The following is a 72089-nucleotide window of genomic DNA, read 5'->3' on the forward strand; positions in this document are numbered from 1 at the left end:
GTCCCATCTGTTGTTGTCGATGGAGGCGGCAATGTTGCTGGTGGCGGTGGTGATGCTGGTAGGGCTGTCAAAGTCGCCGATACCAAGGAAATCATTGCCTTTCATTCCTCTACCAAGTGGAAGGAATATTTTGAAGCCTCCAAGCAGTCTAACAAGCTGGTACAATATTCGTGTTGCTTTTTTTTGGGATAAAAATTAAAGTGGACTATGAAATAACATTAAACTGGTATTATGTTCCATATTTATTTATTATTACTCTGTACAATCAATTGAATTTATTTTACGCCATATTTTTGTGTAAATATTCCCACTTGAACTGCATGAATATTGTTCTTTAGTTAATTAAAAAGGATATACGTATTCTCTCCGTCCATTAATGATAGTTCATTTTGGTGAAATTTCACGGGAATTAAGAAACTTAAATAAAAGTAGTTAAGTACATTGAAAATGTAAATTTACATGGAGTATGAAAAAAGTAGAGAGAAAAAATAATAAAAGTATATGAAAATGCAAAATTTATATGAAAAAGCTAAATTTACACAAATATTATTGCAGATTGAAAGGAATTTTGGTAAAATATTAATATTAATGATCGTTAGAAAAAACAAATGAAGTGAATATTTTGGAACTAAAATTTAGCCCAAAAAAACTATCATTAAGAAACAGAGGAATTAGTATATATGAGAGATAACTAACCAATTTACTTTTTTAGTATCATCACTTTGTCTGTCAATTATTGTATATTGTTGTTTTCAGTACGTACTTTAGTAAAATAAACAAAGAAAGTACTAATTCATTTCTCGGGAAAAATTATTTCAGGTTGTGATATATTTCACGGCGACATGGTGTGGACCATGCCGTTACATGGAGCCAACCATCAAAGAGATAGCTGCTAAATACAATGATGTTGAGGTGGTCAAGATTGACGTGGATGAGTTATTTGTACGACCCTTTTTCCTAAACTAATTTTATTATTACAAATGTTTTTTTGAATAATACTACTTCCTTCATTCTTTTTTTATCGCATCACTTACTATTTTAGGAAGTTTATTTATTATTGCATCATTTCCTTTTTAGGATAAAAAATATTTATGTTCACACTGCAAATACCCAACATACTCTTACTTTTTCACACTTACTTTTTATTTTATCTTACGTTACATGGACAATTTTGTATTTTTACGTTTCTCTCTCTTACTTTTTCCCACTACCAAATTTTGTCTCTAAAACCCCTATGATGCAATAAAAAATAACGGAGGAAGTATTACAATTTTATTGCACCATATTATGATTCATGCTACTACAGTTTTGTATCCATAGTTTTGAGGCATACATGGCCGTTCACAATATTGTTCCTAACTCATTGATTATGTTTATGGTACGGATGAAAACAGAATGTATCGCGTGAGTATGGAGTACAAGCAATGCCAACATTCTTGCTCGTGAAGAAGGGAAAGCAAATTGACAAGGTTGTCGGAGCCAGGAAGGAAGATCTTCAGAATAAGGTTGAGAAGCACGGGGCTTAATTTGCAGTGCTTGGTTCTTAGAGTATAGTAGTAGTATCAAGCTAAACTAGTTTTAGTTAGTGAAGCATCAATAAAAGTTTGATCAATGAGCGTTTTCTTTACCTTATACTATGTACGTATGTAGTAGTAATATTTGCTGATATAGCATCATGATTATAAACTTGAGGTTAAGGATATGTAAAAACCTACTTTGTATTATGTAATAGTATATTTTTATACTTCTTCCGTTTTTTTTATTGCATCATAGGGTTTTGGAGGCAAAATTGGTAGTGGAAAAAAGTAAGAGAGAGAAACGTAAAAATATAAAATTGTCCATGTAATGTAAGATAAAATAAAAAGTAAGTGTGAAAAAGTAAGGGTATTTTGGGTATTTGTAGTGTGAACATAAATATTTTTTATCCTAAAAAGGAAATGATGCAATAATAAGTAAACTTCCTAAAGTAGTAAGTGATGCGATAAAAAAAGAACGGAGGAAGTATATATGTATTGAAAGTTTACATTAAGACAATATATTATGCGATGTAAATGTTTATTTAATTTATATAAGCATCGCTCGCTTATAAATACTTTGTAAGCCTAGACTTGCATGCATGTGATGTATGGAATATGATGAAAAATTGACTCCCTTGGGCCTAAGACTTTAGTAGTATGTAGCTAGGGCAAGTAAGGTGGTATTTCAACAAAGCGGCTGATCCAACCTCCTTTCACTCTTTAAGTGTATAATAGAGTCATGCACTCATGCTTTAGTGAAGGGATTATAATTTTAAGAAGGGCAATTAGTATTAGGTAATCCAATCCTATGTTCATGTTACTCCAACATATTATAACAAATTAAAGCAAAATAACATACGTTTAAAACAAAATAACATGTACATGTGAGACTATATAATATGATGTAGGGAGATTAGTTGCACGGTTTGACGAAGAAGTCCAGCGTTGGAAGGCTTGAGTTGTTTCTACTAGTCATCATTTATACTTAGCACTTCAAAAACCGAACCGAACTGGTGAAACCGAACCGTTTCAACCGATCCGAATGAGAACCGAACCGATTAAAAACCGATTTTATGAAACCGAAAATCGACCCAAACCGCATGTTAGTAAAACCGAAACCGAACCGATTCGAGTAAACGTTAAACCATTTAAGAACCGAACCAAATCTAAACCGAACTGAAAGGAAAACCGAACCGAAAATGAACCGAACCGTTTCTAACCTGAAACCGTTTAAACTGGCATAAAAACCGTTTACACCGAACCGTTAACAAACTGCAACCCGTTTGCACGAACCGTTTATAAACCGAACTGATTATAAACTGAACCGCTTATAAACCGAACCGTTTATAAACCGAATCGCTTATAATTCGAACCGTTTACAAACCACTTCCTATAAGGGGTTATTTGAACGACTCGATAAAAAACCGATTTTTTGAAATAAAAAACAGACCCGAACCGTAATTTAGTAAACTTGAAATAAAACCGATCCAAATAATGTTAAATTGTAGAAGAACCGTACTCGTTAACGAACCTAACCAGTTATAAACCGAACTAAAATAAAACTGAACCAAAAAAGAACCAAAGTGTTGTAACCGGACAAAAACCGTTAACTAACCGCAACCTGTACCGTTTACTACCCGAACCGTTTACAACCCGAACCGTTTACAACCCGGACCGAATTTAAACCGGGATAAAAACCGTTTACACCGAACCGTTAACAAACCGCAACCCGTTTGCACCGGACCGTTTACTACCCGAACTGTTTACAACCAGAACCGAATTTAAACCGTTCAAGAATAAACCGAAACCGAATCGAACTGATAATTATTTAAACCGAACTGAAACCGACCCGTAAGACATTTGAACCGATTTCAAACCGACCCGATTTCAAACCGAAACTGATTTCAAACCGAACCGAAACCGAACTGTCAAACCGTTTTGACAGTACTGAATTATACTAGTCGGGCTCCAGATGTTAGATTGCTTAATAAAATATATTTTCAGAAAAGAAAACGGGCCAATGAGCTCGTTTAGGGTCCGAAAACAGCGTTTAAACATTTTCGTAACTTATTTTTGCTTAATTTTTGTATTAGGGATTTGTTTAGACTATTTAAATATTTTATTAGTCTTTCGAATTCACCTTTTCAAATATAATAATAATTTTGAGGGTTTAACTTTTTTCTGGTGAATTCCGGAGTTTTACAGATTTATCACTTGTCAATCTGTTTGTTCGTACTAGGAATTGCGCTTGGTTTTCCTTCATTAATTTTGATTGCGTCAGGTGGTATTAATTCCTATTTCTTTCATATCTTGAACAACCATGGGTAAATCGGTAACCAAAGCAGATCTCAAAGGAGTTACCGCGACTTTTACCACGGCCCTTATTGCTTTGACCAATCAGATGACAGCGTTGACTACACAGATGAACAATGTATGCAAAATAATATAAACCAGCAAGAAGACAGGAGAGGGGAGTCGAATAAGAGTCTACAAGATAAAGGCAAAGGACCTGTTACTACATATAGTTTGGAATCTGAGGAAGAAGAGCCCTTCGAGGAAGAAAGGAGTGACGAAGGTAATCATTACCATAAGCATAATTATTGAGTTTTCGAAGTGATGGAAGTTCCTGAAAACAAACAATTAAGATGGTGGCGATTAGGTTGAAAAGCACTACTGCTGTTTGATGGGATACAGAGGCAAAGAAAAAGGAAGGGGCCAGTCAAGACTTGGCGGAAGATGAAGCAGTTAATGTTTGGAGCGGTTTTTGACAGAAGATTATTATGAGCAGATTCCGTACAAGATGTATATTGAGTGTGCTTAAGGGAAGAGAACTGCGACAGAGTACACATTGGAGTTATTGCGCTATTCGCAGTGCAATGATCTGACTGTCAGAAAGCCAAAAAGTACCTCCATACATTAGTAGCTTAAAGAGTTCCTTGCAAGAGAAGATGAGTTTACAAACTTTGTGGACTGTTGCAGAGGCATCTAGAGTGACTTTGAAGCCGAATAATGGAGAAGTCCCTTAGAAACTTCTCGACTTTTAGAAGGTACTCACCCCAGAATAACTTTGATCCCGTAGGTGATTAAGAAAAGAGTGCGGTTGCTAAAGACCCCAATCTTGCAAATAAGGGGAGTTCTAGTAGTGCGCAGCAGGGCAAGGCAACTGTCCAGAAGCAGAGCAATCCATGTCAAACCTAGTGGTGATACATGTTATTGCTATAATGGCAAAGATCACAGATCCAAGGTTTGCCTAACCCGGAAAGTAGTTGCTGCACGATTCTACGAAGAAGTCCAGCGTCGGAAGATTTGAGTTGTTTTTTACTAGTCATGATTTCTACTAGTCATACTACCGGAGTCAGATTGCTTAATAAAATATATTTTCAAAACCAGATTCAGGCCAACGAGTCCAACGAATGGTTATGCCGATTGATAAGTTTTATAAGTCATCCGAGTTCGTTTAAGGCCCGAAAACAGCGTTTAAACATTTTCCTATTTTTGTCTAATTTTTGTATTAGGGTTTTGTTTAGACTATTTAAATGTTTTAGCCATCTTTAGAATTCATTTTTTCAATTACATAATACTTTTGAGAGTTTCACTCTTTTCTGGTGGATTCCGAAGTTTTATAGATTTATCGCTTGTAAATTTGTTTGTTAGTATTACAAATTGCGCTTGCTTTCCCTCCATTAATACCGACTGTATGTGTCATAATGGAATTAAGCCCAGAAAAATCAGAATTTCAAATGCACTCTCTCTCCACTTTCTCTTCAAACCTCTATGAAATTCTGAAAGGGAATTGTTGAGCAATTAGGTTTTGATGATTATAAACTAATGATGATTATCTATCTAACGTGTATGTTAAGTTGTGCATAGAAAAAGCAAATTATGCTTGGAACAGGATACAAGGAACCTGAGTAATGACAGGTATATATGTAAGGAACTTGAGCAATATAGGATAAGCAATAGAGGAACAAGAACAACGATAAGTGTTATGGTTGATAAGCATGATGATGGCTAAGGGACCATGAAGGTAACTATGTAAACATGTGTTTACATATGTTAGCTTCATAAGGTAAGTATCCTATACATATATAGGTTATGTATGTGTAGGAGTCTTTTAATTTAGTTTAGTTTTCTTTATTGTTTTTATAAATAAAAAACTAACCTTCTGTTTTACTTTGTTATTCTCAGAAGTTTGCTCAGTTCGTCATCATCAAAAAGGGACAACTTGTTGATCCTTATGAGGTTTTGATGATGATGTTAAGAATTGAGCAAACTTCCATTTAATAAGGATTTTCTAGTGTTGTGATGTTTGCAGGTTCAGTAAGCGTTGAGGGCTGAAGTAGGAATTGAAACAGAGGAACTTTAGAGGATCCATGAGGATACAAGTAAATTTAGAAGAAGAGTTCCAGAAATGGAACTTCCAGAAGTTTCTTAACAGGAACTTCAAAACGGGTTGTAACGACCTGGTTTCGGTGTAATGCTGGGGAAAACCCTAAGATCCAGAATATATCAAGACTACAGGATTCCAGAACAAGAGTTTCAGAGAAGCAACATGAAGACAGAGAAATAGAAGTATATTGCTCTAGGATTCATGTAAGTATGTTGGACATAAAAGTCGGTCTGGAACAAGTCTATATAGAACCAAGGTGAATTCCAAACAGTCAATGAAATTAGAGTAACTGACTTGTCAGGAACTCAGAGACTGTCAGAGTTCAGGAACCTAATAGGAACTTAAGTATGAACGTCGTTAAAAGTCGGTTTTAATGATATATATATTTACCTTATACGTGCATATCTTTTAGGGATTTGGTTTTACTGAATAAAGATATTTATCTTCTAATAAATCCCTTTTGGAAAAAGATAAGATTGTTTAAAAAGTATTTTAAACAAAAAGATAAGTTTTGAATAAAATCTGATTTTATGCTAAGTTTATCTTATTATTATTGACAGTTTTTATTCTTAACAAAAAGATATATTTTCGGAAAACTGATTTTTAGAAAATATCTTTTAAACTTATCTTTTCAGAAAATCTATCTTTTTCAAGATGAAATGAATAATTCGAGTGTACTATAAATATGCTCATATGCATTCATTCAAAGTTGAGGCTGACGAAGTGTAGTGGTCGTTCTTAATGGTTTTATCCTTCACCACGAAGCTAAGTCAGTCCTCCTGGTCAAAGTTCCTATCAGGTTTTTGGTTACAATACGTCTAGTGAGTTCCAGACAGATCTTGAGTGTTCAACATATTAGTTTTATCTCTCTATTCATAGATATGTATTTAGGGATATTCGATGAGATCTTGTAATGGGAAAAAGGGTTTTGAGTGTTTTGTATTTTGGGGTGAGATTGTGAATTATCTTAAATTCACGCTTGTGTATGAGTTTGAAATCTCGTAAAATTCGAGTGGTAGTTAGTCACCCTGAGTGGGTGTGTCTTGGATTGCACAGTGAGTGAAAGGAACCTGAGAGGTGTCTTGGGTCACCTAGGAAGTGTCCTGGGTAAAGGGAGAAAAAGGGTCCTGAGAGGTGTCTTAGGTCTGGTAGGAGGTGTCCTATCATATAGTCAAGTGTCCGTGGTGGAACTTTCAAAGCAAAGGTCAGTGTAATAGGTTGTACTAGGAGAGTTGCCTATTATAGTGGAATTTGTTTATAAGTCCCAATAGGGCCGAGGTTTTACTTCCAGTTAGGCACTGGATGGTTTCCTCGTAAAACTTGTTGTGTGCTTTAAGTTCCTTTACGTTTTGTTTTTAATTTCCGCATAAGTTCCGCGAAAAGTAGGCACTAGGAACATACTACAATTCACCCCCCTCTTGTAGTATATCATCCGAAATAACAATTGGTATCAGAGCAGGTGCTCTTGATAAACCGGGCAACCCCGAGGAGCAAGTTCCAGGCTAGGATGGATACCTACAAGGAATGCAGCGAATGGAACTCAACCCTAGAACGTTCCCAATACCACGTGAAGACCAAAGTCTGCTTGTGAAGCAGATTTGATTCAAAGATGAACATCTTTGAGGTAAGTGTCTCGTCTTTGAAGTCTTGATTATATATGTGTACAAGTTCCTTGTAGTATTTCTAGTTAAATTTTGGATTTTGTTTTGAAAGTTTGCAAATCAATTTTGTGTAACCTCAAATCTGATTTATAGAGTGAAAAGTATTTGTCAAACTTACAAATTGATTTATTTTTAAAGAATCGGTTTACTGGAAATAGTTCAAGGAACGTATTATGTAGAATTATGCATATTTGGTCTCTTGGAACCTAGATTACCCCTGTATGGAAACTTAATTCTTTGGGCAAGGTAATGAACGTATATTTTGAATATTTGCCAAAGAATGACCTTATCATGTGTATGTGTTTTTCTGAATATTTATTATGTAGACACATGGTGTTTATTGTTAGTAAAGATAGTTGGTTTAACCGTAGTTGTTTTAATTATGGATTATTGATGTCTATTACTAACATGAAGGTACCTAATATAAATTGGGTAACCAAAGCCAAAAGATGACCGATTTTGCAGGCTAAGTGAGTGGAGACAACTTATTAATAATGATGATCTTTGGTTGTTTGTATATAAGCAATTATGTGCAAATTCCTCTCACTAGAAAGCCTTTATAAGAGGTTTGTAGTAGGTGAAGCGACAGTGGATAAGTGTGTAAGTCGCCTATACATCTCTCTGTAAATATTGGTCATGTGCTTTTAGTATGTATTAATCCTTCACAAAGTCCTATTGAAATTCAATTCCCTAATATTATGAAGGTTATTTGTGAATGGATGAAAAGAGAAGTTGTTTGGATGTTTATAATGTATATCATGACAAACTAACTTCTCTTCTAGCTTTGTGCAAGTTATTAATGATTGTTTTGTAGGTTTGTCCATTGAGACAAATTGGTGCGCAAAAGTTTGTTCCATTAGGAGCTCAGTGCTTAAATTGGTTGGAACTTGGTAAACTTGGAATGATAAAACGAATTAGGGATACAGGAATAACAAAGCTTCTATATCAAGGTGCTATAGGAGTTAGCGTATACGTTCCTGTAAAGATTCTTGTTCAAGTTCCAGTTAAGTTCTTATTATTCAAAGTTCCTTGGAACAAAGCATTAATTCCTGTAGCAGACTCTTATGAAGGATGATGAGCTAAGATGATTATATTTGACTTCGTGTTAGAAATTCATCATTTCGTTGATGGAACGACATCTAAAAGGGAGTATTCTTACAGGAACTTTATGTTTTAACACTTTTATGCTTTAGGTTTTATCTACCTCTTTTGACTAACCTACTGACATTTTAAAGGCACAAAGGAATCTCTTGGGTTGTGAACTTTCATGTTATATCTTTTGAATGATAATATGAGGGACTTTGACAAGGTGTTGAAGAATTTGAGATTTAATCAACACGTTCCTCTACCCAAGATACAATGGTCTAAAGGACCAGAAGGACATGTTCCAACTTTATGTCAAAAGGAACATGGAAGAGTCGAAGGTTTATAATAGGAGGGAACTCGCATTATCTCGACAGCGAGGTTCCAAAAGAGATGATGATAGCCAAATCAAGGTATCTCTTTCTATAAACCTACAATGGAAGAACTTTGACTTATAATACTAACACGAAAGGTAAAATTTCTACAGAACAGGAAGTTAGTAAGTCAAGTTCCTATCCCATTGTGAATATCTTTCTTGTCGAGTTTTTAATGCACATTCTGGTTTTCAATTGCTTGTAACTCTAGTTGTTTCATGGCTTCAATAAGACATCATCAATAAAGAGTGGAAATGTCACATATGAAGGGAATCAAAAAGGGAACACATCATTTGTGGATCTCAAGGTGATTCCTAACAACAACCTGACATTTCTAGGTTTTATTGAAGATGAGATACTTCTATGCTTCAAACTGTGAACATGTAAACCTTTTCATGCTTGATAAACCTAGTAGGAACTCGATAATAGGTATATGTATATGTAAGTTCCAAACAGGTTAAGATCGAGAAGCATGAGAATCAAACACATGTTACATTCTCTTTCAACATCAGGTATATGGTAAGCAACACTAATCCATTGGATCTTAGTGATATGAATATGTTTACCATGTGATATGTAGAGACTAATTGAAAGATATGTCTTGTTTATAAGTAATGAAAGCAAATGAATACTTGGTTAATTTTCTTAACAGAAGAGATGATGAACTGTTTGTTGAAAGTCTTTTCTATCACAGGGTATGTGGCTAAGCGTTCATCATTTATGAAGGTATAGATCTAAAAATGGAACCTAGTTCCAGTAATTGTTGATGTTTGTTGCAGGAACACAGGATTGACAACAAGTTTCCAACTTTGAATCATGAAAGACACGGAGAAAACAAAGTTATATGCTAATGGTCTTTGCAGGTTCTTTGGAATAGTTTTCAATGTCTCTTGCTACATCATCAACACTGAAGCAATAGATCTTTGATGAACAAGACACCCTATGTTCCACTTAGGGATGTTTGATGATATAAGTTCCAAGGCGATTTATCCATAAACGCCTAGACTAGTAAAACATAAAGAGTCTACACTATCATGGTTAATGTGCAATAAATGAACATATTTTGAGACTGACAGGTTTGTTCCCATCAAACAGGTTATAAAAGATGAACTCATGTGTTCTTGAAGAACTAACGGAGTTCCTAATAAAGAAATATGTCACTAAGGATAACAGCAAGGGCTAGCTACATATGTTGAGGAACTTTGAGATGTTAAGTTCAAACTCATGCAACAAAGGTCAATGAACTCAATACAAGAAAGCAAGTTCCAACAAAGTTCCAGAGCTAAGATAATATTTGTTCCGACCAGCAATATCTCAACAAACTATGGAACTAAAGTGTTTTTCATGCATATATATAACCAAAGGGAAAACCTCAACAACCAAGGATCTGAGAAGAGCCCGAGATATCAATCGAAAAGGATGGACTTTATAACTCATAGTTGTATAAAAGATAAGTCTGTTTTTAAGGTTGATGTAAACATGTAATTGGTTGTTATCAGGTTAGATGTGCAGCAGGAACTTAATAAGCTTAAAAAGAAGAAGATGCATGTCACATCCTGAACCTATTCTAGAACACCTAAAAAGGGTCGGAGATTAAAAAAGGTGTTCTGGCAAAAGCTTGTTGAGTAAGGCACGTGAATGGAACAAGGCCAGGTTGGTTCTTAAAAGAAACAACCAATACAAAGGTATGTATTGTCTTTAAGGAACTTGTTGCGTGTGTAGCTAGACTTGAAGCAAATTGAATAATATTTGTTCTTGCTGTTTATATGGGATTAGAGTTGTACCACATGGATGTCATGTATGTCTTGATATGAATTTTTGTAGACGTCTATGTGGAACATACTCTAGGATAGAATCCTATCCAAGTTCCTTCTTGAAAATTGAGTTTTAAAAGTATCAATTTTTGTTTTCAAGATTAACTGAGTTATTATTAGTACTTGTTTACATTGATATATCTCTGGTACTACTAACGAGCCATTGTGAATTGGTTTTTGCTAATTTATGATAAGAAAATATATTTGTAAGATTAACCACTGACAATGGAACTTGAGTTAGAAGTGGAAGTTCATATTAGATTCGAGATCATCAAGGAACATAACAACCACTTCAAGAACTCCAAGGTAAGCCATCATACTCAACCAATGCTTTAAAGTTATATTTTTACTGGTAAGAGACTACATAAGATATAAGTTCCTTTTCACATGTCGGCATTAGATGAATTGAATTGATATTTTTTTGGTATGAATGCAATATGTGAATTTGTGAATTGATTCTCTTATGGTCTTGTCTTGATTTGTCATATTCTTGTTTATTGCTTAATGGAACAAGACTTGATGAAACATAACACGAGTATAAAGTATTTTTTCCCATAAGTTATGTCAAGCTGGGGTTCCTATGTTATACTTAAAGTAAAGAATATGCGCTTATTTTTTATGTGTCACACTTAGTTCTTGTGTTGTAAAAGACATACTCACTTGCCTAATAGTATTAGAGGTCTCTTAATAGAACTATGGGTGCTGTCAAACACGAAGTTCCTAAGTTGCCAAAGGAACAATGGAAGAAACTTTGGTGGAACAAGACAGGTAAGTTCCCAGACCGTTTGTAACTCACTTGTTTAAATTTCAGAGGGAACTAACCTATCTTTTAGTCAACTTTCAAGCATCCACACCATATATCTTCGATCGCAACATTATTCTACAACTCTAAGTTGTGTGTCCGTGTTGCATATACTTTAATTGTCCCATATTTAGAAAATCGAAGATTCTTATTAACCCAATTCAATTTCCTCTTTCCGTTCACACACTTTTACTTTTTATTCTTAATTCCCATGTGCTCTAAGTTTGTTCACCATCTTTTTATGGTTCAATGAAACGTGAAAAAGGGTGATTACATGTTGAGGGGGAAGTTGAAGAAAAAGAAAGAAGTAAGTACTTGAAAAGGAAGAAGAATGGTAAGGGACTCAGGGGGAATAAGGTAGGAACCAAGAATTCAAAATGGTTCAGATCTGGTTGTGGAACTCAAGTGTATGAGTAAATATTCTCTTCATTAATTTAAAATGTGTTATACTAGGAAATCATGCAAAATTTGTGTAATGACACCCTTTGAAAAAAAAAAGAGAAAGAAAAGGAAAAAGGGTGGTCAAATATTTAATTTCCTGGGTATCTATATATGAAGAATGTTGACTATGTTGATGTCGTGTACTCGTATACTTGGTGAGCTAGTGAAGGAACAATAATAAACGACGAAGGAACTTGATTATGATGAAACTGAAATCTATTTAAGTTCCAGTATGGAGAATGTTCCTCAAAGAAGTTGGTGGTTAAGGTAAGGGAACTTGGTTATCAATTGGCAAGATGAATATGTGTTGTGTTCAATAGGAGATTCAAGAGTTTGAGATAAAGTACAATGTGGCGGTTCTCATCTCAAAAGGTTTAAACGAAGAGCACAAATTCCACTTCACGTTCCCTCTACTTATTTTGTTCCATATGCTTCTTTATATATCCTTTAAGCTTGCGCTTTAATTGGTCTATTCATGCAATCCATTTCTAACTTTTTAGCTCTGATCTTTACTTGAATTTTAACTTCTTATTTGTCAAGTTCAATTAAGGGTTTTGAAGTTGGGCCTTTGGATTGTGAGTTGGAAGTTAGTGTGGAAATGGTATCCGTGTTTGAAAAGTGAGTACCTTGAGGCTTTTAGGAACAACAAGTGTTTAACTAGTATATACTTACTTATTATATGGTGGTAGGTGTGACATATGACTTTAAGTGCATATAATTTACGAAAAACAAACGTGTGGAACAATAACCTTTTTGATAATGACAAAAGGGGGAAGAATATGTATGATGCTTATGGTATGCAGTAATTAAGTCTAAAGTTATTACATCATGATTGTTGAAAGTATTTATATATTGATAAATGATGTGTATTGCTAAGTTCCTAACTATTAAGTTCTTGTGTATGTTCTTAACTTGTTTAAATGTTATTTCCTTGAAAAACTAAGGGGGAATAAATGTACAACGATTATCCTTTAATATGTGATGAGCATCAATAGTTTGTCATCATCAAAAAGGGGGAAATTGTTGAGCAATTAGGTTTTGATGATTATAAACTAATGATGATTATCTATCTAACGTGTATGTTAAGTTGTGCATAGAAAAAGCAAATTATGCTTGGAACAGGATACAAGGAACCTGAGTAATGACAGGTATATATGTAAGGAACTTGAGCAATATAGGATAAGCAATAGAGGAACAAGAACAACGATAAGTGTTATGGTTGATAAGCATGATGATGGCTAAGGGACCATGAAGGTAACTATGTAAACATGTGTTTACATATGTTAGCTTCATAAGGTAAGTATCCTATACATATATAGGTTATGTATGTGTAGGAGTCTTTTAATTTAGTTTAGTTTTCTTTATTGTTTTTATAAATAAAAAACTAACCTTCTGTTTTACTTTGTTATTCTCAGAAGTTTGCTCAGTTCGTCATCATCAAAAAGGGACAACTTGTTGATCCTTATGAGGTTTTGATGATGATGTTAAGAATTGAGCAAACTTCCATTTAATAAGGATTTTCTAGTGTTGTGATGTTTGCAGGTTCAGTAAGCGTTGAGGGCTGAAGTAGGAATTGAAACAGAGGAACTTTAGAGGATCCATGAGGATACAAGTAAATTTAGAAGAAGAGTTCCAGAAATGGAACTTCCAGAAGTTTCTTAACAGGAACTTCAAAACGGGTTGTAACGACCTGGTTTCGGTGTAATGCTGGGGAAAACCCTAAGATCCAGAATATATCAAGACTACAGGATTCCAGAACAAGAGTTTCAGAGAAGCAACATGAAGACAGAGAAATAGAAGTATATTGCTCTAGGATTCATGTAAGTATGTTGGACATAAAAGTCGGTCTGGAACAAGTCTATATAGAACCAAGGTGAATTCCAAACAGTCAATGAAATTAGAGTAACTGACTTGTCAGGAACTCAGAGACTGTCAGAGTTCAGGAACCTAATAGGAACTTAAGTATGAACGTCGTTAAAAGTCGGTTTTAATGATATATATATTTACCTTATACGTGCATATCTTTTAGGGATTTGGTTTTACTGAATAAAGATATTTATCTTCTAATAAATCCCTTTTGGAAAAAGATAAGATTGTTTAAAAAGTATTTTAAACAAAAAGATAAGTTTTGAATAAAATCTGATTTTATGCTAAGTTTATCTTATTATTATTGACAGTTTTTTATTCTTAACAAAAAGATATATTTTCGGAAAACTGATTTTTAGAAAATATCTTTTAAACTTATCTTTTCAGAAAATCTATCTTTTTCAAGATGAAATGAATAATTCGAGTGTACTATAAATATGCTCATATGCATTCATTCAAAGTTGAGGCTGACGAAGTGTAGTGGTCGTTCTTAATGGTTTTATCCTTCACCACGAAGCTAAGTCAGTCCTCCTGGTCAAAGTTCCTATCAGGTTTTTGGTTACAATACGTCTAGTGAGTTCCAGACAGATCTTGAGTGTTCAACATATTAGTTTTATCTCTCTATTCATAGATATGTATTTAGGGATATTCGATGAGATCTTGTAATGGGAAAAAGGGTTTTGAGTGTTTTGTATTTTGGGGTGAGATTGTGAATTATCTTAAATTCACGCTTGTGTATGAGTTTGAAATCTCGTAAAATTCGAGTGGTAGTTAGTCACCCTGAGTGGGTGTGTCTTGGATTGCACAGTGAGTGAAAGGAACCTGAGAGGTGTCTTGGGTCACCTAGGAAGTGTCCTGGGTAAAGGGAGAAAAAGGGTCCTGAGAGGTGTCTTAGGTCTGGTAGGAGGTGTCCTATCATATAGTCAAGTGTCCGTGGTGGAACTTTCAAAGCAAAGGTCAGTGTAATAGGTTGTACTAGGAGAGTTGCCTATTATAGTGGAATTTGTTTATAAGTCCCAATAGGGCCGAGGTTTTACTTCCAGTTAGGCACTGGATGGTTTCCTCGTAAAACTTGTTGTGTGCTTTAAGTTCCTTTACGTTTTGTTTTTAATTTCCGCATAAGTTCCGCGAAAAGTAGGCACTAGGAACATACTACAATTCACCCCCCCTCTTGTAGTATATCATCCGAAATAACAGGAATACTATACTATGTAATTATATTACATGACATATGGACATATGCATAATTCTTATAATATTTCAATACCCTAACTATGTGCCATTTAAAGTGTAACACTTAAAAAAGAAACGGATGTTTATTATCAATTCTATCACTCAAGTTTTTGAGCTTTTGACAACTATATTGGTGTTATGGCATCTCATCACTCATCTTCTAATAGCTTCTTGGATTGGTTCTTTCCACACTGACCTTCTAGGTTTCTCCTCCTTTTAGTCTGTTCCATTTTGTTTCATGCATGATACTCATTCTAATATATACGTTCATGATGGTACTCATCAAAAGTCAATAAGATGTTTCACATCCTTTTATTGGCACTTTGAGATATATGTATGAAGAATTATTATCACGAGAAGTCAAGAAAGTATTGTGTGATGACTGATGAGTACTAATTCACAGTGAGGCAATATAAGTTCTTAGACCGTACATATTATTATTGATTTTTGGATAGGTGAAGTCACGTTGAAATGGACTCATCTATTACTTCAAGGAGTATCACGTACATTTTGTTATGTGTAATCCTTTTATGTATTTCAACTTAATTCCACCCTCAAAATGTGTTTAATGCTATTTAAATTATGACTCTTAGTAAATAATGTGAGATCACTTGAAGGGTAAAAAAACAAAGAAGTACGTAAGTTTTATATCCAAACATGTACTTTTCGAATAATAGGTTGTTATCGTTAACCTGAAAATTTAGAAAGAATTAAGTCCTAAAATGGCTCATGTACTGTGTAGGGAAAGGGAAAAAAAGGTTGCTCTTGCTACTTTGAATTGCTAGCTAGCTAGATGCTACGCGTGCATATTTAATGGTGTGTATATAAAGTTTGAGCTAGATCCTCTCGTTCGTTGCAAGCTGCGATCTGTTATGGCCCTTGGTTAACGTTCATTTATGTAATGTTTGTGCATTTAAATTTAAGTAAAAGGACGACAAAAGAAGTACTTCGTATTACACGTATGCAGACTGCAATAGAGACTTTTAGAAAAATTAAATAAAAATAAATACTAAGATAGGTAATGCTTAAATTAGAATAACTTTAAATGCTTTATTTTTGTAACGTGGTAGGACTAGATGAGTACATTTTTTTTGTTATCCTTTAATGAGCATGATATACCTCCTTCATTTTGAAACTAAAATTCATTCAAAACATGGAAAACTTTTAATTTACTTTAAATTGGAAAAATTACAAATAGATATGAAATCACATGCCAATAGAAAACAATATTCTAACGGTTTTTTTTTTTTGGTTAGATTTCAGTAGATTAAAGAAACACAATTCTAAATTTGAAAATGCAAAAATAATAATTCCTCCGCCCACAATAATCTGCACCAAACTTTCTTTTTGCGGACTCCAAGGCAAAATTTCTTAAACAAGATTATTGAAAATTAAGAGGAGAGAGAAGAGATAATTAATCCAAATAAAAAAAAACACAATGAAACGTTGGAGAACAACCACCACTCACGGACGCAGAACCACCACGCCACCCCACGAACCACCAACACCCAATCCCACTTACACAACCCCCACGAAACCACCACCAAAACCCACCACCCCACAAACCAAACCACCGCAAACACCACCCCACGAATAATGTTCTATCTTTCACAAATCAAACCACCGAAACCACCACCCCACAAACCCAAACCACAGAAACCCACCATTGAAACCCACGACTCCAAGAACGCACGAAACTAGGAACTCAGACCACCGTAACCCACGAACTCACTACTAGAAATAAGCCTTTTTCCGACGGACACAAATTTTCGTTGGAAATCCCATATATTCCGACAGATTTTTATTCCGTAGGAAATCCAAAGGAAATAAAATCCGTCGGAAATTTCCAACGGAAATAAAACCCGTCAGAAAGCCCATATATTACGACGGATTTATATTCTGTCAGAATATTTGTACATTCCGACGGAATATTCTATCCGAAAAGGTCATTTCCGACGGAAAAATATTCCGTCGGAATATAACTTCAAAAAAAAAGAAAAAAAATTGAAATTTCTTTAACAAACCCCAACCCTAACCCTTTTCTCTCTCCTGCGCCCCTTTCCTTTTTTTCCTCCTTTCTCTCTCCAGCCCTTATTTCCTCTTATGCACCCCTTTTCTCTTCTCTTTCTCTCTCCTGCGCCCCTCCTCTCTTCTCTTTCCTCTTCTCCTTCCCCTTCTCTTTCTGGTTTCTCTCTCCTCTTCTCCTTCCCCTTCTCTTTCTGGTTTCTTGTTCTCTCTCCTCATCTCCTTCCCCTTCTCTGTCTCAGTTTCTCGCCTCCTTCTCTCCTCTTCTTTCCCATCCTTCTCACACCAACACCACCGTATGTCACACCAACACCGCCAGAAATCCGTCGTGATGACGCAACCAACACCACCACCTTTGATTTTGTTTTGATTATTTTCAAGGTTTTTTAGGCCAAATTCGACCATTGAAAGCCTAGATCTAGACTTTTCATGGTCAAATTTGGCCTTGTTAAACCGTTTTCGTGGTGAAATTCGAGCTCATTTCAATTTAAGGTATGTTTTATGTTTAAATTTTTCGATTTTCTGATTTTTTTTTTGTTTTTTTTTTTTATATTTTTGGGTTTTAAGTTGTTGTGTGTGCGTGTGTGATGCGTGAGCTGGTGGTGGGTGGCGATTTGTGAAGGTGGTGGGTGGTTTCATGGATTCTGGCGTGGGTTAGAGTTGGTTATGGTTTTGGTGGTTTCGTGGGTTTGGTGGCGTGGGTTTGGGTGGACGTTTGTTCTAGATCTGGGTGGTTTCGGGTTTCTTTGGGTAGTTTCGGGTGGTTTCGGGTATTTTTGGGTGGTTTCGGGTTTGGGTGGTGGTTGTGGGTGGCCGTTACTTAGGGTTTTGTTGGTTTCGTGGGTTTAGTGGTGTGGGCTGGTGCTTGTGGCGTGGGCTGGTGGTACGGGTTAGGGGGACTGGTGGGTTAAGGTGGGTGGTGTGGGCTGGTGGTCCAGTTTAGGGGCATTGCTGGTGTGGGTGGGTAGGGGGCAGTCATGGGTTATTATGGGGGCAGGGGGGTATGGGTGGGTAGGGGGGTAGGGGGTGGGCTGGTGGTGGGGGTGGTGGGTGGGGCTGTTTTTCTTTTTATTAACTTTTTCGACGGAAATTTCCGTTGGAAGGAAGTAGATTCCGACGGAAAATTTCGTCGGAAGAGGTATATTCCGTCAGAAAATTGCGACGGACTCTCGATTAAAGTAAAAAACAGCGCCGACAGAAATGAATTCGTCGGAAATTCCGTCGGAAACTAGCCTTCCGATGGATATTTCGTCGGAAAAGGTTGAATTTCCTACAAAGGGTTTTGCGACAAACTGATTCCGACGGAAGACCATTTTCCGAAGGAATTTCCGATGATTCTGACAGATTTTTTTTCCGTCGGAATCAAGCTGTTTTCTTGTAGTGACTCAGACCATCGAAACCCACCACCAAACCCAGATCTGGAATCGAAACCCACCACGAAACCCATGAACTCAAACCATTGAAATCCACGAACTCAGATTATTGGTTGTGGTGGATTAGTGGTAACGGAAAGGGGTAGGGGATGGTCGGAGAATTACGCGACGATCTGGGGTCTTGTCGCGGTGGTCTTGGTTCTTTGGCCACGAAACCCACATCTGGAATCGAAACCCACCACGAAACCCGCGAACTCAAACCACCGAAATCCAAGAACTCAGATTATTGGATGTGGTGGATTAGTGGCGACGAAAAGGGCTAGGGGATGGTCAGAGAATTGCACGACGATCTGGGGTCTTGTCGCGGTGGTGCTGGTGCCCTGGCTCGTCTGGGCTGGTGGTAGGGGCGGCGAAGTGGCTGGGGTAAGGTGGTAATTAGTTGGTAAGTAAGTGTAATTAAAAGATGTTAAACAAAGTTAAAAGATAAAAGTAAGGGTAAGGTGGTCTTTTTACTCTTTAAAATTTACTAAAAGAGGAAAGAAAAAAATTTGTTGCACATAATAGAGAGCACTCATTTATGGCACATGTTGCAGATAATTGTGGGCAGAGGGAGTAATAGTAATAAAAAGACCTAATCATGTCTCGTTTCTTAAAGATGCCATCCTTTTATAAAAACTTCATTAAGTCAAAACTTGCTTCTAAACAAGACAAATTATTCTTTAAAAAAATCACTGAATTTTTACTAATATTTTCACTAATTATTAGTTATATATACTCTCTATTAAATTATTAAAATATATATTGACAATGGCGAACTTTTAGGGTTTGTTCTTTTCACCTTATTTTCACTTATTTCAGGTTTAATAAGTTCAGATAAGTTAATATAAGTTCAGATAAGTAAAATTCAGGAAAAATAAATTCTGATAAGGGTTACCCAAGTTCAAATTACAACTAAAATAAATTTTAATAAGTTTAGGTAAGTTCAGATAAGTTAAGTTAAGTTAAGTTCAGGTAAGTTTAGATAAGTGAAAATCAGGTGAATATAACACACCTTTAGTAAGTAAACTAGATTAGTTCCTAAGAAAAACAGTTAAAAAAAGCTAAAGTGGTTTATAAGAGGGAAAAAAAAAAAGAAAAATAATCTAATGTTTGCCATTATGCTATTAGAGTGGTTGGTCTTTTCAATCGTGTAGGGTGGATATTTATAAGAATCTTAACCCCACCCCTAAACCAACCCCACCCCCCCCCCCCAAAAAAAACACGAAGTACACAAACACAATTACAACACTTTTTTTTTAGGTTTTTCTATATATTAACCCTATTAATTTCACTTTTCTACGTTATACCCCAACATATATCACTTTCCACACTGTAACCCCAATATACATTTTGTTTCCATACGATTAGGGGTGTACATAAATAGGACCGGACCTGAAAACCGACCGAACCGGACTTGATCCGGACCTATAGATTCAGGTCCGGTTCTGGTCCTTGAAATTCAGGGATTTCGAATCCGATCTTAAACTGGGGGTTTCAGGTCCGGACGGGAAATCCAGAATTTATGATTTTTTTACAGCCTTGTAAACCCTAAAAAAATCATTTCAGTGTCCAGCCGTCAATTTACTCCACTCCTTCTCCACTTCTCCTTCTCCAAGCAACATCCGTTTCTCTCTCCTCAATCACACAGTTTAAAAATCGAAATCAAAATTCAGTAGCAAAACAATCAATAATTAGAAATCAGAAATTCCAATAAACAACAAATGAATCAAATAAAGAAACAAAACGAATCTGAATCGAAGACGAAGACGAACATCTTTGAATTGGAGAAGGCCGAGGTCACCGAGATAAGATACGGTGAGATGAGAAGACTCAAGCGGAATGATGAGCTACACCAATTGCATCTCTTTGGACCGCATCAGATCCATGGGAGGACAACATCCTACCATTGTTGTTCATTGTTCGGCTTCTCTTTCTCTCTCCTCCTGGCTAAGATTGCTTTCTCTCTATTCTGGTGTTTGTTGTTGATCTGTTGATTAATTATTGTTGTTCTACGTTTTCGTGATAAATTTTATCTGGGTTAGATCTGTATTGTATGTGATGCTTCGATTTTTAATTTTTTTTTTTCCGGATTAGATCTATATTGTATGTTTTTTTTTTTTTTTTTTTGGAGGGAAAGATCTATATTGTATCATTCGTATGTGAGGCTTCAATTTTTTTTTCTAGGTTAGGGTTAGATCTGTATTGTATCCATTCCAGTCTAACAGGGTTAAAATCGTACTATTCATCTAATTTATTTTATATAATTTCAGATTTAAATTCATATGATATAGCAAAAAAATACAAAACAGGTCTGTTTAGGTCCAAATCCGGACCGGACCTAATTGTTCAGGTCTGACCTGGAACCAAACCTATTGAATCAGGTCCGGTCTCCGGTCCTCAAAATTCACTAATTCACGTCCTGGTCCCAACAGGTCCGGTCCGGTTTTGGACCGATGTACAGCCCTACATACGGTAACCTTGCTGTTGTCCCGCCGTTAAAAAATTACGTTAGTGGGGCCCAATCTCCATTTATTAATATTTTTTTTTATCAATTTTCGCGTTAGACAACCTTCCGTTAACGATTTTGGGGGCTATTTTAGCCCTTCAGAATCCAAATTGAGCTCAGATTTGGCAAAAAAACAACTTAAATGCCTCGTTTTGCTTATTAAGAAATGTCTCGATTTACGTGTTCACGTTTTAATACGCAAAACAAGGCATTTAAGTTACTTTTTTGTGAAATCTGAGTTCAATTTGGACCCAGAAAGTCCAAAATAGCCCCCAAAAACTTTAACGGAATATTTTCCAACACGCAAATCGATAAAAATATTAATTAATGGAGAGTGGGCCCATTAACGGAATTTTTTAACGGCGAGATAATGCCAAGGTTACCATATGGAAACAAAATGTATATTGGGGTTACAGTGTGGAAAGTGATATATGTTGTGACACAACGTAGAATAACGAAATTAACAAGGTTACTATATAGAAACCCCCCCCCCCCTTTTTTTTTAATCTACTTTTTTTTTTTTAAAGAGGAATTACAACACTTTCTTTATCATAGAACAACAATAGTCAATTCCCACTTTTAATAGTTACATCAATAAAATATTGGGTGTCAAATGGTAAAGGTCTAGTTTCATATTCTCAATCTTAAGTCTTAACTTCAAAGTTGTGGGACTAAAAATTATTACTCGTATGTGCTTTTTCTGGAGATGAGAATTCTCTTATCTAATACTCCTAACCCTCAACAATTCTCTAATATTGGGAAATAATTAAAATTGGAAAAATTGTCAAGAATAAAATTACCTTTTAGTGGTCTTTCAAAAATAAAAACGGCATTTTGATTATTTCAAAATAAAGCGACCTTTGACGTACATCTGCTCAAAATAGAACAAAAAACCGATAACTTGTTATAAAGGTTGAAATCGGAGACATGTCCTCTTTGTGATTTGTGATTTATTGGAATTTTTAATTTTAATTTTATATTTTTCTATTTATTTTTTTTTAAAAAATTGATTTTTAATTAAAAAACAAATTAAAAAAAAACACCCATTCTCTCCTCCTCCTCTCCCCTTCCCCGTCCTCCTCCTTGTGAGCCACTTGAACGACCTCCCCACCACCACCTCACCACAACAGTTTACCTCCCCTCCCTTCCGAAATCCACCTACAACCCCTCAACCACCTCACTCCTCTTGAAACAACCATGAAACCACCGCAAACACAACCGCGACCTCGAAAACCACCCCTTAACCAACCCACTCCCCTTGAAATAACCCTGAAACCACCCTCGAACTCACTCGCAGCCCCTGATACCACCCCCAAACCCACCAGCAACCCCCGATACCCACCCCCATACCCACCAGCAGCCCCCTGTACCACCCCTTAACCACTTCACTCCTCTTAAAACAACCACGAAACCACCCCAAAACCCTCCTTACCCACCAAAACCACACTACAAATCAACCCACAAACCAACCTGCAAAACCCCCACCTCTAATACACTGGCAACCAAGTCAAAAACCCACCTTAACCGACCCACAAAATCCTCAGTTGTTGAACTTCGCCCAAAAAGGGGGTGGGTTCAGGGTGAAATTCGCCGCAAAGGATAAGGGAAGGGCAAGCAGGGGTTCGCAAGTGGGTTGGTGGCTGGGTCGACATTTACGAGTAGGGTTGTGGGTGAATGGGGGTGGCGGTGATGTTGGTGTTGGTATTGGTGGCTTGGAAGATGGTGGTCGGTGAAGGGGTGATGGTTGAGTGAAAGTGGTTTTTGTTTTTTACAAAAAAACAATTAAAATCATTTTTGTAAAAGATGAAAATGTAAAGTGTTCTGCTAAACGTCGCTCCCATTTTACAAGACATCCCATTTTGACATGGAAGGACAATATTGTCTTTTGTGTAAGTTGGACTATATAATGGTCCATTATGAGACATATGTGCATTTTAATATTATTTCGACCCCTCCACTTAGTACCACGTGGTTAAAAAATTTTCCAAGCCCACCACATCCGACCCCACGATATCCAACCCCACCACATTCGATCCATCACCAAAAATCCGATTTTTTTTTTAAAAAAATTTATTAAGCTTTAGCGACGGGTTTAGGATGATGGACGACGACAACGATTGTACATCAGGCGCACCTAAAATATCCTCTTACTTTTTTTATTTTTTTATTTTTTGAAATGAAAACATCCATCTAAAATATCCAGAACCACCTAATGTACACGTTTTATACATAGAATTATCCCAATTTTACATCACATTCTTGCATGGTTTTAGGTTCTTTAGAGCCGTTTCTCGCTAACAATCTCTTCTATAGTGTGTTCAATGTGTTTTTATAAGTTTTACAGGAATTTGGAGTTTCTTGGATGATTCGAACACGTTTTGAACATTTATAGAAATGTTAGTGAACAAGGATGAAGAACTGAGCTAAACACGAGCTAAGCATGAGATGCAATGCAAGAAATCCCTTTGTTTCTACTGTGGCAGGTTGGGCCATGCTTGCCCGGTTGTACCAGGCACAGAAGGACTGCTATGAGTTGCATCCTACGAAGAACTAAGACAAGGCTAAGTCATTTATCCCACAAGCCCGATCGGGCAGCCATCACCCGGTTGGACCGGGCGCGTGGTGGTTGAAGGATATACGAAGCAGAGCAAGGGAACAAGGCAGCAGCAAAGATTGAGCCTCGCGCACGATCAGGCAGCCATTTCCCGATCGGATCGGGCGCCGAGGAGAGCTACAAAGAAGATGCTGCGCAATGTGAGCTACTACCTGTCCGATCGGGCGGTGCTCGCCCGGTCAGAACGGGCAGTGTGTTGCGGAATCCGGTTTTATTATTTTTGAATTTTTATCCTATTAAGGGTATAAATACCCCTTGTAATCATCATTAGAAAGGGGGATAGTTAATTCCTTAAGTTTTATTCCTCTCTCTAGAACCCTAGTTTTTTTCTTTTAAGCAATTTAATTACTTCATTAGATTCGATTATTGTTGATCAACAATTTGAGTTATTTCAATTGAAGCATCATTGGTATTCATCTCTATTCCTTTCTCTTTCAATTATTATTGTTTTCAATTATGTTTTCTCCATTGATTATTGTTTTAGGGTTTGCTAATATGAGTGAGTAGTTATTATATTCCAAGATCTAGAGTAGCCCAATTATGATTGACGCATGAATTAATTCTCTAAATTCTCTAGTGACAATTGCGATTATTTATGATAATTTGATTGTGATTATGCCAATGCTAGATTAGAGATAATTAGTATTGTTATTATTCCATAGTTTTAATCACAACGAGAGTTGGGTTTTAAAGGATTTGAATAAATCAATTTAGGGTTTGAGATTCATCATGAGAGTAGTTGAATTGATAATTAAGAAGCGAAGTAAAGTGTTTTATGTCTCTAATTTGCATCATTCCATGAGAATAGACTTGATTGTAGTTAGAGAAGCCATTGATATTCGAGAGAGGTCCTTGGTATTGATTAGGGTATGCTTTTCCCCATGTTAATTTGATTTGTATGCTAGGGGTAGATAGATAATTGCATCGATCGTAATTGTGGTGATACTTGATCTTGGATGTTTTAGTTCATTGTTTTATCACATTCTTTAGATTTACAGAGTTCTTTATATATTAGTTCTTAGAATATTTCACCATTGATTGTTACTTGCTTAGTTATAATTTGAGTCTATTTAATTCGGTGAACCTTAGTCTCTTAGGATTCGATCCTTACTTGGCCGTCTACATAGTAGTGGTCTCATTAGGTTTATTTTTGTTAGGTACGCGACACGCCTATCAAATTTTGGCGCCGTTGCTAGGAACTAACGATTTCATTTGATTATTTGTGATTCGTTTTTGCTAAGCTTTATTAGTTGCTTCGGCTATTGTTTCTTGTGTTTTTGATACTCCGCTTTTAATTCCTTGTTGCATGCAAACACGAGGTTCAGGGTCAGACGATTTAGCACCCTTTGATTCTGAAATCGAAGCAACTATAAGGAGACGACGAGGTATAAGAAGAAGGAGAAATCAGAACAACAGGAATATGGAAGACGGCATGAAATCTCTTTTGGAGTAAGGTATTCCCGATACGACAACCGAACTCCTCTCAAGCATTTTCAGACAACCTGTCACTGCTCAGAACTTCGAATTGAAACCACAATTTATTCAATTCATCTCCAATGATTCCTTTGCAGGCACAACTCATGACTGCCTAGTGAGTCACATTGATTGTTTCTTGGAGAAATGTGACACAATGGAATTAAATGGTGTTACAGACGATGCTCTTAGAATTCTCCTTTTTCCTTTTTCATTACGAGATATGGCAAAGGAATGGCTGAGAGATGAAGGTTCTGGCTCATTTGACACATGGGATAAATTGGTGAAGGCTTTCCTAGTCAAGTTCTTGGGACAGGAAAAGACTGCAAGGTTGAGAAACGAGTTATCTACTTTCAGGCAGTCAGATGATTAGTCCCTATATGACGCATGGAGGAGATTCAAGCGTTTACAGAGACAATGCCCTCACCATGGTATTCCTTAATGGATGTTGATCCAAACTTTCTACAATGGTCTAACTCATGAGTTCCAAATCTACATTGATGCTGCATCTAGGGGTTCTCTCTTGACAAAGAATCCAACCGATGCAAAGGAGTTAGTTGAGAAGATGGCGGTCAATGATAACTATCACCCAGGAGGCCGAAATAGTGTGAAAAAGGGTGGTAAATTAGATGTTGATGCTCTAACTCTTTTGGCTAGCTATGTGTAGGCATTGACAAGCAAGTTTGATAGACTCCAAGCTAGAACATCCGCTAGCTTACCTAAGACTTGTCAAATGTGTAATGTGCAAGGTCACATTGCACCCAATTGCCCACTAAATTCAAATGACATGTTGATTGAGGAAGCCAATGCATTTTACACTTCCAACCCCAAAAGGCCATATGACCCCCACTCTAACACATATAATGAAGGTTGGAAGAATCACCCAAAATTTTCCTACAAGAATACCCAAGCCCAACAAAATCCACCTCCACCACCACCTCGAACCAACAGCTACAATGCACCACCTGGTTTCCAACCAAGGCCACCTCCAGTCCAACAACCTATTCAACCACCTCCTCAAAAATCCAACCTTGAACTAATGTTGGAAAATTTTATCACCACAACCAACAATTCCATCCAACAACAAAATAGTTCCATACAACAGCTACAAGCCTAGAGTAAGCTCATGGAAAATCAGATAAGTCAACTTTCTCATCAAGTTGGCCAATCTATAAAGACATCGGGCACTTTTCTGGTTCAAACAGAGCAACCACAAAAAGGGCATATGAATGTTGTTACTTTGAGGAGTGGGAAGCAATTGGAAGATCCTCCTACCAAGGAGCCATCAAGGGAGGTCGTTGAAGAAGTAGGTGAAGGTGAGACGGTGATTGATAGTGCTAAGGTTGAGGAAGAATCAAAAGAAACAACTCCACAATCTCTTGCTCCATAAGTGCCTAAGGTTCCTTTTCCACAAAGGTTAGCCCAAGCTAAGCTTGTGAAAATGTACGGTAAATTTCTAGATATCTTGAAAACGCTTCATATTAATATTCCATTCTTAGATGCTATATCCGAGATGCCTTCTTATGCTAAATTTTTAAAGGATATGCTTTCTAACAAGAAAAAGCTAGAAGAGAATGCTACAGTTGCTTTGACTGCAGAGTGTAGTGCTATTTTGCAGAATACTCTCCCTAAGAAATTAGGTGGTCCAGGTAGCTATTCAATTCCAGTGAAGCTTGGAGATATTGAAATTAACAGGGCACTATGCGATCTTGGTGCAAGTGTGAGTCTCATGCCGCTGTCCATCTGTAAGAAGCTGAAAATGGGTGAACTCAAACCCACACGCATATCCTTGCAACTTGCAGACAAGGTCAGTCAAATTTCCTTTGGGTGTACTTGAGGATGTACCTCTTTGTGTAGGTAAGTTTTTCATTCCTTGCGATTTTGTTGTGATGGAAATGGAGGAAGATGCAAATGTTCCAATTATTCTTGGTAGACCTTTCTTACTGCAGGTGCAATTATAGACATGAAAAATGGTAAGATCACCTTTGAGGTTGGTGATGAAAAATTGGAATACTCACTTTTGAATGCTACAGGTACTCCCTCTATGGGAGAAACTGTCTGTCAGGTAGATGTGCTTGATGAGTTGTAGAGTGAGCAACTTCCTTTGAGCAAACTAGATGATGCACTTGAAACGGTGCTAGTGGGGAAGGATGATGATGGAGATTGGGAATCAAGGGAGTATGTCAGGCTACTTGAAGAAGCAAAGGCCAACCCAATCTCTAATCCAATCAGAGAAATACTTAGTGCAGTGAGTATTGGGGAGAGTACTACGCCTCCCGAGGTAGAGCTGAAATCTCTCCCTTCTAATCTGAAATATGAATATCTTGGTCCTAATAATTCATACCCTGTTATTGTTAATGCTGAACTTAAGGACATAGAATTGGAGTAATTGCTCAATGTTTTAAAAACGTATAAAAGTGTAATTGGGTACACCATTGATGATATTAAGGGTATTAATCCTTCTTTCTGTATGCATAAAATTATTCTTGAGAGCGATCATGCTTCCTCTATAGAACCTCAAAGAAGGCTTAATCCAAATATGATGGAGGTAGTGAAAAAAGAGGTTTTAAAATTGCTTGCTGTAGGAATAATCTACCCTATCTTAGATAGTAAGTGGGTTAGCCCTGTACAAGTAGTACCCAAAAAAGGAGGTATGACTATTGTCAAGAATGACAAGGGTGAGCTAGTCGCCACTAGGACTGTTACAGGGTGGAAAATGTGTATAGATTACAGAAAATTAAATAAGGCCACCCGGAAGGATCATTTTCCCTTACCCTTCATTGATCAAATGCTTGAAAGGTTGGCAAAGCATTCCTTTTTCTGTTATTTGGATGGATATTCTGGTTTTTTTTCAAATTCCTATTCGTCCTTGTGATTAGGGAAAGACTACATTCACATGTCCATATGGCACCTTTGCATATCGCATGATGCCATTCGGATTATGCAATGCTCCAGCCACTTTTCAACGTTGTATGATGGCTATTTTTTCTGGTCTTATAGAAAATTCTATGGAGGTATTTATGGACGATTTTTCTGTCTACGGAACATCTTTTGATGTATGCCTTGAAAATCTGAAAAAGGTGCTCCATAGATGTAAGGAAGTCAATTTAATTTTAAACTGGGATAAATGCCATTTTATGGTGCAACAGGGAATTATCTTAGGTCATGTTGTATCAAATAAGGGTATTGAGGTTGATAAGGCTAAGATAGAGGTCATAGAGTGTTTACCCCCTCCGAATTCTGTAAAAGGAGTTCGAAGTTTCCTTGGTCATGCAGGTTTTTACCGTCGTTTTATTAAGGATTTTTCAAAAATTGCTCGACCTCTAACTGAGCTTTTAGCTAAGGATGTTCATTTTGTTTTCACTGATGCTTGTCTTGAGGCTTTCAACAGGTTGAAGGAAGCTTTGATCTTTGCTCCTGTCATGCAACCCCCAGATTGGAGCCTGCCGTTTGAAATCATGTATGATGCTAGTGACTATGCGGTATGAGCCGTTTTGGGGCAAAGAAAGGATAAAAAGCTTCATGCTATTTACTATGCTAGCAAAACTCTTAGCTCTGCTTAAATGAATTATGCCACAACTGAAAAAGAGATGCTAGCTGTAATTCATGCAATTGACAAGTTTCATTCTTATTTGGTTGGTTCAAAAGATATTATTCATACAGATCACGCAGCACTAAGATATTTGATGACCAAAACCCATGCCAAACCTCAGTTGATTCGGTGGATCCTTCAATTGCAGGATTATGAAATAGAGATCAAGGATACGAAAGGGATAGAGAATGTTGTCGCAGACCATCTCTCCTGCCTTCTCCTCGACCCTGAGGATGGGGACAATATTCCTTTTGATGATTCTTTCCCTGCCGAACATCTATTAGCTTTACTACAAACTGAATCATCTTGGTATGCTGACTTGGCTAATTTCCTTTCCACAGGTACAATGCCTCATGGCTACTCCTCTCAACAAAGGAAGAAATTCCTTCATGAGGCAAGGAGATATTTCTAGGATGATCCGTTCTTGTACAAGCAATGCACATACACTATGATTCGAAGATGCATTCCAGAAAACGAGGTAAATCACATTATTTCTCATTGCCATGACTTACCATGTGGTGGACATGCAGGCCCTTCGAAGACAATTGCAAAGATCTTGCAATGTGGATTTTGTTGGCCAACAATGTTCAAGGATACATACTCCTATGTCAAAGCATGTGATCGATGTCAACGAACGGGCAACATTTCAAATTAGAATGAGACGCCACTCAACAACATACTCGAGGTCGAGTTGTTTGATGTGTGGGGGATAGACTTCATGGGTCTGTTTCCTTCTTCCTATGGTAACCGTTACATCTTGCTAGCCGTTGATTACGTATCAAAGTGGGTGGAAGCTATAGCTACTCCAACTAACGATGCTCGTGTGGTAAGTAAAATTTTCAAGAAAACTATTTTCCCACGATTTGGTATCCCACGTGTGTTGATTAGTGACAGGGGCACACATTTCTTGGAGCATCGATTTGAGGCAATGCTAAAGAAGTATGGAGTACAACTCCGGCCTAGAATTGGCTATCACCCTCAAACAAGTGGCCAAGTTGAAGTATCCAACCGAGAGATTAAGTCTATCATTGAGAAAACAGTAGCAAGGACAAGGAAGGATTGGTCCGCAAAGATAGATGATGCATTATGGGCGTACCAAACAGGTTTCAAAACGGCAATTGGTACAACTCCATATAGACTTGTCTATGGGAAAGCATGCCACCTGCCCGTTGAGCTAGAACATCGAGCATTTTGGGCCATTAAAAGCTTGAATTTCGATGCTAAGGCAGCGGGAGAAAAGAGGTTGTCACAACTGAATGAACTAGATAAGCTCCATCTCGAAGCTTATGAGAGTTCAAAACTATATAAGGAGAAAACAAAGAGATGGCATGACAAGAACCTTGTGAGGAGAGAGTTCAAGGAAGGAGATCAAGTCCTTTTATTCAACTCGAGGTTGAAGCTATTTCCTGGTAAGCTTCGATCTAGATGGTCAAGTCCATTCAAGGTTAAGAAGGTGTATCCCTACGGCACCATTGAACTAGGAAACGCAAAAGGGGAAACCTTCAAGGTTAATGGGCAAAGAGTGAAGCATTATTAAGTTGGTGACCCTATCGATGAAGAGGTGGACATCACACTCTCTTCCCCATCACCAAGCCATTGAGCATTATTACGGTCAAGCTAAAGATCTTATAAACAAGCGCTTTCGGGAGGCAACCCGCTTTTCATACACTTTTTCTTACTATTTCTATTTCCCTTTTGTGTTTTTTATGTCGTATTTGTATTGGTTTTGTTGTTTTTCAGAGAACATCGATACATAGGAGGAGCGAGATATCGAGATAATTCGTTAAGGGTAGCAATTATGGGAATTTACTCGCTGCCCGGTCTAACCGGGAAATGTATGCCTGATCGGGCGCGAGTAGCGTTTGGCAGAGGGAGCTGAAGAACGGAAGAAATACGGAGCACCAATTGAACTCCCACGTGCCTGACAGACCGGGCAGCAGGTGCCCGATCGAGCGCGAGAGACAGGTGACGCAAGCTTGAGCAGAATTGAAGAACTAGGCTGTTATCCGATCAGACCGAAAAAAGAGAATAGTTCTGCCCGATAAGACCGGGCTCAACTAGCCCGATCGAGTGCGACAACCAGAAACCAAATCAGCGACGAATAACGCCTGTCACCAATTCAGCCCACCTCCGCCCGATCAGACCGGGCAAGCCCTGCCCGATCGGGCGCGAGGGTAAGATGCGCACAGGAGCAACTTTAAACCCGAAATTCTCCCCTTCTTCTTCATATTCTCATACATTCTCTACACTTTCTCTCTCTAAAAAAAAAACCCCAATTCCTCACACCCTAACCTCCTTTAATCTCTATAATTTTCCATCAAATCTCCATTAAAACACTAAATTTCTTCATCCTTCACCATCCTTATTCAGTTTCTAACATCCACAACCATCCTTCTCACCCCCAACTCCATTCTCACCAAAAACCCCATTTCCAAGGTTAGAGAGAGAAAGCTGCAACAACATCAATGGCTACAAGAAAGAGAAGTAGTGGAGCACAATAACAACAACAATTGGACTTGGAAAGCATCCCCACATATCTAAACATTCGGTTCGTGCCCGAGTTTCCAAACAAAAAAGCACGGTTGCTAGAGCTCCAACATAGGAAGGTAATTCCTACTCGGTTCATAGACCGATCCCTTCTTGCTAAGCTAGGCATTGATATTGAATGTAGGAACTTATTTTCTAGACTTGGTATGACTCAATTGTTTAACATGATACATTATCCGTTTGAGGATATCACTCTTGAATTTTTAAGTTCTTTTGATGTTGTGAAAGGTAGAGATGGTTTAGTTACCCATGTTGTATATAGACTCATGAACAAGTCTCATCGCCTCACCTTAGAAGGCTTTGGTAGGAAGTTTGGCCTCCCCTCCACGGGATTTACCGTGCAACCCGATAGTTTTACCTCAGGGGAGTTATGGTTAGCAATGACGGGTGAAAAAATATATTCAATGCAACATGTCCGTGCTCACAAAATTCACCAACTGGCCCTTAGGTTATGGACTAGATCCTCAGGGTGGACAATTTTTGGTAGAATCGTGACAAACAAGGTTAGGGCGGATGAAATAGCCATTCTAGTAGCTACCTCAGGTTAGGAGATGATGAGGAGGGGTTTAGGATGAACATAGCTCATTTATTTGCCCTTCACCTTAGGAAACAAGGAGCTACTTTCACCACCCTAAAACCTAATGGCAACCGTACCAACATTCCGATTGTCCTAGGTGGTTTCGTGACTCACCTAGCGATTAAGGAGGGCTCAGGTATTTCCTACTTCCCACACATTGCAATAAGGACATTGCTGAGTGTAGCTTGGGGGAAGTTTGTGCATAGTAGTTTAGGTATGTTCTCTGAGCTTTTGATTGTTTTGGTTTGTTTTTCTTTTATTTGTTTTGGTGTGATTTTAGTGCTTTGATAGTTAGTTTTGATTGCTTTGATAGTATAAAAAAAATTGAAAATTTGAAAAAAATGAAAAAAAATACGAGAATCACGATAATGAATAGCCATTAAACTACTTCCCTCTGCCCCTATCCTTAATGCCAAAAAGGTTTTGATATAATTTCAATTGAAAGACTTGCATTGTGGACTAAAAGATCATGATTTGACCTTGAATTGGTTGATCCCTAGTAGGAGTCAAAATTATTAACCATGTATGATTTAGGAGCTTGACTGTGTTAACCGTGAGGCTTGAGCCTTATTTATTCATTCATGTATGTTTAGTTCTTGGTGTGACATTGATCTTAGTTTTGATTCTAGACTTTTAGTAGTGTGTCATAATGCATTGCATGTGCACGTTGAAAATGACGAAGGCCATGTTCATTAGGTGACCTCCAGACGAATTTAGAACATCTGTTCCCTTCTTGCTCACCCATGTTGTAGCTTGTCTATATTTTTCGTAAACCTCATAAAATTACCCCTTAGCCCAAATTTGGTTACTTTTCCCAAGTCTAGCTTGGGGGAGCTATATTATGTGGTATTTTGTGTGATTTTATTTTAAGTTGCAATTGATATGAAGTATATGAAAAAAAAAGGAGAGAAAAGAAGGAAAATTAGCATGGAGGTTGTTGTTGAAAAAAAAAAGAGAAAGAATGAACCAAGGAGCAAGGAACAACAAGGAATAAAAAATTTTTTACTCAAAAGAAAAGAAAGTACCTTGTTCTTGAAAAAAAAAAGAAAAAAAAAGAGAAGAAAAATGTTGATGTGAAAAATAAAAATGAAAAGAAGTTTGAAGTCGAAAGAAAAAGTAAGTGAAGAGGTAATGGGCGTTTTCATCGTAGTTGGGTATGTGTTTTATTGATCAAAATGATGAATCGAGGGTGTGACTCATTGCATTTGATAGCTCCCCGGTTAGACTAATATAGCCCACATTTCCCAAATTATTTCATGCTCATTCTTATTCCCGGCCTATGTTACAAGCTTGAAAAAGTCCTTCCGATCTTCGTGCATAGCATTGTGTTCATGTGAAACGAGTCTTTTGTCAAAATGCTGGAGTATATGTTACATTTCGAGTCGACATTGATTAGGTTGAGCGCTATTATAACCCTCTAAACTCGTGAGTGTGGTGAGATGGGGGGGATTGCATTATTGCTAGGAATGGTGAGAGATCGAGCTCATTTTTAGCTCGCCACATAAAAAGTGTGTTGAGTGACCACCGAGGTGAGATATTCTAGTCATCGATTCTTGAAATATACATGGTTGTTCTTGTTTGACGACTAATTAGGTGGATCGACGGTTTGAGTGATTTGATTGGTTGGCTAGGATGCATGCTTGTTTGATTTCGATTTTGAGTCCGTGTTTTAAAAATTGCATTATGGGGTGAATTATGTTGTTTGGTTGTTGATTATTTTTTATTGTCTTGCTTGAGAACAAGAAAGAGTTTAGCTTGGGGGAATTTGATGTACACGTTTTATACATAGATTTATCCCGATTTTACATCACATTCTTGCATGATTTTAGGCTATTTAGAGCCGTTTCTCGCTAACAATCTCTTCTCTAGTGTGTTCGATATGTTTTTATAAGTTTTACAGGAATTTGGAGTTTCTTGGATGATTCAGACACGTTTTGAACGTTTATGGAGATGTTAGTGAACAAGGATTAAGAACTGAGCTAAACACGAGCTAAGCATGAGATGATCTGCAAGCAATCCCTTTGTTTCTACTGTGCCCGGTTGGGCCATGCTTGCTCGGTTGTACCGGGCACAGAAGGACTGCTATGAGTTGCATCCTATAAAGAACTAAGACAAGGCTGAGTCATTTATCCCACGCGCCCGATCGGGCAGCCATCGCCCAGTTGGACCGGGCGCGTGGTGGTTGAAGGATATACGAAGCAAAGCAAGGCAACAAGGCAGCAGGAAAAATTGAGCCTCGCGCCCAATCGGGCAGCCGTTGCCTGATTGGATCGGGCGCCGAGGAGAGCTACGAAGAAGATGCAGCACAATGTGAGCTACCACCAGCCCGATCGGGCGGTGCTCGCCCGGTCAGAACGTGCAGTGTGTTGCGAAATCCGGTTTTATTATTTTCGAATTTTTATCCTATTAAGGGTATAAATATCCCTTGTAATCATCATTAGAAAGGGGGATAGTTAATTCCTTACGTTTTATTCCTCTCTCTAGAACCCTAGTTTATTTCTTTTAAGTAATTTAATTACTTCATTAGATTTGATTATTGTTGATCAACAATTTGAGTTATTTCAATTGAGGCATCATTGGTATTCATCTATATTCCTTTCTCTTTCAATTATTATTGTTTTCAATTATGTTTTCTCCATTGATGATTGTTTTAGGGTTTACTAATATGAGTGAGTAGTTTTTATATTCCAAGATCTAGGGTAGCCCAATTGTGATTGATGCATGAATTAATTCTCTAAATTCTCTAGTGACAATTGCGATTATTTATTAGTCTTTAATTGAGTAAAGTGTTTAATGTCTCTAATTTGCATGATTCCATGAGAATAGGCTTGATTGTAGTTAGAGAAGCCATTGATATTCGAGAGAGTTCCTTAGTATTGATTAGGGTCTGCTTTTTCCCATGTTAGTTGGATTTGTATGCTAGGGGTAGATAGATAATTGCATCGATCGTAATTGCGGTGATACTTGATCTTGGATGTTTTAGTTCATTGTTTTATCACAATCTTTAGATTTACTGAGTTCTTTATATATTAGTTCTTAGAATATTTCACCATTGATTGTTACTTGCTTAGTGATAATTTGAGTCTATTTAATTCGGTGAACCTTAGTCTCTTGGGATTCAATCCTTGCCCGTCTACATAGTAGTGGTCTCGTTAGGTTTATTTTTGTTAGGTACACGACACGCCTATCACCACCTTGGTGGATCCGCTTAAAATTTCCGGATCTACTAGGTAGTTCCGAAAATTTAAGGCGGATCACTACAAGAAAACAACTGGATTCCGATGGAATTTTCACGTCGGAAGCCATTTTTCTGACGGAATTTCCGACAAAATAAATTCTGTCGGAGCTGTTTTTTGACTTTAAACGAGATTCCGTCGCAATTTTTCGACGAAAATGATTCTGTTGGAAACAAAACATTCCAACGGAAAATGTCGTCGGAATCTTCTCCACTTCCGACGGAATTTTTCCGTTGGAATATATCCTTTTTCGACGGATTTTTCCGTTGGAAAAGGATATGTTCCGACGAAAAAATCCGTCGCAAGTGTAGAAGGTTCCGACGAAATTTTCCGTCGGAAGAGGAGAAGATTTCGAGGAATAATTCCGTCAGAAAGTAAGAGCTTTCGACGGATTTTTCCGTCGGAATTAGTCCTGTTAATTTAGCAAATTAAACAATTTAATTTGGATCTACCAATATTCAAAACCTATATCTCCTGCACCTAATTTATGATAAATTTGAATTTATGATTTAATTACGGAAATATTTTTATATATTTATTTATAATAATGTATACATTGTGTGCAACTATACAACATAATCCAAGTCTAAGTACATGTACATACTATATACACAAATTCTAAGCTACAGCCGAAGTACCCTGCCCTGCACCGCCGCTACCCGGGTCATTCGTGGGGTCTCGACTCTGATGTGGAATGTTGGAACATGGGTCGTTGCTGGAGAATCGACGCATCATATCCTCATACCTCTCTTGGTTTCTCCTTTCTATTTCGGCCAATCAAGCCTCCATCTCGACTTTCATTTGACTCTGGAGAGCTTGCACCCTCTCCTCCACCCTATGATCCACCCTTTGTTCCATATGATGCTGCATCTGGGAAAGAATGGAAGGCGTGTACTTCTGCGAAGGCATGGAACTTGGATCCTTCCTGTTGCCATAATACAGCTCTGCACTTTGGCCAAGTCCCTTCACACGACCCTTCTTGTTGCGACCACTTACAATTTCCCAGTACAACTCATTTGGACTCTTCTGAATCCCTTGGGTGCTTGCTTTCTCATAACATGTATATCACAGGTAGTTTTAGGTGTACATGCCTTGAAATCACAAAAAAAAAACCAACTCCCTAAGTTTTGGGAACCATTTAGACCAAATTCAACCAAGTAAGGCCTATATGACCTATTCTTTGCCCATTTTCTACATTTCATACAAAATGAACCATTTGTTTCTCATCACATGCCTATTATAGTTATTTTTAGGTTTACATGCCTTGATATCACAAAAAACACCAACTCCCTAAGTTTTGGGAATGATTTGGACCAAATTCAACCAAGTGAGGCCTATATGACATATTCTTTGCCCATTTTCTATATTTCTTACCAAATGAACCATTTATTTCTCAAAAAATGTCTATTATAGGTATTTTTAGGTGTAAATGCATTGAAATCACAAAAAAAACCAACTCCCTAAGTTTTGGGAACCATTTGGACCAAATTCAACCAAGTGAGGCCTATATGACCTATTCTTTGACCATTTTCTACATTTCTTACCAAATGAACAATTTCTTTCTCATAACATGTCTATTATAGGTATTTTTAGGTGTAAATGCCTTGAAATCACAAATAAAAAACCCAACTCCCTAAGTTTTGGGAACCATTTAGACCAAATTCAACCTAGTAAGGCATATATGACCTATTCTTTGCCCATTTTCTACATTTCTTACCAAATAAACCATTTTTTTCTCATAACATGTCTATTATAGTTAGTTTTAGGTTTACATGCCTGGGTATCACAAAAAAAACCAAATCCCTAAGTTTTGGGAACGATTTGGACCAAATTCAGCCAAGTGAGGCCTATATGACCTATTCTTTGCCCATTTTCTACATTTCTTACCAAATGAACCATTTCTATCTCATAACATGTCTATTATAGGTAGTTTTAGGTGTAAATTCCTTGATCACAAAAAAAAAAAACCCAACTCCTTATGTTTTGGGAACCATTTGGACCAAATTCAACCAAGTGAGGCCTATATGACCTATTCTTTGCCCATTTTCTACATTTCTTACCAAATGAACCATTTCTTTCTCATAACATGTCTATTATAGGTATTTAGGTGTAAATGCCTTGAAATCACAAAAAAAAACCAACTCCCTAAGTTTTGGGAACCATTAGGACCAAATTCAACCAAGTTAGGCCTATATGACCTATTCTTTTCCCATTTTCTACATTTATTACTAAATGAACCATTTCTTTCTCATAACATGTCTATTATAGGTATTTTTAGGTGTACATGCCTTGAAATAACAAAAAAAACCAACTCCCTAACTTTTGGGAACCATTTGGACCAAATTCAACCAAGTGAGGCCTATATGACATATTCTTTGCCCATATTCTACATTTCTTACCAAATGAACCATTTATTTATCATAACATGTCTATTATAGGTATTTATAGGTGTAAATGCCTTGAAATCACAAAAAAAACCAGCTCCCTAAGTTTTGGGAACCATTTAGACCAAATTCAACTAAGTAAGGCCTATATGACCTATTCTTTGCCCATTTTCTACATTTCTTACCAAATTAAATGAATCATTTGTTTCTCATAACATGTCTATTATAGTTAATTTTAGGTGTAAATGCCTTGAAATCACAAAAATGGGCCAACTCCCTAATTTTTGGGAACCATGAAATCAATCAAATAAGTTCAAATCCTAAGTGTTATTGAAGTTATTACTGCAATATGATGTGCTTTGGTGTTGGCTGGTATTGTGCCTTTCCCAGGAACTTCCTTGAAGTGTGTCTTTAGAAAAAGCTCATGAGTTGTTGAGAGCTGGCCTTGATTCTTTGCCGCCTTTGATTATACATGCAGAAAATGATAAACTTTAAATGTTAGAGCACCTTTACATAGTAATACACAATTCTCTTCTATATTACCTATCTATTCAACAAACTTACCATCCGTTTAGCATATTTTACAACTGACATCGAACTCTGATAGTGGGTAGCTTCAACCACATTTTCCATTGAACTGCCCCTCCTATTCTTCTTGTTTTGGGCCGACCTCGTCTTGTAAGTTGGATCAGTGGAAACAATATCCATCATTTCTTGTGGACGTCCTCATTGTGCCATCTTGGCTTGGCGCCTTTCATCTTGTACGTGAGTGTGTAGAACATGTCACGTAGCCGAGTAGCAAACTTCTTTTCAAAAGTGTGCTTCACTTCCTCGGTCAATTGAGGTGCCCATGTGAATTCTTTCTGCAAATGGTTAACTTTAAAAGTCATATACTCAACTTCATCTCATACTTTTCATAAAACATGTATTAATTAAGTTTAAATAGCTTACACTGAATAAGTTCCATCAGTGTTGCTTCGTTCCTTCATCCACCTCTTCATAATTCCTCCAAGGCTCTCGATAGTACCCGGTTAGCGTCTCGGAGACCGCATTCCTCAACTTGTTGTCGTCAAACCTTCATTTAAAGACAAAACCACAAAGTTAGATGATCATCAACAAAAAGTAATATAAAACTTGTTAGAGGTAATAAATAGGTTAATTTCTCAAAATTAAGAATATAAAACCAATTCATTAAATGTATGTACGTACCAGAGCACAGTAGGGTCTAATATCGGCAACTGTGAATGTTGCTGTGTCTGATCTCGTGATGGGCTGGAAGTGGACTCCTGAGTACCACTCAAATCATGTGCATCCGCTTCCGCCATGTCCTCATTGGAGGAGTCGATCACCATTGCAGCTTTACGTTTATGTTTACCGCCCGCCATGAGCACATGAAGTAGTTGCTAATAACATGACATCATATTATAGGTTACAAGTGTAGTACAATGTATTAAAATTTCAGCGTAAAAGTAATGATTTATTATAAGACCAAGTCAATTTTTGATTTTACAATAACAAGCAAATTCAACGAAGGAGAGTAACATATTCTCCTCTTCATTAATGTCATCACTATTATCACTACTGGAATCATCACTACTATCATCTAATAATACATCGATATCATCATCCTCGTCACTATCACTAGAGTTGATGCTAGATTCATCATCTTCATTGCTTGAGATAACAAAGCCATCGTCATCATCTTTATCGTCATCATCTAGGACATAGTCAGGAATATCAGTCGGTGGGCAAAGCGTTGCATGTACTTGTGGGGATGGTGCCAGCAAAAACTCTAAGTCCACCGGAGCATCAACCATTAATCTTGCCTGTGTTTTAAAAACAGCCCACCATTGTACTCGATCCCGTTTCAGGCTAGGGTATGATGTGTAGTACACTTGAGTCTCTTGGTAAGATAAAACAAAGGGATCGTACTTGGGGTATTTCTTAGTATGATTCACTTCGACAAGCTTGTACTATTCATGTATGCTCATTCCCCTACCACAATCCATCTAACTACACTTAAACAAAATAGTCTTGTACTCTTTTTCGGGACCAGTGTAGACGAGTTTAATAATGTCGTCTAAAATGCCGAAGTACTCTCCACCATCCTCACTTGATATACACACGCCATAATTCATCGTAGATTTGTGCTTGCCATGGGCATGTGTATGGAAATTAAAGCCACCGAAAAAAATCTGCTTCCAAGTTCGAACACGCTTGAAAGGGGGCATGCACAATGCTCACAACACATCCGAATTTAATTCCTCTTCAACAACCTATCAACGTTTTGAATATAACCGTCACACTTCCCTAATTGAGTAAATTGAATAGCAAGGAATAGAAAATCATAATTATGTCACGGTTAGACAGTTTATATCACCTTGCGATGAAACCAATCAGAGAATTCAGCTTCGCATTTCTCCATTACTTCTTCTCTACGCAGATAAGGTCGAGTACTAAGAATGTAGTCCTCGAACTTCCTATGAGGCCAAAAATAATGTAAATCAACATTATGATCATTTTATTTGTTCATAGCTTTGAACACACTTCATTCCTAAACATATTATACCTTTCGTATTCACCAAGAATGCCGGTGTTTTGTAACACGAACAAATGAGCGCACTCGAGTTCTTTTTCATCTAAAAACCAAGTTTTGCCCTCATTTGACACACGACCGCTATCCTCCGTGAACAACTTTGGAATTTCAGCGTTGTCCACTATGGAGTCCACGTCGGCATTCACATTTTGACCGAGATCTTGTGTTTTAGTGTTAACTGTCGCCTAAAAGTAGTTACAGCAGAAGTTTGCTATCTCTTCGGTGAGATAAGCATTGCAAATGGATCCTTCAACTCGAGCCTTGTTTCCAATTTTTCGTTTCAAATGATTGAGGAACCCCAATCATAGTTATGTAAATGTATAAAAACAACATAACATTGAATCTGATCTAAGAAACAGGATGTGCATGGGTCTTTGATTTACCTTTCGAACGGATACATCCATCTATATTGAACAGGACCACTTAACTTCCCCTCATATGGAAAATGAATAGGTAAATGCTCCATGGAGTTAAAGAATGCAGGGGGGAAGACCTTCTCAAGCTTGCACAGGATCTCAGCTATGTTTTTCTCCAATCGCTCCATGTCACTAACTGATGTTGTATAGAAACACAAATCGCGAAAGAATTAGCTGATCTCTATTATTACATTCTAAATATGGCAATGGAGCAATTCCCTTAGAACAGTAGGCAGCAACCTCTCCATGAACATGTCACAGTCATGGCGTTTTCATTCCGTGTAGCTTACATGCTTACATATCTATGCATCTGCTCAAATTGGAGGCGTAACCATCGGGAAATCGCAGCTGTTTAACCCACTCACACAAAACTTTTCTCTGAGCCTTGTCAAGAGCGAATGGAGCCCTTGGAATGAACTCTTTTCCTCTATCATCCTCCTGAAGATGAAGCTGCGGACGTTTACAATATTTGGCAATGTCATTTCGAGCAGATGACGTGTTACACGTATGCTTTTTCACATCCATTATAGTGTGAATTAACTGATCAAAGAAGTTCTTTTCAATGTGCATGACATCTAAGTTGTGATGATAAAGCAGATGCTTCCAATATGGAAGCTCCCACAGTATGCTTTTCTTGAACCACCCCTTCTTTTCTTTTTTGAGGCGTTGAAGTGACTCGGGCCCATCTGTAGCCTTTGGAAGGTCTTTCACTCATTCCCACAGCTCCTCTCCTGACATAATGTGTAAAGGTGCACCTTTTTTACTTTGTTTTTGCAGAATGTAGTTCTACTATTCCGAACAGGGTGATTTGTCGAAAGGAACTGGCGGTGGCAATCAAACCAAGAAACCTTACAACCATGTTCGAGCCAAAATGCTTTGCTTTTCTCCATGCAATATGGACAAGCTTTCCTATCAAAACACACAACTTGATATTAAGTACCAATTATTATAAAAATAGCTATAAAATAAAATAAAGAATAAAATAAACTCTAAAATAATAAAAGTACATAAAATCATAAAATAACAAATATAAAACGGCCATTGGACTAATATTGGGGACTAAAAATATAGTATATTATGCACTTATTAAATTCCCCCACACTTAGTCTTTGGTCGCCCTCGAACAAACTAAATAAAACTAACCTATAAAAGCAATAAACCTAACTCATTGTCGTATGAATCACGGTTACACTTAGCACGTGCGACAAGCCCTTTAAACCACTAAGTTCCCCTAGAGGATGAGTACGATCTCGTGAGGGTTTGCAGTAAACATACCCACAAAGTCTGTTATTCAGAAATTCTCAACTAAATAGCAGTAAACAATTTTTTTTTAAAAAAAAAACTCATCTTTATAGAAGTTTCTCCAATTAAAATTTGACAACTTGCTCGATTGACTTTAATCATTTCTCACCCTCCTTGCTTATACCAATTTACATGTCTCAAATCATTAGGAATTTTCAAGGATATTAATGGGGTTTAGGTACATGAGGGATATGACAATAATTATGGGATTGTGGTGGTAATATTCTATAAATTAGTAGAGCATAGTATGATTACAACCAAATCAAATATTCCTGATAACAAATATTTCTTGAGTGCACATTGAACTTTTATGTACACTGCCCCCTTCTTCTTTTTTTTTTCTACTTTTTTTTTCTTTTTTTTTTTTTGTAAGTTTCATGAATCTTAATGTTCAATCTCTGTTGAGTAGTCCATGTAACGAGTGTTCGACCAGTGGCCCCCGGTCCAGTTGGTCCAAGGCACTAGGCTTTAAGATTCCCCTAAGGATTTACTTACTCAAACTACACAAGCAAGAGATAGAAACATCACACGTACATAACTGGGTTTGAATTATTTTTTTTTTATTTTTTTTTTTTTGTAATTCACTATATGTGAATTGATTAACACATATACCCAATCATTGGTACGCAGAGCCTTATATTGAAACTTTCACTTTATAGTACTGTATGTATCACCACTGAATATCAACAACCATTTTTACATCACACTTTAATATGCTCTACTAATTTCAAAAAGGTTAACCATTTGATGTGTAAGTAGAGGTACATTTGTGATTTATTCATGGAAAATAACAGGGATAGGCTTTTTGGTTGATGTGGCGTAGAAACTGTTTTAAATGCCTAAATCATTTTCAAAACATGAATTAGTTGCAGTTTCAGAGGGAAATGACAAAAGCTTAAAGGATAGGTTATCAAGAATACCGGAGAATAAAAACACTTTTTTTTTTTTTTGTATTTTACTGCTATTAGCTCAAAATTTCCAATATCTAAAAAAAATCGGCAGCATCTCCCCTAAAAATGGTCATAGTCAAACAACTTTTTGTTGCTAAAATTGTAACCCAAACTAACATCCCAACATCCAAAATATAGAAAACAACAGTGGCCCCCCACTTAAACTTTTCATTGTCCTCGATGAAAAAGAAATGAAGAAAAAGGAGAAGAAACTTAGCTGGTTCTGTTCTCTGTTTTGATGACTCAGGTTGGTCTGCCTTTATTTTCTTTATTGTTGTGCTTCTGCTCTATTCATTGAGCAAAAGATTTTAAAGTATCGAAGATTTATGAATATGTCCAAAGTTGCAGCAGGAATCTACCATTTTGTGAATCTGGTACCCAACACAAGAAGAAGCAAATTCCTGGAAAGGCATAATTAAGGCAGAATGCCAGTGCACTTTATAATAAGACTGTGATGATAAGAAAGGTTGCAATTCTGGACAGAACATTGACACCAAATGAGATATTCTAAGCCACAACTAAACTAGCTAAGCTCTTGCAAACCGACTAGCAAAACTCAGTGTATAGTGAATTTCAGTTGTTAAAATATATACTATTGTAACTAAAATATTCTGTGAGACAGGAGTGAATTAGTGCCGCAATTGCAACTCAATTATAAGCACAATTTAGCGTAAATATGTAGGGAGTGAATGCTGAAAAATAAAATAAAATGAGTAAAATAAATAAATAAATAAAACTGTAAGGAAAGAAATAATTAATCTTGGGTTGCCTCCCAATCAGCGCCTTTGGTTTACGTCGTTGGCTCGACATTTCTCTTTTCATGCTTGTTCAAATAAAATGTCTTCAATCATGGTCACATAAGCTTGATCATAGAATGGTTTTAACCTGTGGCCATTAACCTTGAAAATTTTGTTAGTATTGAAATCTTTGATTTCTATTGCACCATGAGGAAAAACAGTAGTAACAACAAAGGGGCCAAGCCATCTAGTTTGTAATTTTCCTGGAAATAATTTCAATCGAGCATTAAATAAAAGGACTTTCTGGCCAACCCGAAATGATTTTCTATCTATATTTTTATCATGGTAGGCTTTGGTCTTGTCTTTATAGATTTTGGCATTTTCATATGCCTCTAACCTCAATTCTTCCAACTTAAGTAACTGTAATTTCCTTTCTTTCCCAGCAAGATCATAGTCTAAATTACATTGCTTCACTGCCCAATAAGACTTATGCTCAATTTCCACAGGTAAGTGACACGCTTTTCCAAATACAAGTCTAAATGGAGACATTCCTAAAGGAGTTTTATATGCAGTTCTATATGCCCACAAGGCATCACCTAAACGAAGGCTCCAATCCTTTCTACTTGGGTTAACCATTTTTTCCAAAATACCCTTTATCTCCTTATTCGACAATTCAACCTGTGCACTTGTTTGGGGGTGGTATGCAGTGGCTACTCTGTGAGTCACGTGGTATTTTTCCAGAAGGGCACCAAATGTTTTATTGCAAAAGTGGGTTCCTCTGTCACTAATGATGGCCTTAGGCATGCCAAATCTATTAAATATATGACTCTTAACAAACTTAACAACCGTTTTAGCATCATCGGTTATTACAGCTTTCCCCTCTACCCATTTAGACACATAATCAACAGCAAGAATGATATAAACATTACCAAAAGAAACGGGAAAGGGACCCATAAAATCAATGGCCCACACATAAAATATTTCACAAATTAAAATTCCAGATTGGGGCATTTCATTTCTTTTAGACAAATTTCCAGATTTTTGTCAGCGTTCACAAGCCTTACAAAATAAATAAGCATCCTTGTAAATAGTAGGCCAATACAAACCACATTCTAAGACTTTATGAGCAGTCCTTTGAGGACCAAAGTGTCCTCCACTTTCAAGACTATGGAAAAATATTAGTATAGAATCATGTTCAGGTTTATCTACACACCGTCTAAGTACTTGGTCAGAGCAAGATTTCCACAAAAAAGGATCATCCCATATGTAGTATTTAGATTCCGACTTTATCTTTTCTCTTTGGTCCTTAGTTAGAAAAGGGGGAAACGTCCTAGTTACTAAGTAATTAACCATATCGGCATACCAAGGAGTTTCAACATGATATAAAGAAAGCAATTGTTCATCGGGGAAAAAATCACTTATCATAGGTCAATCTTCTCTAGGGACAATCCTACTCAAATAGTCAGCAACTTGATTTTCAACACCTTTTTTATCCCTAATTTCTAGATCAAACTCTTGTAATTGAAGCATCCACCTAAGTAACTTAGGTGTTGAATGACTCTTCTTTATCAAGTATTTTAGAGCCGCATGATCAGAATAAACAATCACATGAGTACCAAGTAAATAAGTTCTAAACTTTTCCAAAGCAAATATCACAGCATACATTTCTTTTTCAGTCACAGTGTAATTGCATTGGGCAGGGTCAAGTGATTTAGAAGCATAATGTATCACATAAGACTCTTTACCCTTCTTTTGGCCTAAAACAGCTCCTATGGTTTTATCACTAGCATCGCACATTATTTCAAAAGGTAACGACCAATCAGCGGGTCTAATAATAGGAGCACTTGTCAGCTTGGCTTTTAAATCATCAAAAGCTTTCTTACATTCATCATTGAAGTCAAAAACAACATCTTTAGCAAGCAAAGCACATAAAGGTGAAGCAATTTTTGAAAAAATCTTTATAAAACGCCTATAAAAACCAGCATGTCCTAAAAATGATCTAACTTCGCGAACACATTTAGGATAAGGCAGAGAACTTATCACCTCAATTTTAGCTTTGTCTACCTCTAAACCTTTAGCGCTTACAATATGACCAAGAACCACGCCTTGTTCTACCATGAAATAACACTTTTCAAAATTCAAAACAAGATTAGTTTCAACACATCTCTTCAGAACACGAGTTAAAGCATGAAGACATCTATCAAATGAATCACCAAAAACAGTAAAGTCATCCATAAAAACTTCCATATCTTGTTCGATTAAATCAGAAAATATGCTCATCATACATCTCTGAAAATTTCCTGGAGCATTACATAAACCAAAAGGCATTCTTCTAAAAGCAAATGTACCAAAAGGACAGGTAAAAGTGGTTTTATCTTGATCTTCAGGGGCAATGGGTACTTGTGTGTAACCTGAATAACCATCCAGAAAACAGAAGAAAGATTGTCCAGCAAGTTTTTCTAACATCTGATCAATAAATGGCAGAGGAAAATGGTCTTTTCTAGTAGCTTGATTAAGCTTCCTATAGTCAATACAAACTCTCCATCCATTAGAAACTCTAGTGGGGACAAATTCTCCTTTATTATTTTCGACAACTGTTATTCCACTCTTTTTAGGTACCACATGTATAGGACTTACCCATTGAGAATCGGAAATAGGATATATCACTCCTGCATCTAACCATTTTAGAATTTCCTTTTTTACTACTTCCATCATTAAAGGATTTAATCTACGTTGAGCCTCTCTAGTTGGTTTAGCATCTTTTTCAAGAAAAATTTTATGCATGCACATGGCGGGACTAATGCCTTTTATGTCAGCTAAAGTCCACCCTAAGGCTTCCTTGTGATTTTTAAGCAAATTCAATAACTTAGTCTCTTGAGATTCATTTAAAGAACTTGAAATGATCACAGGTAGAGTCTCATTATCACCCAAATAAGCATACTTCAAATTAGAAGGAAGGGGCTTCAATTCTAATTCAGGTGGCTTAACAGTAGAAGGGATCAATTTAGGCACAATAGAAGGTAAAGATTTTTCACATCCATCACAAGCATCAGGTTCAATCACATCAGATGAAACTACAAAAGAATCAACCATTTTTGTTTCCTTAAAATCACCAAACACACCATTTTCAAATAGATTTTTACACTACTCATCAAAAACATCCTGAGCCATCCAGTCACATGCATCAAATAAATCTACAGAACTAACATTACTGATATCCTTAGGGTATTTCATAGCATAAAATATGTTGAATTTAATCGTTTCGCCATCAAATTCCATTGTCAAATTACCTTCATGAACATCAATTTTAGTTTTGGAAGTCTTTAGAAAAGGACGACCCAACAATAAAGGAACACTATCAGATCTATCACCCATATCAACCACATAAAAATCAGCAGGAAAAACTAGTTCATTCACTTGACAAGTACATCTTCCAAAACTCCCATAGGAAATGCATTAGATCTATCAGCTAATTGGATAACAACATTAGTTTTAGACAAAGGACCCACATTCAAATTATCATATACAGATTTAGGCATGACATTAATTGAAGCACCTAAGTCTAACATGCATCTTTCAAATTTAGTGTTACCAATTTTACATGGGATAGAAAACATGCCAGGATCTTTGCATTTTGGAGGAAGTGTCTTTTGAATTACAGCAGATATGTTCTCACCCATTCTTACCTTTTCACGAGGCTTGAAGTTCCTTTTGTTAGTACAAAGTTCTTTTAGAAACTTAGCATACTTAGGTATCTGTTTAATAGCATCAAGAAGAGGGATATTCACTTCAACCTTCCTAAATGTTTCAAGTATTTCATTGTCAAGGGCCTCCTTCTTAGCTTTAGCAAATCGAGAAGGAAAAGGGGGAATATCTTTAAAACGAGAAACATCATAATTCTCATCAAAATTACCCTTCTTTTCCAGTTCTTTCTCACTTTCTGTATCATGTTTTTCCTTACTCTCACTAGCTACATCATCCTTAGGTCTGACTTCTACCTCTTTCTCTATTTCTCTATTCTTTATTTTAGGTTCCTTTAACTCTTTACCGCTTCTAAGTGTTACAGCTTTAGCATGTTCATTTGGATTGGCAAGTGTTTGAGAAGGGAGCCTATTCAAAAGCTGAGATTCCAAATTACTAAGGGAAGTGCTAATTTGACCTATTTGAGTATCTTTGTGATGTAGGTGAGTGTCAGTTTTCTTTTGATATTGAACACCTTGACTATGAACTTGTCCAATTTGGGTAGTCAATTGTTTCACTAAATCCTCTAATGATGAACCAGATTGTTGTTGTGAATTTTGTTGAACAAATGGCCTAGTTTGATTAGAATGAGAAAATGGTGGTCTAGGTCCATACCTAAGGTTAGGGTGATCTTTCCAACCTTCATTATAAGTATTAGAAAAAGGGTCATATTTCCTTTGAGATTGACCAGGAAAACCTCCTAAGGCATTAACATCTTCACTTTGTAAAGTAGGACATTCATCAGTAGCATGAGAAAAATCAGAACAAACACCACATACTCTAGATGTAGACTCATTACCAGGAACAATTTTAGACACTAAGGTGGTTAAAGCAGCAATTTGTTGAGCATTTTCTTGTAATTGATTTTTAATTCCACTTAAGTCCACATCATTAACTCTTTTAACATCATTTCTACTGCCAAATTGTTGAGTATTTTGAGCCATATTAGAAATTAACTTTCTAGCTTCCGTTGGAGTTTTATCTACTAATGCCCCCCCACTTGATGCATCTATCATACCTCTCTCATTAGGTAACAACCCCTCATAAAAATATTGAATTAACAATTGCTCACTTATTTGGTGTTGGGGACAAGATGAACAAAGTCTGTTAAAACGTTGCCAATACTCATATAAAGATTCGTTATTATTTCGTCTAATTCCACAAATTTCCTTCCTAATAGAACCAATACGACTCACAGGAAATAATCTTTCAAGAAAAACTTTTTCCATTTCTGCCCAAGAATTAATAGAACTAGGTGAAAGTTGCTCATATAGCCCCTCTTTGGCAGGATCTTGCAAAGAAAAAGGAAAAGCATGCAATCTAATATGTTCTTGTTCTACGCCTTCTGGATTCATGGAAGAACATACAACCTTAAATTCTTTTAAGTGTCTATAAGGATTCTCACCTGCGTTCCCATAGAATTTAGGGAGAAGATTAAGGAAACCTGAATTCAGCTTTAGAGGATTATCTAGCTCTGGAAAGACAATGCACAGAGGGTCTTCTCCTGTTCTCGGTGCTCCCAATTCCTTCAGTGTTCGTTCTGCCATGTTCTTGTATTCAATCGGTAATGGATCTTCTATTTCAAGTTCCGGTTTAGCACTGAAAATGTGAAGCAGCTTCTCTGGTTCAGCCTCGTTTAGGAAGCCTACGTATGCTTTAATGCGCTGAAGTCTAGCTTCTTTATCGTACGCGTACATACACCTATAAAGAAAAACAGAAATTAATGGAAAGATGAGCTTGAAATTTTAGTGTAGAAATGTAGAGTTCAATAATCACCTTCTGGTCAGAACTTAGCAGCTTATAACTAGGCAGGATTTATAGCTTTAACAAATGAGATCAATTACTTAGACATGCATTTTAGATTTCATGTAGCTAAATTTCCAGTAGCAAATCAACATCAGGCAAGCTAAAGAATTATCCGAACCTAGCTTGGCAGACCAAGACATTATGCAATCCCATTAAATCAGTTGTCATATATATATTCTGCTCAGTTTTTACTCAAAAAGATATGAAACTAGTACACACTGGTCTTCCTGAATGTAGGAGTAGGCATACTAATACTCATGCATTGTCAAATTCAACATATAAAGCTAACTGATTGTCAATCTTATTTAGCCAGATTGGTTATAAACTACTTTTACTTCTGATTTTGAGATTATAATAGCACAAGAGCAGCTTATATTTGGACACTAACTCGTTAAATTTTACTACTAAAACACTTTATAGCATACATAATTCAGCTTCTTTTACAGTTTTCTTTTTTTTGTTTTTTTTTTTTTTTTTTTATCAGAATTCTCATAACAGATTAAAACTTGCAAAGAAATGTAATTGGAACAAGAATCATTTTGAGCAGTCTAAGCAGAACATGAACTAAACATGAATCACAAACATATAATTTGAGTTAATTCAGATGCACTTGAAACAAAATAATCCTAACAGAACAAATTTGTCCTTAATACTATTTTGCATCTAAAATATACTCTACCAACAGTTTTAACTACTGTCAATCAGTTCATTTCAGAGTTTTTATAACTCAACTTAACCATTTATCTCTTGACCCAATAGCAATAAAATAGTGACAAATCTATTCAGCAAAGCTACTAAAATTAGTGTTCATTATCTGACTAACCCACAGTTAGGCACGAAATCATATATATGCAAGCACGTTAATAGCAAATCAATATAAGTCAACTTAATTCGAGAGTGACTTTGAGCTACCTCAGCTACTTAATCCTACCAAATCTTATAAAGATCATTAGAAAGTAAAATGTTCAGTATATTCCACTAATACTTTATTAATGGCAAGGATGACTTAACTAGTGAAGTGTTCAGTACATACCACTCTTAAGTTATATGTAAGAGCCTAGTGTAGGACAATAGTGGCTTATTAGTTACTTAATTCCTGAACAGAAACTCAATGTAAGATAATATCTAATGACAACTCCTAGTAACTGTTTTAATTCCCACTACCATAATACGAGTGTGTTACCTATTATCATTAGTTGTGATCAGATTAATACCATAGTTCAATTATCATAAGGAGAACAAACATATGTGTGCAAAAATAAAAGTATTATGCAACTTGAAATATACTTATCCTGCACCCATGCACCAAAATATTAAGAGAGTTAATCAATAATCATTACTTGCAAAAATTTGGCCAAGAAACAAGCAATGCACTAATTACTACTCCTCTACATACCGTTTCCAAATAGGTTGGGCTAAATTAAGAATTAAACGAAAGTGTACCCAACCTCACCTAATGTATGTTTATTTTGGCTTTAAAAGAAATTAACAACTAATGAAGAAAATTGACACACTTGAAGGCATGAACATGATGTTAAACGAAAGTATATGAAAAGCAGACATTACTTCTAAAAATTGATCATGTATAAAAGATTTTATATGAGTGGAACAGAGTAACTAACACCTCTAACAGTAAGCATGAAGGCTATAATTAGCTAATTCATTCTCCGTATATAAGTAACAACTTATCACACAGATATATAATTAGAAATACAGATTAAATCTTGATTTTAAGAGTTAAAATTTATCTCCCCGGCAACGGCGCCAAAATTTGATACGTGTCGTTTACCGTATAAAATTAAATATTTATTTTCCTAACTTAACTTTAAAATTATTAACAACTAGTAAAAGGGTAAGCAAGGGTCGATCCCACGAGGAGACTTTTAACTCTTTAATCAAGGTTTAACTAGATATATTACGGAAACTTACATACTATACATTTATTCACATATGTACATAGAATGGGGGGGTTTGTTTTAGATAATACTAAACTAATAAAACTAATACGGAACTAAACTAATAAACTACTATTGACGACACAACTAACCAATTCCACTTCGGCACTACTCATACTAAACTATTGATAACAACAATTGACCGACTCTGCAAAATACTCAATTTAACGATTAGACTAATCGTAGAGACTATAGTAACAAAGACTCCCTATCTCTCTTACTTGAAACCAAATTTGGACTAAGCCGAAATTAACTCTAAACCGATCTAATTAACACAAATATTTCGCAACTTGCATGAGTTAGATACGGAAGCATTAACAACTAGGAGACCTAATTAGTCCTAATTAAACTAATCACATAAATGCTTAGAATAATTAGATTGAAAATGCCCTCTGATTTAAACCAAACATTAATCGCAGACTTGATAAAAATTAGATACTACTTCACTATATAATTCAAACTAAGCCAAATCTTATAGATAGCAATAATTCACAACTAATAACATGATAGATAACAATCAATGTCAAATTGCAAATTTAATAATCAAGAACGAGCAAATTTCAAATACCCATTAAATCGAAAAAATAATACTATCAAGAATCAATTATAATATCAATAATCCAATAAAAGTAATTCATCAATTTAGCAAAGAACATCAAATAAATCAGTAGTATTGAACAAATAAGTTCAGAAGAAGACTTATAAAATATACTCTGAAGAACACCCGAATAAACCCGGCTTCGACCCCGCGATTCACCTTCGTTCTTGTTCTACCTTGGATTCGAGACTAAGCTGCCCTCCAGTGGCTATCTTCTCTTCACCAATTGCCCAATTACGGACTCACTCGAACTCTCGTACTCTTTGTATAATTATTGGCTAAGTTGTGTGTCCTCCGTATGAATAATTGGGTTTTTTTTATACCCAAAAACAGCCATTGATTTTTGGGTTCGGGAGGATAAAATTTTGAAATAGGATAAGAATTCATCACTTCCTTGAATTTCGGGTGTGTTGAAGAAAGATTTTGAGCTTGATGAAGATAAACATGGAGTTGAGAGGTGTTGTTCTGAGCTTTGGTTTTCACGCACCCTTTTCTTCTTTTCTTCTTATCTCATTTTTTCCTTTCTTTTAGATGATGGCACGTGGTGGTACTTGGAGTAGTAAAACAAATGGGCTTCTTTTAATTATTTGTATTTGTCAATCCTACTCCTTTTTCTTCTCGCTTTCCTATCAAAACACACAACTTGATATTAAGTACCAATTATTATAAAAATAGCTATAAAATAAAATAAAGAATAAAATAAACTCTAAAATAATAAAAGTAAATAAAATCATGAAATAACAAATATAAAACGGCCATTGGACTAATATTGGGGACTAAAAATATAGTATATTATGCACTTATCAAATACGCACCCCCCTTTTTGCACCGGTTCTTGAAAACCGGTGGGAATACAAATGGGTGGGATTTGGATAATTACTTTTCGCATCAGTTCCTTATAAACCGGTGCCAAATGTTGTTTTTCGCACCGGTTTGAACCGGTGCTAAATTGTTTTTTTTTTGTTTAAAAAAAATAAAAAGGGGGAGGAAGAGATTTCGCACCGGTTCAGCATAAACCGCTGGGAAAAGGTTAGTTAGAACCGGTTCGAACCGGTGCGCAATTTAAACCAGAAACCCGCCTTAATTTAATTACTTCGTGAAAACCTTCTTCCTTCAATTCATTTCCCCTGCTTTTCCAAGCCACCTTCAATTCTCCCTTCTCTCGTTCTCGCCTAGCTTCACCATAGCTCTCCTTCATTGAAGCGCACTTTGAGCTTTCTCACCTCCATTGCTGCGCAGGTCAATTTCTTTTTCTCTCCATAGCTCTCCTCCATTGAAGCGCATTATGAGCTTTCTCACCTCTATTGAAGCGCATTCTGAGCTTTCTCACCTCCATTGTAGCAGCTTCGAGGTAAGATTTAATTTGGGTCTTCTTAATCTATTGAATTCCTTTGCAATCTAGGGTTAGTCGTTGATTTTCTTTGCAATTACATAATTCTAGGGTTTTCTTGCTGTTGTGACTTTCGAGAAAATAGGGTTGTAATTTTTAATAATAGTTTTGATCCAGAAGGAGGCTGAAGGCCGGTTGGTCTTAGTTTGTTGTTGTTATGACTTTCGAGCTTGCTGTTGTGACTTTTGAGCTTGCTGTTGTGGCTGTTGCTCTGAACTTTACTCTTGTCTCATATTGTCATAAAACAGAATTGGGATTGCTTTGAACCATAGAGTATATTAGACTGTTTTTTAAGCTCTTAATGAGATAATGGACTCAGATCGATACATGTATAAGAAGTACTAATCAAACCAATATTTCACCTTTGCTTTGGTTAATACATGTATGTCATGTCAGCCAGACCCATGCCAACTACTCCACCTGTTAAGAATGATCCATCTATCCTGCAGGTAGTTGGTAACCTATAAATAACTACATTGAGTTATGATGCTTGCAGAAGTTGAGGCTGAGCAGGCTGTTTCCCTTAGAGGGGCCGAGTTGCAAGTCGAGGTGGAGAAGAAGAATTCTCTCACTAGGACTGAATAACTTAGTGTAATTACGACATCAAGGTACTGATTCTAATGAGTATTTGCTGAACTTGTTAAGAGTATATGTTTAACATTTTGCTTTTCTTATCTAGTTCAGTTTTCTTTACTGAAATTATTAGTTAATGATTTTATCCTCCTGTGTATGTATCCTGTTTAGTTGATGTTTATGCTGAGCTTTTGTTAATAATTTTTTTTTCATTTTTACATGTTTGCTAGCTCTGTAGAATTATCGAATGATAAAACTTGTATGCTATTGATGTTATGTTAGTCTCTTTACCTCTGCATTTTCGTACCAGCTGAATTCGGTGAAATGGTCATAATTTGCAGTTTAAAATAAGAAGGTAAAATAGGCCAGGTTTTTGTTTGTTAGTTTGTAATTTGGCTTTACATGATACCTTGAGCAATGTAAAGAGTATGCCTAAAGGATTTGGGAAATTTTGTGTCATATACTTGATTACGAGCCATATGAAGTTAGGATAATCCATAATGTAATTATGATAGCATTCATCCAGAACTGAATAAAGTAGTACAAATTTTAGCATAAAGTAATCATTTTTAGAGTTGAATGCACCTTATAGTTCAAATGCTAACCAAATCTGTTAATGAAAATGTGAGATGCATACAATTCTGACCCTGTGACACATTTTTTTTGCTCTGTGTTTTGCAAAATTAAGCTTCTACATGGCTATTACATCTTGTTGCTTCCTCATTCTCAACTTCCTATGCTGTGAAAAGTCGTGCGGATGAAATGATTTTAAGGCTTAATCCTTTAAATGAATATTATGTGGTTGAATTAGTGATTAGCAATTGTGTTATAAATTAGTGAATAAATTAGTGGAATTACATTATTTACTCAAAAATTTACAAAAATGATTAATAAGCAATTGTTAGTTTGATTAATGATGCTTTATTCTTTAGCAATATGTAGGTATTAATTACTTACTAACTTTTGTTTTTTCTTTTTAATTTTTTATAGATTCATATGTGAATTGAAGCACAAGTTTAACTTGAAGACTAAAAATTTAGCTCAAGTGGGAAGTTAGAAGGAATACATCCATTGTACTTGCTATAGTAGTATGAATTATAAACTTAGTCTATGTTTCTTTTTCTTGATTCATGATGAAAGTTTTTTCATGCTATTACAACTTGTGTATTGTTTAATGACAAATAAATACAACAACATATAAATGCTTGCATCATCATATGCCTAGATACCCGTTCAAGGCTTTCTCATTAGGAGAAAGTCTTGAATAGTCCCCGATTGGGACTGTTCTTGAACGTTTACTCTCACTTAGGTGGTGAATGTATGTCTTCTTTTTCGATTTTAAGGAACATCTTGGCTTAGCATTTCCTTACACTGTTCTCTGGGTACATATGTGGGTATGTAATTATCTACATCGTGTGCTTAGAGAACTGGGGGGAAATGCTGCCGGATTTTCCATAAAATCGGAAAGTCGACATACATTCACTAGTGAGATTAGACGTTCAAGGATGGGTTAGGTTGGAGTGATAAGGACCCTTTGGAAGCATATATGAATTTTTTTACTATAAGAATGTTATATGCATGATGTGTGTTTGAATTTGATTTAGATATATAATATATGTAGCAATTACACATTATTCATAATATGTTGCTATGTTTAGAGACAATATACTCAATGGAGAAGGATCGTGGTTGGATGTATGGTAGACGTGATACATTGGAATTCTTTGATGGAGTTCAAGAGTTTTGCGATAAGGCTTCATCTTATTAGCGTAGAATGGGTGTCGATTGCCTCTATTGTCCTTGTGTTGATTGTAATAATGTGAAGGTGGTCAATAGTGTTGATATCATTAGAGATCATGTAGTTTGTCGTGGGTTTAGACTTAAATACCATGTGTGGATTTGGCACGATGAAGAAGGAAAGTACAGTGGGGATGTTGATGGGAATGATGTGCATGATAGAAGCAATGAGATTCGTATAGATGAGGAATACAAGAATGATGAATATATTATTGATAATGGTGATGAGGATGGATTTGATGATGATCAGGTGGATGAGGTGGAGGATGAAGGGGTGAATGAAATGATGTGTGGTGTTGAAGAAGACGTGTTTGAGTCATTATCGGAGGCTTCTAAAAAGCCTTTGTATCCTGGGTGCAAAAAATACTCCAAACTATCAGCTGTGCTAACACTGTTTAACTTTAAGTCGAAGCATGGGTGGACGGACAATAGTTTTACATCTTTGTTGATCGTGTTAAGTGAGATGTTGCCTGACAGGAATGACATTCCTAAGTCATACTATTATGCAAAGAAGCTCATGTGTCCATTTAGTTTGGAGTATAAGAAGATACATGCATGTCCTAATGATTGTATTCTTTCTCGAAATGAATATGAACAATTGGAGGAGTGTCCACGATGCAAGAAGTCGCGCTACAAGCGCATGAGTTGCAATGCTGGTACGAAGGGACCTTTTGCGAAGGTGTTGTGGTATCTTACCATCATTCCAAGGTTTAAGCGTCTTTTCTCAACACCAAAAGACGTAAAAAACTTGAGGTAGCATGCAGAGGGAAGAAAGAAAAACAGAATGCTAAAGCATCCAACCGACTCCCCGCAATGGAAGAATATTGATATGAAGTTTGGTGAATTTGGTGATGAAGTCAGAAATTTAAGGCTTGGGTTGTGCACGGACGGGATGAATCCATTTGGCACTCTTAGTATCCAGCACAGTACATGGCCAATACTTTTAGTGATCTACAATTTGCCTCCTTGGTTGTGCATGAAACGTAAGTATGTAATGCTTTCACTACTAATAACTGGGCCAAGACAACCTGGAAACGACATAGATGTTTATCTTGCACCACTTGTTGACGATTTGAGAAAGATGTGGGACGAAGGGGTTTCCGTGTTTGATGCTCATAAGAATGAGATGTTCACATTGCGTGCAGCTCTTATGTGGACCGTTAATGATTTTTATGCATATGGAAACTTGTCTGGGTACAAGAACAAAGGAAAAAAAGCATGCCCCATTTGTATTGATGACACCCTAAGCATACACCTTGACAATTGCCACAAAGAGGTGTATCTGCGGACTCAAAGGTTGCTAAGGCGCGATCACCCGTACCGTAGGAAGAAAAAGGCTTTCGATGGGAAAGCAGAAGAGGGGACTGCGCCTAGGCCATTGACTGGTGAGGAGGTTTATGCTCGAGTTAAGGGTATATGAACAGTATTTGGGAAAACAGAAAAGCTACAGACTCAACTGCTCTCTTTAAAAAAGAATCAATCTTTTGGAAGCTTCCGTACTGGAAAGAACATGATGTTAGGCACTGTCTTGATGTAATGCATATAGAGAAGAATGTGTGTGATGCTCTTGTGGGAACACTGATGAATATTCAAGGCAAAACAAAGGATGGAAAGGGTGCACGGTTAGATTTGGAAAAGATGGGGGTTCGTCCAGAATTGTGGGCTAAAAAAAAGGTTAGAAAGGGAAATGAACAGGAAAAGAGAGATGAAACGAGTTCGAAACAAGGAAAGGGAAAGAGCAAGGGAAAAGGAAAGTCCACAGATGTGTTGAAGAAGAATTATGATGGAAAAGCAAAGGATGCCAAGGCTTATTTACCTCCGGCTTGCTACACATTGTCAAGGTTAGAAAAACGGAAGTTTTGTGCATGTCTGTACGACATTAAAGTTCCATCAGGGTATGGATCTAACATGAAAAGATTTGTATCCTTAAATGGAGAATTGAAGCTGACAAGTATGAAATCCCATGATTATCATGTTCTTATGAAAGTATTCCTACCAATTGCAATACGTGATATTTTACCGAAGCACGTGAGGGAAGATATTACTAACCTCTGTTCTTTTTCAATACAATATGCAGCAAAGTGGTTGATCCTTGTACACTTGATGCTTTGCAGGCGGATGTGGTTGTGACTTTCTGCAAATTTGAGATGTACTTCCCACCCTCATTTTTTGACATAATGGTGCATCTTATTCTTCATTTGGTGCGTGAAATTAAGTTGTGCGGTCCAGTGTTCATGAGGTGGTGCTATCCTTTTGAAAGACACATGGGTACATTACAAAATAAGGTAAGGAATCGGGCTCACCCGAAAGGAAGCATGATTCAAGGGATCGTGGGTGAGGAGATTGGTAATTTTGTGGCCGACTATATAGCTGTTGTTGAACCTATTGGTCTTCCTACTTATCGACATGAAGGGAGACTTGATGGTCAGGGCACAATTGGGTCGAAACGAATGTCACCCGACCGAGATAAGTTCTTACAAGCACACCTATATGTGTTGCACCATGTTGCAGATGTTCACCCATACTTAGATGAGCACATGGCTAGTTTGCGTGATGAATTTCCATCGAAAGGTGAAAGGGCATTGATGCAGTTGCATAATAAGAGGTTTGTGAGTTGGTTTCGCGATCGAGTGATGGGTAGAATGGATGAGAGTGTCACTGATACAGTAAGGTGGCTTGCTTATGGTCCTATGGATGATGTTCGCTCATTTGAGGGATATGACATAAATGGGTACACTTTTTGGACTGAGCGTCAAGATTTGAAATCTTCCTCGTCCCAAAACAGTGGTGTAACGCTTGTGGCATCGTCAAGGGAGTTTGCAAGTGCTAAGGATAAATCACCCGTTGATGTAGAGTTGTCATACTATGGTCGAATACAAGAAATATGGGAGATTGATTATTGTAGCTTCACGGTTGCTCTATTCCGATGTAAATGGGTTGATTATATGAGGCGTAACGTCAAATATGATGACTTTACTCTTGTAGATCTTAGCCACCTAAATGAGAGTGCGAAACCATTCATCCTTGCATCTCAAGCTAAGCAAGTGTTTTACGTAACTGACCCAGCAGATATGAAATGGTCTATTGTGCTAGCCGGCAAAAGAAGAATCCTAGGCATTGGAGATGTCAAGGATGAGGAAGAATATGATGTGTTTGATGACTCGACACCTTTCACTGTTCCTAGACCTGTTGTACCAAATGACATAGACGACCAAACCAATTATGTGCGATTAGACCACAACGAAGGAATATTAGAATGAGGTACTACTTTTCAGCAATTTTGCAATTTTAAGCGTTGAAAGTATTATCAAATGACAGGTTAGGTGAAAATGAATGAATTAGTTGTCATAAGTATTATTAAATGACAGGTTAGGTGAAAATGAATGAATTAGTTGTCATAAGTATTATTAAATGACAGGTTAGGTGAAAATGAATGAAAGTGTTAATTTACTTGCCCATTTTTCACATTTTCTTTTAATTGAATGAAGTAATTTTTAAAACATTTGAAATATGGAATAAAAATAACCTACACTTGTCCATTTTCTATGTTGATTTGTATTATAATTATTAAGCAATTTATATTTGATTTTATAACTTTACCTTACAAATGTATTTATATTACAACTAATAACGTGTTATGTTTGTTATGGCAGGTGATTACATCTTATGGCAGACCATGAGGACCGTATTTGTGTCGAGGATGTAGAGGATGATGATGATGATTTCTCTGAGGATGGTGATGAGCTATATGATGTGAACAAGGAGCTTGATTTGGGTGAGGCAAAAGATCAAGCTCAGGATGAGTTGGATCGTAGGCTGGATGAATTTAAAATTTCGGCTGAACAAGCACCTCCTATTGAAAATGCAGTTTCTAAGACGGTTGGTGAGAATGCTACTTCCCACAATCAAAGCCAAGGACAAAGGGGAGGAGGGGTGAAGGCACCGGCTAAGAAAAAGGTAAGGGGTCCGACGACAAGTTTCAAGAAACCCGTCAGTCCCATGGTCGTGGAGTACGACAAGGCGAGCCAACCTGTAGGCAAATTCCGTATTTCATATGCTGTTCACGTTGGCATTTGTGCGCGTAAAATCCCGATTACACTTCGTATGCGGGAAGTACCTCCAGGCTGATTGACACATTTCGGAATGATACAAGGGAAAGTGTTTTATTTGCATATTTACACAATTATAAATACCTTTACTTTAATGTTATGTAAAAGGGGAAACTAATAATCGACTTTATTTGTGCTTGCAGAGTCTGTTTAATAATTCTAATGATGCCGCCAAGCAAAGGGTGTTTGAATCTTTGCTAGTGGAAAGATTCAGAGGCTTCAAGACCGTATTAGTTCGTGGTTTGATCACAAAGACTGTTGTGAAAAAACCAAAGAAGAAGGAAAGTGGTGGCAATGATGATGAAGTCATCGAGGAAGAGCTACTCCCATGGCAAAAATGGCCAAGCATATCGAAGGATGATTGGGAAGCTTTCGTTATTCAACAAAGTACAAAGGAAGCAATTGTAAGTTTAAGTGAATTTGATTTCAATTGTATAATATATTAACTCTTTTTGAAGTAATGATACTAACAATTCTAATTACGTAGGAACTGAGGGAGCAAAATTCCAAAAATTCAAAGATGAAGCAATATACCCAACGTATGGGGTGTAAGACATTTGGTGAATGGAGGGAAACGTGGGTCAACGAAGGAGTATACCCCACTTCGCTTCTAGGGTCCTCCAAAGAACCCTCTGATTCCACGATCACTATGCTGGTGAGTCGTGCTGGTGATTTCTTCTATTCTCTGCATGCGCGTGACAAGGAGACCGGAAAATAGGCCATCAAGGCTCCGAAAACCAAAGAAATGGCAGATAAGCTCGTAAGTAACTATGACCTTGTAAACTCTATGAATCTTTTGCATAAATATCACTTATGGATGCTATTGGTTTCTGTTTTGTTGCGTTTAGCTGTCTTGTATGTGTTGGTGGTCGTCTATTATTGCGGTTTGTCCTGATGCATAAAGGCTTTTGTAGTTCGGGTGTTTTAGTTTTGCTATTTTGTAAAGTTGTAACTATTATTTTTTTTTTCTTTGCTACAGATTGAACACACTGAAGAACTGGTTGAAGGCAAGCTCGTCCCAAGTGTAGAAAAAGACCCTTTCACCTTGGCTTTGGGAAAGCCCTACCATCCAGGACGGGTAGTAGGTGCAGAAGGGTCATTGCTATGATGGGAAAAGGTGATGGGTCCAGAGTATACCAAATTAGGAAGATCCCGAGCAAGTGTTAACTCACCTCATGACTTGGTTTCCACGGTGGCATCGATTAAGGAACAAGTCCGCAACAAGCTCGTAGGTGAATTTAACGCTTGGGCGAAGCAAATGAACTTACTGAGCTTGCCTTTCCCCTCGAATACACCCGTCAACTCATGTAGTCACCCAAAAGGACAAGGGGAAGATGATATACATGGAGACGATGATATACATGAGGTAGTTTCAAAACTATTAGTGTTGGAATATTGAGTTATGTGGGATCTAAGGTGGCATTAATTAATTTCTTGTTGCAGTGTGGTACGCCTACACATGCGGACTCGAGGGAGCTCGATAATCCAGCACCTCATCATTTTCTGAATTTACAGGTGATTTTGTTTAGTTCTATCTTAGTGAATATGGGCACATTATCAATTGTGTAGGAAACGACCCCTTGTGTTATGTTTGGTTCTAATAAGTGATCTTTCAAATTGGTGTAGGAAGAGACCTGTTGTGCACTTCTACACCCGGGCAAATCTGGAGCTTTGCATGTGGTTGCATATGGTAGTGCACAACCGACCGAACAAGGTACGGTCCATTTGCGACCGCTTAGGCCACAACATTACTCGGTCGGGATCAATTCTGTGATTGCCGAGTTCGAGGACATCCTAATACCGGTGCCTGTAGAGGAGGATGAGTTTACTACACTTTGGGCAACAAAAGGTAGCTTTGTGTAGTGGCCATGTGCTTGGGTAAGGTTGATGAACCAAGTAATTAAGATTTTGGATTCACTCTTTACCTTATAAGCCCGGTTTTCTTCAGAAGAGTTAGATGGATGTCTTTTCTAACCAATTGTGTGATTTGTTTTATCAGATTTCGAAAAAAAGCCAACCTTCAAAGAGGAGGGTGGAGCATCCTGAAAGCATTGATTAACCGGTGCCAAAAAAGAGGAGTGAACAACGGTCGGAGAGTGAAAAAGGGTCGAAGAAGAACTCTTCGAGAGGTTCAGCTTTGCAAGCTACTCCACTTGTTGCTGACACGGTTCTTCAAACGTTGTCTAAAGATTTAACTTTTCTACACAACCGTGTTGGTATGTTGCCTAGTGACACTCCCATTCAAGTTGCACTACCTAAGGCAATGTTTCACTTTGATGAGGATGCAGTTGCATGGCTTACCAAAGAAGATGTGAAGGAATTTCTAACTGGTTCAATGCTTAACATTTCCCCCGTTCAAACATTCATGAGGTAATTTAATGCCGCTTATATTATGTTATTCAGATTAGTGGCGATTGTCATTTAATTTTCCATTAATATTTTGTTATCATGCATGCAGAGCACTACAGGAGCACTTACTTGAGATTGATTCTCCATGTCAAGTAGGGTGGTTATGCCCCGAGCAAATCTTCACTACTAGAATCTTAGGCAACTACCCCGACGTGCTGTACTATGTTGAACGGGGTATCAAGGAATCATTGCGTGCGGGTGACAAGTTCATATTCGCCCCATGTTTTGAGGAGTAAGTTTGACCATGTCAAATTCATTTGTTTCCCCTAATTATATGTTGTACACGGCTAATTATTGATTTGTTTGTGTATTGTGAATTTATGTAGTGCACATTGGACCCTGCTGGTGATTTGTGTTTCCAGTAACACCATCTTCCTTTTTGATTCAGCTCAATTGCCTCATCTGAAAAAGCTCCTTGTGAAGTCTATACTGCGAAAGTAAATAAAGTTATCTAGTGTGGATTATCATTACCTAACTCATTTATTATATTCATACTAATCAAGTTTGAACTTACTTTTCTATAGTGTTATGAAGAAGATAAATTGTCGAGCTCCTCAAGGTCCCACATGGAAATCACCGATGGTAATGCTTCATGATTTTGTGATTTTCATAATAAGCAATGCATAAGATGTTGCTAATTTGTTATGCATGTTTGATTCATGTACTGCGTTCCTATGCTAGTGTGCATAACAAGATAACGGAGTTGATTACGAACTATATGTGATGAGATTCATGTTCGACATACTGATTCGTTGTACAGACGCACAACAGCTTGATGAGGTATGCCATTGACTTAGTTAATTTGCTTTTTTCGTGTGGTTTGATAAGAAATGTAGAAAATAGGCATCCAAGTAGTCATATAGGCCTTATTCGGGCCATTTTGGATGAAAATGCGTCTTAAAACCCTTGACTTGCTCCTTTAAAGCGATTTCAAGCCTTATCTGCCTCTAACTAAGTAATAATGACATGTTAAGAGGAAGAATGAGCTCATAGATAAGAAATGTAGAAAATAGGCATCCAAGTAGTCATATAGGCCTTATTCGGGCCATTTTGAATGAAATTGCGTCCTAAAACCCTTGACTTGCTCCTTTAATGCGATTTCAAGCCTTAGCCGACTATAAATAGGTAGATATGACATGTTAAGAGGAAGAATGAGCTAATTTGATAAGAAATGTAGAAAATAGGCATCCAAGTAGTCATAAGGCCTTATTCGGGCCATTTTCGATGAAAATGCGTCTTAAAACCCTTGAATTGCTCTTTTTATGCGATTTCAAGCCTTATCTGCCTCTAACTAGGTAATAATGACATTTTAAGAGGAAGAATGAGCTAATTTGATAAGAAATGTAGAAAATAGGCATCCAAGTAGTCATTTAGGCCTTATTCGGGCCATTTTGGATGAAAATGCTTCTTAAAACCCTTGACTTGCTCCTTTAATGCAATTTCAAGCCTTATCTGCCTCTAAATAGGTAATAATGACATGTTAAGAGGAATAATGAGCTCATTTGATAAGAAATGTAGAAAATAGACATCCTAGTAGTCATATAGGCCTTATTCGGGCCATTTTGAATGAAATTGCGTCCTAAAACCCTTGACTTGCTCCTTTAATGCGATTTCAAGCCTTAGCCGACTATAAATAGGTAATAATGACATGTTAAGAGGAAGAATGAGCTTATTTGATAAGAAATTTAGAAAATAGGCATCCAAGTAGTCGTATAGGCCTTATTCGGGCCATTTTGAATGAAATTGCGTCCTAAAACCCTTGAATTACTCTTTTAATGTGATTTCAAGACTTATCCAACTATAACTAGGTAATAATGACATATTAAGAGCAAGAATGAGCTGATTTGATAAGAAATGTAGAAAATAGGCATCCAAGTAGTGATATAGGCCTTATCTGGGCCATTTTGGATGAAAATGTGTCCTAAAACCCTAGAGTTGCTCTTTTAATGTGATTTCGAGCTCTAGCCGCGTATAAATATTTAATAATTACATGTTAAAAGAAAGAATGAGTTGATTTGATAAGAAGTGTAGAAAATAGGTAAAGTGGTAATCATATTAAAAGAAAGAATGAGTTGATTTGATAAGAAGTGTAGAAAATAGGCAAAGTGGTAGTCATATTGGTCTTATTTAGCCTATTTTGGATCAAATTGCGTTGATTTAATATTGACATGTTACGAGATAGAATGAGTTGATTTAACAAGAAATGTAGAAAATAGGTGAAGTATTAGTCATATAGGCCTATGTATTAAATTTTTGCCTTACTTAAATTGTAAATGAATTTTTACATACATAACCTAAGTAATCAATTCTAACATCATTTTTGTTTAACCAAGTTTTGCAAGGTACAGAAAAGAAGGTCCATGACGAGCAAGGAGTTGAATGAAGTTCGAAACATGTTAGCGTCTATCATCACATATAATTTAATTTGAACTTGTTAACTAATACATTAATAATTAGTATTGTTTGTAAATATGACACTTTTTTATTAATAAGGAGTTGTAAAAGTTGTATGACACTTCATTGTATCGCATGTGAGATTATTTATTAATATCTATGTTATGTTGTTATTATTTCAATATAGAAATTGTTATATTATTATTATTATTATTATTATTATTATTATTATTATTATTACTGTTATTATAATATATATTGATGGAAGAATTAATGCAGGATGTGCAGGTTTTTAATTATTATTATTTATTAAAATAATTATTTATTAAAAATTTTAATAAAAAAATAGGGATTTTTGCACCGGTTTTTACATAGAACTGGTGCCAAAACTATTTTTTAATCATGGCGCGCTCGACTTTTGCAACCGGTGCGAAATTTGCACTCTATGGCACCGGTTCACCCCAAAAATCGGTGCGAAAAGTAGTTTTTACCACCGGTTTTGAACCGGTGCGAAAGCTATGGGGATTTAGCACCCCCTAAATCTAGACCGGTGCAAAATGAGGGGGTTGAACCGGTGGGGATTTTGATTTTTCGCATAGTGTATGGTTGTTGTTAGGAATTGCTTCACTGAGCAAAGAAACAAACCCATCAACACATCTGTGGGGCAGATTATACTCGCACTTTAGACTAGTGATTCTAGCGGCCATCTCTAACACAGACAATGAACTCCCTTCATATAATGGCCTTTCAGAAGCCTTCAACAAATCAAGAAAATGCTTAGCTTGTACATTAGGCTCCTCCTCTAATGAAACACCAGCCTACTCGAAATGCCCTTGATCCTAACTATGACCAAAAGCATCGAAAAATATTTCTTGATATTCATTGGACCGCCGTTCAGGAACTCTCAGAAACATTTCCCTGTGACACATCCACTCATAGTAATTAAGTATAAAACCCGTGCGAAATAGATGAATTTTAACCGTTTCTGGATCCCAAAGCCGTTTGTTCTTACATTTAGCACATGGACACCTAACTTCATTCGGGTTACTACTCTCGGGATTATCTTTGACGTATTGAATGAATTCATCAACCCCTTTCACGAACTCTAGATTAATACTTTGCCCAACCTTCCTTTCTTACATCCAGCTACGTTATGTTCATTTCATGATTACAACTTCTACACAACTCACGCATATATGTATAATCACATTAGTCATAAAGCATATTTCCTATTCATTATCCATCAAAGTGTTATGGAAATGAAAATGAGATTTGAAATGCTTCCAAAGGGTCCTTATCACTCCAACCTAACCCATACTTGTACGTTTAATCTCACTAGTGAATGTTAGCTAGGTTTTCAAGTCTATGGAAAATCCGCCAGCATTTCCCTACAGTTCTTCAAGTACACGATGTAGGCGATTAAACACACCTACATATGTATCCAGAGAACATTGTAGAGAAATGAAAAGGCAGGATTTTCCCTAGAATAAATAACAGGACATACATTCACCACCTAAGTGAGAATAAGCGTACAAGGACAGCCCCAACCGAGGATTATTCAAGACATACTCCTAATGTGTATGCCTTGAACAGGTATCTAGGCAAATGATTATGCAAATAATTCATTTACAAAATATATAAGGTAAAGGACACATGCATTATACTAAACAAATATATATCATAATTAAACCAAACTAAACAAATAAATGAGCACAATTATTAAATATTATATTAAACATTATATCAAACAAAAATATTAAACTAAATAAATTAATATACACTATATTAAACTAAAGTAAACTAAACTAACATACCTTATTATATTAAACTAAACTAACATATTATAATACAACAATTAAAAACTAAACTTAAATAAACTAAACTAAACTAAACTAACATATCATAATACAACACATTCATTTCAAATATTTCAACATATAAAAATGTAAATACAACAAATTATATACATTACACTAAAAACAATAATAAACTAACAGATATCTAAATACAATTAGTCACTAACATGCCAAGTATAAACTAAACTAAGAATTTTAGGGTTTATGTAGTCTCTAACCTGTAGATCTGCACTTGTTATTGACAATCAAACCAAGTAACTCTACAAATCTTACAAAAAATTCAAATTAAAAACTTAATTCCTGTTTATGCTGTCAATTTTTATAAAAAAATAAAAAACAAAAAAAAGGGGGCAAGACTTACTGGGGTTGTAGAACGACGGCAGGCTAGTGGTGGTTTTGGTCGCAGATCGGCGGGAGGCTGGTGGTGGTCCTGGTGGAAGAGCTAAGGTCAATTTTTAACTACAAAGAAAAAAAAATGGCTTAGAAACTTACCGAGCGGCGGCGTTGGAGTCACAAGGCGACGGCGGAGTCACGGCTGGTGGCCGTTGACATGGTGGTGGTTAGGGTTACACGAAAAAAAAGAAAAAAAAAATGGCAAAGAAACTTACCGGACGGAGGCTTTGGAGCAGCAGGGGACGACGGCTTCATGACTGGTGGTTGTGGTGAAACCCGGTGGTGGCTGTTGACATGGTGGTAGTTAGGGTTTTGACGATAAAATTTGATTAAAAATAAATAAATACACTTACTAATGGCGGCGGCGTAGTTGAGACGGCTCGGTGGTGGTCGACGGAACAAAGAGACTCGCCGGCCGGAATTCTACCTTTCTCTCTCTTCGTATTTCTGAATCTGGGTGTTGAGCTGCATTCACTTTTTTTTTTTTGTTATTAGTTCCGACGAAATTATTTCCCTCGGTATTTACAGCTTCCGACGGAATATTCCGTTGGAATATTTCGTCGGAAGCTGTAAATTCCCGATGGAAAAAAAAATCCATCGGAATAATTCCGAGATATCTTCCGTCGCAACTTACCTTTTCTAGCGGAATTTTCTGATAAACCCAAATTAAGTCCGTCGGAAAACGACCTATTTCTAGTAGTGGATGTACACATCCACCCAGAAATTTCCGGATCTTCCTAAGTGGATCCGGAAATTATGGGCGAATGTCTGTTTTTTTTTTTTTTTTTTTTTTTTTGTATTGTATTGATTAATTAATCAATTTTTTTTTCGAAACTAATTAATCAAATTTATTAATGTAATCTTTGTATTATTATTATAATTTTTATTGTGATTATTATTATTTTTGTGATAATTTATTAGTTAATATTAGTTAATGTTATGATATCAGTTAATAATGGTTTATTTATTATTTGCTTATTATTAGTGTTTTAAATATATTATTGTGATCAAACTTATTATTTAACTTGTGATTAGTGATATTATAATATTATTATTGTTTTATAAATATTGTTATTAATATTATAATAATAAAAAAATAATATTGGAGAATTTTGTGTGTTTTCTTTTATTGTTATAGGATTTGGAGCCTGAAGACGGCAGTGATGGTGTGAATTATAGTGTTAATTTTGTCACGGACATGCTATTCCAACGTTTGATGATGCAGTTAAATGGGCGGATGCTATTTCCATAAATCTGGGATTTATTTTGGTTAAATCTTCTTACAACAAAACCAAAGATGGTCGGCCGTATAAATATTTGAGATGTGATCAGGGACGGAAGAGCAAGCCGAGAGATTTTGAGAACGCAATACAAAAGGACACAAAAACCAAAGCTAATGCTTGTCCTTTCTACATCAAGATATATTATGAATTCATCACAGACAGTTGGAACATCCGTGTAAAAAATGATGAAACTGGGACCCATAACCATCCAATGATTGTGTATTAGGAGGGTCATCGTAAAATTAGTGGCTTGAGCCCGGATGCAAAAAAGGTTGTGCGTGACATGACAAAGTCCAAGGTTGCAACGCGTAACATCATGACAACTATTGCAGAGCAATTTCCTGATGATAATCCAAACATCAGACACATTTAATATTGCCGAAATGACTTGAGAACGGAGATGTCTAAAGGCAGAGGAGTTGTTCAGCAATTTCTTTATTTGGCGAGACAGAGTTAGTATATTTACTAGGTCATGGCCGATGAATTTAGCGTTCTACAACATGCATTTATGGTGCACCCAATCCAGTAAACACTACGCACATACCCACACGTAATCGGTTTGGATTCGACATACAAGACCAACCGATACGGGATGTTGTTCTTTGAGATAGTAGGTGTAACACCGACAAATAACAATTTCCTCGTTGGTTATGTGTTCATGCGCAACGAGTGCACGGCAAGCTATCGGTGGGTGTTGCAGAGATTGAGGGAGTTGATTGGGTATGATAAAGAACCATCGGTATTTTTGTCAGACCGTGAACTTGGCCTCTGTGCGGCATTGTGTTTCTAGGGTCGTCGCATTTACTTTGTCGATGGCACATTAACAAAGATGTGGAGGCTAGAGTGACTGATATGTTCAAAAATAAGAAGATCAGTGCGAGTATTAAAAATGGCAAATGGAAACGTATCATGGATGCTACAACCAAGGCGGATTATAATGTTGCCGTAGATACAATGAAAGCTAGCTGGGCAAGTTATCCGGCAGTGATTACTTACGTTGAGAGAATATGGCTTTGTCATAAAATCAAATTTGTGACATTTTAGACGACCAAGGTCTTCAATTTGGTAACACGAGTAATTGTAGAGTTGAGTGCCAACATTCGGTAGTGAAGACGTGGTTTGAATCATCGATAGGTTCGTTCTTATAATGTTGTAGTTGTTGTCTTTACTTTGTTTTAGTAATTATAATTAAAAATCATAATGTTTATTAAAATCTGAATCAACGAAAGGTTCTTTGGATACCGTATGGGTCCGAGTGCATTGGCATATTGGTAATCAAATCATTGCAATTCGTAATGGTTTGGAGGCATAAAAAAAGATCGAAAATTGGTGAGAAGTACAGACAATTTCCACTGTCACGTATAAATGGCAAATTGTCTCAACATTGTTTGAAAATTCTCAATGATGAGACGAGAAGGATGAGGGAGTTAAGTTACCAAGTGTATGAGCGTTATGGATGTGCAATGCGTGTAACCCATGGTTTTCCATGTGCTTTCCAGATACATGATTCGTTAGTTGCACAGTCAGGCTTGTATATTAGAAAAATTCATCCATTCTAGAAGACCTTGGTTATTAGTGATGGTGTTGATATACCTGTATTCGTTAACGATTTAACCGACGAAGCTGCACATTTTTGTTCCTTGGTTGATGAGGTCATTGGTAGTGATCCAGCTATACTTCGAAATGTATCTCGCATCATTAAAGAGGAGCTGCATTCGGATCATACAAACCTTGAAGAACCACATGTAAACCACAATGTTCGAGGTCGATGAAGGAACAAGGATACCAGGCGTGATCCTTGTTATTTCGAACATGTAAATCGTCGAAACACTTAACGTGGTACACAAAAAACAGGTACGACCTCAGGTAAGTCATGAAATTACAAGTATTTGCACTTGTAAATTACACGCCTATTGTGAATTACATGTATTTCATCTTGTAGCGTACTAATAAATGACCATTAATTTTGTGCAAAAGATTAATGTGACATCAGTCAATGCGGGTCTTTGCACTTGCTTCTAGGACCGATGTTTCCTTACATCACGGCATGGAAGGATGTCATTGGTGATGGAAACTGTGGCTTTTGTTGTGTGGCTGACTTCTTCGTTGATGGGACAATGGGGCGGTTGATATGCGGCATTGGATGGTAGCAATTCAAGATTTATTTCCTCTTGCTACTTGGTTCAACGCAAGGGTGATTCTTCTCGGTATAGGCAGCGTACCAACCTGCTACTACCCATGCATCACGGTGTTACCATTGCGAGCACGAAGCACGGTCAGGGCACCCGCTCGGGAGTTCGTGATCGCTACAGTTGGTGGGTCACATTTCATCCGTCTTGATCTTGCACAAGATTCACCTCTTCCCCCAATTGCAGGTTGGTGGACCGAGCACCATGAGCCAAGTGTTGATGGATAGGATAAAAAATATGAAGTTAGAAGGAACATGTGGGATGCATTAATTAGGTAGTTAACTTATTTATGTACTTTCACTAAGGTTGAAAAGTTATAGCAATGTAATATAGATTAATAAAAGTAATTAAACTAAGTTCCAACAAAACCAAATATAAAAGTGTCCAGTTCTGACATTACATGCCGAATACAAAGTAATATAAAATAATGAAGACAAGTAATAAAAATGCAACCACTAATACGAAAAGAGTAATCTAAAACCTCATCATCGCCTTCCAGTCAACTATCAGCTACTCAGTCATTGCTCTTAATTCACGCGATATGTTGGGAAACTCATCCAGTGCTCTTTGGTTAATCTCCATGGACCTACTCATCCACCGCAAATAAGAAAACAACATATTATAGAAATTACAATTACTGGAAGTCGGATTAATATTATAATAAAACACAACTACTTACATAATCCGTGTTAGTCCTCTCAAGTAGACTACTACTCCCAGCTGATGAACCCCCAAGAGATACACGAGAGTGAGAAAATCTATACAACCACTGCATGTAACCAGGATCGACCGTAGGAGCTCGATGACCAAGTCTGGTGTGGGTACCTAAAACTACACTAATAAGAAAACCTAGTCCACATCACAAATGTCATCTCGGTCGGAAATTCTATCTGATACATCTTCAAGTTGGTCGGTCTTTTAGCTTTCTCAAGTCTGATAATGCTTCTTGGAATGTCCTGCACGAATCCAAGTTGTCGAACCACTCGATTAGACATGTACGACTCAATGATGCTACGGTACTAGATGCAGCTAGTAAATAAAGTGGGTGGCACGTGTCGTGCAGGATCAACTCCGTACGGGAGCCAATTAATCTTATGGTTAGTCAGCTCATCCAGTCTTGCAAGAAAAGCTAAAAGGCGCTCCATGCTCTTGTTAGGGCATCCCGATCCAACATCCCAAGAAGACGCACGAGGGATATTAAGCTCCCTCGTCAAGGTACCCTGCTGAGGCCAAAAGCACGGAAAGTACTCGTAAATCCACGCTTGTAGAAGCATGAGACAACCAGTGATCGAATCAGCATCTTTTCATGATGTCGTACCCAACTGCCGATACAGGTAGGCTAGAGTAGCTGGACCCTAAGAGTACTCATTAATCAGAACACCTTTAATAACAAGCTCGTGGAGGAAGGAGGGATGAGTGCGGTTACCACTCTTGTCTAAAAACAGTGATCCTCCTAGTACTAACCACATGTATGCAGTATAATGGACACTAAAGGGTCACTGCGCCTCCAAAGTCGTGCCAAATGGTTTTATATCGCACTTCTCATTCAACTCTTCCGCAGTCATATCCATGGTAACCGAGCACGCGTCCCGTACGGCGTTTTTGCTAGGAGTAGTGGAAACCAGGGAACCATCAACACGAAGCCCAAGAATAAAGGGCATATGAAATGTGTTCGTATCTGGCTGCCATCTCTCAACAAAAGCAAAAATTAACGGCCAGTCGAGTCACTTAAACATAATCCCGGGTAAGTGAGACAGACCACTGCCATCAATCAATGCGAGGTGCTCATGTGCAATACGACCTCCCCAATTAACAAATTCAGTACACAGTTGTGTCCTACTCAAACAGCATAAAACATTTCACTCCTTCCCGCCCCATATATATGACGCCACGTGACCACCAAAACTAGGGATAACAGTCTCATCCTTAGCACCACTTGGCATCAACTGCTGCACTAATCGTGTCTTTGCTGAGCTGGTAGTAGGTTGACTCGCTTGACTACTAGCAAATCTCCCATGCTGACCCTTATATACCGTATGATAATCCTG

At 36.9% G+C, this 72089-nt stretch overlaps 3 protein-coding genes and 1 pseudogene across 3 annotated transcripts in view; 3 read left to right on the forward strand and 1 right to left on the reverse strand.

The window, feature by feature from the left end:
* LOC110698196 (thioredoxin H2-like) overlaps nt 1-1630 on the forward strand; it is a 2008-nt gene extending 378 nt beyond the window's left edge. The window contains exons 1-3 of the mRNA XM_021875595.1: nt 1-159; nt 820-942; nt 1395-1630. The exon at nt 1-159 is cut by the window's left edge and continues 378 nt beyond it. Of these exons, the coding sequence (XP_021731287.1) occupies nt 1-159; nt 820-942; nt 1395-1526 (414 nt within the window). The 3' untranslated portion in view covers nt 1527-1630. The remainder of the gene's footprint in view (nt 160-819; nt 943-1394) is intronic.
* Nucleotides 1631-26652: 25022 nt separating this feature from the next.
* On the forward strand, nt 26653-27600 carry LOC110698248. Its single transcript, XM_021875645.1, has 4 exons — nt 26653-26931; nt 27014-27068; nt 27161-27244; nt 27353-27600. The coding sequence occupies exons 1-4, from the start codon at nt 26653-26655 to the stop codon at nt 27598-27600; spliced, it is 666 nt and encodes a 221-aa protein (XP_021731337.1).
* Nucleotides 27601-29521: 1921 nt separating this feature from the next.
* On the forward strand, nt 29522-30340 carry LOC110698249 (protein NYNRIN-like). Its single transcript, XM_021875646.1, has one exon. It carries the CDS (start codon nt 29522-29524, stop codon nt 30338-30340), a length of 819 nt encoding a protein of 272 aa, XP_021731338.1.
* Nucleotides 30341-46669: 16329 nt separating this feature from the next.
* LOC110698038 lies at nt 46670-52476 on the reverse strand (annotated as a pseudogene).
* Nucleotides 52477-72089: the final 19613 nt, after the last annotated feature.

The sequence above is a fragment of the Chenopodium quinoa genome, unplaced genomic scaffold, assembly GCF_001683475.1.
Source record: "Chenopodium quinoa cultivar QQ74 unplaced genomic scaffold, ASM168347v1, whole genome shotgun sequence".
In the NCBI taxonomy this organism is placed as follows: Eukaryota; Viridiplantae; Streptophyta; class Magnoliopsida; order Caryophyllales; family Amaranthaceae; genus Chenopodium; species Chenopodium quinoa.

Excerpts from the sequence above, each read along its gene's own strand:
- LOC110698248 (XM_021875645.1), top strand. The coding sequence starts at position 26,653 with ATGTACGGTAAATTTCTAGATATCTTGAAAACGCTTCATATTAATATT. Across the intron at positions 27,069-27,160 it reads GGATGTACCTCTTTGTGTAG|GTGCAATTATAGACATGAAA; the intron begins GTAAGTTTTTCA and ends TTCTTACTGCAG. Across the intron at positions 27,245-27,352 it reads CTCACTTTTGAATGCTACAG|TGGGGAAGGATGATGATGGA; the intron begins GTACTCCCTCTA and ends AAACGGTGCTAG.
- LOC110698249 (XM_021875646.1), top strand. The coding sequence starts at position 29,522 with ATGGGTCTGTTTCCTTCTTCCTATGGTAACCGTTACATCTTGCTAGCC.